This window comes from Neoarius graeffei, chromosome 20, assembly GCF_027579695.1.
Source record: "Neoarius graeffei isolate fNeoGra1 chromosome 20, fNeoGra1.pri, whole genome shotgun sequence".
Classification (NCBI taxonomy): Eukaryota; Metazoa; Chordata; class Actinopteri; order Siluriformes; family Ariidae; genus Neoarius; species Neoarius graeffei.
The window spans coordinates 26,534,197-26,606,285 of NC_083588.1; the positions used below are offsets into that span (position 1 = coordinate 26,534,197).

The 72,089-nt window shown below is 40.9% G+C and overlaps 1 protein-coding gene and 1 pseudogene across 2 annotated transcripts; one reads left to right on the plus strand and one right to left on the minus strand.

The window, feature by feature from the left end:
- Positions 1-5,487: 5,487 nt before the first annotated feature.
- Positions 5,488-14,276, minus strand: LOC132869031 (uncharacterized protein K02A2.6-like; annotated as a pseudogene).
- Positions 14,277-32,574: 18,298 nt separating this feature from the next.
- cenpx (centromere protein X) lies at positions 32,575-57,680 on the plus strand. Of its 2 annotated transcripts, none has more exons than XM_060901443.1 (5): positions 32,575-32,709; positions 32,862-32,913; positions 33,017-33,073; positions 54,795-54,883; positions 57,459-57,680. In XM_060901443.1, exons 1-5 carry the CDS (start codon positions 32,674-32,676, stop codon positions 57,537-57,539), a joined length of 315 nt encoding a protein of 104 aa, XP_060757426.1. In that variant the 5' UTR covers positions 32,575-32,673; the 3' UTR covers positions 57,540-57,680. The 2 variants fall into 2 exon arrangements, with proteins under 2 accessions (XP_060757426.1, XP_060757427.1); XM_060901444.1 differs by having other exon boundaries at positions 33,020-33,073; positions 57,459-57,677.
- Positions 57,681-72,089: the final 14,409 nt, after the last annotated feature.

A 72,089-nucleotide genomic window follows, 5' to 3' on the forward strand; every position in this document is an offset into this window, starting at 1 on the left:
TGTTTAAATACTGCACCGGTGGTCGTCCATTGTCTGATATACACTCCGGAGCAATAGGTGGCGGTAATAATCTTCATGCCAACTACAGGCGATGACGACAAAGAAGAAGCTTGCTTTATTTATTTATTAAACAAAGGATGCCAACTACAGGCGATGACAACGAAGAAGCATTATTTATTTATTTATTTATTTAACAAAGGAAATGTTAACTGTTAAAGATTAGGGGATACATGTAAGAGAAAAAAAAAAAAAAAAACAAGCATTACATCACTGGTTTAGACTACACTATTTTATGAAAGAAGAAAGACATTAGGTACCATTACATCACCCATACAAACTCTCAGGGAGGATATGGATTAAAATTAAAGATTAGGGGATACATGTAAGAGAAAAAAACAAAAAAAACAAATAAGGTGCATGTAAATTACATTTTAAATTAGGCAATTAAATGAACATAGAGCAGAGACACAAAAGGAAAAGGATTCATAAATTACAATAACAAATAACGAGCAATGTCTATACTTGTTTTTCTTGCAATTTTACAGTCTATTTTTTTGAGAGACAAGAAAAACATTTTAAAGTCATTAATAAATCCAGGGAAGGAGGGCTTACAGTTTCTTCATTTTGCACAGTGAATATTTACCCCTCCGAAACAGAAGAGGGCAAATTGTCCATGTAGAAAATAATATGATATAATTCAAAGGATGGAGCATCATTAATCTTAAGTGATACCCAGTTTTTTTTTTATATCTGACCAAAAACAATGAGAAACAGGACATAAATAAAACAAATGCTCCAGTGTTTCATCATCATTATTGCAGAAGGAACACTGATCCACCTCAAAATTAAATCTTTTTTTTTTTTTTAGAAGCTCTGCCACAGGATAAATCTTATTGATGATTTTGAAATGTGTTTCTTTAACTTTAGGCAAAATAGGCCATTTAACAAATTTTGAATATGCTTTGTTTAAAGTGCCCGGAGTTACCAAATTAGAACCCTGCCAAGTTATCCCTCTGCAATGATCATGAAAGATTTTGGATTTCAAAACATTACTAATGAACTTATTATGAACTTATTATTAAATTTTTTATCAGTCAGATTATATTCTCCAATCAATAGATTTTGTAGTACTATTAAAGGATTATTGTATACTAAACACTTGTGAATCAACTGGGTCAAAGGTAAAGGAATCACATTACATATTTTGTTATATTCTCTTTGAGTACAATTTAAGTTATATTTTTCTATAAAGTTTGTGTAACTTACAATGATACCATTACAATCCATTAAATCAGTTACAAATATAATGCCTCTCTCAAACCAATTACTTTTGAAGACTGATTTGCTGTTTATTGTGATTACTCTGTTGTTCCATAAAATTGAACTATGAGGAGAAAAATTGTGGGTAAATATCATTTTCCAAAAATGAAGAACTTGTTTGTGAAAATTAGACAACTTTATAGGGATCCTGTTCACATCAAAATCACATTTCAAAATAAAATCTAAACTTCCTATTTTCTTAAACAAAGACCTTGGGATGTGAAACCACATTGAATTTGGTTGTGACAGACAAGATTTTATCCAGTTTATTCTAAAGGTGCCGATCATAGATTCAAATTCTGGAGCTTTAATACCACCCTTGTCATACTCCTTAACGAGTTGGGACCTTCTAATACAGTGAGTTTTATTCCTCCATAAAAACTAAAAAAATAACTGTGTTGGCTTTCTTAAATTTTTTCTTTCTTAATATTTTCTGAGGAAATATACAGGGAGTGGAAAGGATAAATCAGTTTGGAAATACCTTCTGCTTTAGCTAAAGTGATTCTGCCAAAAATAGTGAGGTCTCTGGTTAACCAGTGACTGAGTGATTTCTTCATATCTAATATAGGCTTAGAAATATTAGTGTCTTCTCATCTAATTAAATTTTTAGATATCGTTAATCCTAAATATTTAACTTCAGATTCAACTCTAATTGAAGCAATAGAGGAGTCAGAGCTTGTGTGGATAGGGAGTAGTTCACATTTTTTAATATTAAGAGATAATCCGGATGCTTTGGAGAAGACTGAGATCATATTGAGAGTTTTATCCACCACTGATTTATCTTTAAAAAAAAAATAGATGTATCATCCGCAAACTGACTTATTTTAAACTCTTTATTGAAAATTGTAATTCCTTGTATATCATTGGAATTATTGATAAGCAATGTTAATAGTTGTGTTGCCAATATAAAAAGCTTCGGGGAAATAGGGCATCCCTGTCGAATACCACATAGCACCTTAAATCTAGGAGTCACTCCAGGGTTCAGAGAGACAGAGCTACTGATGTCAGTGTATAGCATCTCAACATTACAGAACTTAACCCCAAAACCCAAGAAGTGTAGCGTTTTCCACAAAAAAAGGATGTTCAATGGTATCAAACACCTTAAAGAAATCTAGAAACAACACATAACTATCTGTTTTAATATAATCTCTATAATCTAACAAATCTAAAAATCAGCCAAGTATGGTTATGTATGTTCCTGCCTTTTACAAAAGCTGATTGACACTCATCAACTAAATTTGTTAGACCCCTATCTAATCTATTAGAGTACACATGTGCTAACAATTTGTAATCATTACATAGTAAGGTTATCGGCCTCCAGTTATTGAGTAACAGTTTATCCTTATTGGGCTTTGGGATCAAGGTGATGATACCCTGTTTCATAGTAGGAGACAGGAGTCCAGTTGAAATACATTCCAAGAAGGCATTATAAAGCATTTCTCTGATATCTTTCCAAAAACAGGCATAAAACTCCACAGTCAGACCATCAAGTCCTGGTGACTTCCCTTTTGACATCCGCCTGATTGCTTTATCCAATTCTTCAATTCTAAGCTCCTCCTCCATATGTTGCATAAAGTTCTCATCAATTTTTGCTACATTCCCTAATTTTTGAGAAAAACAGTCATCCTTTGAAAATTTGGATTTATACAAGTTGCTATAAAAAGTTCTTATTTCCTCATTGACTTGGTCTTGATTATCAATGCTAATATTGTTAATAAGTAGCTTGTGAATTTTCTTTTTTGTTTGTCTTTGTTTTTCCAGACTAAAGAAATAGGAAGTATTTTTTCACCTTCTTCTAGCCAACGAGCTCTTGAGCGAATAAATGCCCCTTTTGCTTTTTCCAGATATAGATTATTTAATTGGTTTTGCAGATTATTTAATCTGACTTGTTCCTCTAATGATAAGTCTGTTTTGTGACATAGTTTATTTATCTCATTAATAGTGTCTTGTTGTTTTTGTTTTTTAACTTTAGAAATGCATTTACTTGTGCTAATGGCAGTTTCTTTAATTTTGAATTTAAACCACTCCCATTTACTCAAAGGTGACATTTCTAATTCATTAATTTTTTTTAACCAAATTTTTGGTTTCATTACAAAACTCCTCGTGTTCTAGAAGACTACTATTAAATTTCCATAAAGGGTTAGAGATAAGCTCAAACCCACCCAACCGAAAGGACATCGAAATTGCACAGTGGTCAGTCAAGGATGATGCTGATATTTCACATTTAAAGACCTCATTAGCAGGTTAGCAGAAATTAACCAATAATCTAATCTTGAGCATTGCCCATTGTTAGCGGGACAATACCAAGTATACTGTTTAGTATTGGTATTTCTCATTCTCCAACAGTCGATTAAACTTCCCTTAGAGATAAATTCACCTATAATTTCCTCATAACAGTGACAATGTCCCCTTGGAGGAAAACGATCCAACCAGAAGTCAGGGACCAAGTTAAAATCTCCTCCCACTATGTCATTGTCAGTAATATAAGTCACTTTCCATCCTTCCAGCAGCCTACTCAAGGAAGAATAAAAATGTTTGTTCTGTGCCTTTTTGTTATAACCATATGCGCATAACAGAATATAGTTCTCACCATTAAATTCAATCGCCACCATTAGCCAATGTCCACCATTAGCCAATGTCCATTGATGTCACTTGTGTGGTTAATTACATTCCCAGAAAACCTGTTGAACAGGATCATTACTCCAGCTGAATGTGATGTCCCATGACTGAAGAAAACAGTGTCCCCCCCATTGTTGTTTCCAGAAATTAGTGTCAGCCTCCACTGAATGAGTCTCTTGCAAGAAAATAAAATTGTTCTTCTGCTTCTTACAAAAAATAAATGTTGCCTTATGTTTCACATTATTCTTTAATCCCCTAGTATTTAAAGAAATAAAAGATAACATTCACTAAATATCAAGTATGCGTGAAGAAAATGATGCGCAGGAATGAGTAACTGATATGTCCCTGTCATATTTCAACGTTAACATTTATTGCAACAACCCTCGAAATATCTGAACATTAATATAAGCGTCAGGCTAAGTCAATGTACCCGTATTGTAGCAAGGTAAACCTTATAGAGTTGTTCAATCGGGGTCCACACGGCGATTGTCAATCAGAGCATAACCTTCCTTCAGAAACACTCGTTTCCCCTTCTTCCTGGCTTCCTGAACCAGTGGCCACAGCTTGGAACGAGCCTGCCAGTCTTCTTTGGAGAAGAACTCTCTGAAGCGAATATGCATCTTGCTGCACACTCGCGCTTCCTTCGATTTTTTCCACACTTCATCCCGGACGGTTCTCATCCCGAACTGGATGATAATTGCCCTCGGCGTGTTGTTTGAGGTAGCAGCGGTGTTCTTCTTTCCCATATGGTGGACAGTATCCACGGTGTCTCGCAGCCGGTCCACAGACAGTGGCACAACTCTTATGAGTATCCCGATGACGATTTCTCTTGTTTTCTCCATCCTTTTCAGGTAGACCAATCAGCCTCAGGTTCCATCTCCTCTTGTACCGAGCCTGTTCCTCATATGCATTTTTAAGCATGTGATTTTCTTTGTGGCGCTCATCAACTTTTTTTCTGGAGCAGAGCAATTTCTTGTTTGTTCTCTCTTGTAGCCGTTGCATTAGCTTCTATGCGTTTATCAAAGCTTTTCAGCAGTTCAGTCTGTTCGTCCACTTTTCCAGTCAGAGCCTGGACTGCGTGGAGAATGGCAGCGCTGATGTTCCCCTCTTCCTTTTTGTCGTTTTTCCCCTTCCTTTTCTTTGGGTTTGGACTTTTAATTGGCGTATGAGTCAAGTTAATTCTGGTTTCTTTAGGGGGCTTTTCATCTACCTCAAAATCTTCAGTGTTGCTGTCCTCACATGCCTCGTGGAGAGCGATTAGATGGTAGTCGTACTAGTCGGACATATCAGCATGCACGCCGTCTTCTTGGCAGCGTCAAAAAAAACCTCTCGAAAGTTTAGATGTTTTGCGGAAGTACTTGTAAGATCCGATGCAGAGACAGAGATTGCTTTTATGAACTTTACTGGAGACTTAAACAACATGCATTACATGACTGTTTGACTCAGAAGAAACTGAGCAATATACAAATCGTAACTATGGCAACAGCCCTAGATGGTGCGCATGCACTGTAACACAAACCCAAATACACTAACACAAACCCCAATACACTACACCCCTTTCCCCCAGTCCACAAAATCTTCAAAACGCCGTGGTGGGTTGCGCTCCCTTGCTGGGCGCAGTTGGGGAGTGGTAGGCATAGGCACCACCACGGGGACAGAGGGACCACCTGGCTCCACACTGTCTGGTGGTTGTGGAGAGACAGGTTGGGTCAGTTCAATAGGCTCCTGGGCACTGCGGTCAGGTGATTCTTCAGAACCCGGGTCAGTACATGCCGGCACTCGACCATGAAGTTGATCCACATGGCGCCGATGCAGTTGCCCATCTGGTGTTTGTACTCTGTATGAAACAGGGCCTGTGGTATCCACGATGAGCCCCGTGACCCATTTACGTGCCCCAACGTAGCTCCTCATGTACACATTATCTTGAGGCTGAAAACTCCTAGCACTGCCTCTCTGCTTATCGGCAACCACCTCTTGTTTGTGATGCATGTCCTTTTCAAAATCTGGATGAAGGCGATCGAGAGCTGTGGTAAGGCGCCTATTCATGAGCATCTCAGCAGGGCTTTTTCCAGTTGACGAATTAGGAGTGGTGTGTTGTGACAATAGGAACCTAGCTAGACATGTCTGCCAGTCCCCAGCTGTGATTCTGGACAAGGCCTCCTTGGTTGTCTGGACCATGCGTTCAGCTTGACCATTGGAGCGGGGGTGATAGGGCGCTGTAGTCACATGCCTTATGCCATTGCGCCTGGCAAACTCCTTGAATGCTTCAGAGGTGAAGGAGGCCCCATTGTCAGAGACAATAACATCTGGCAAACCATGAGTTGCAAACAATAGTCTCAGTGTGCTATTCACAGCAGAGGATGACATTGAACACATGGCTACCTCCAACCACTTGGAGTGGGAGTCCACAACGATGAGGAAAGTCTTTCCTTGGAATGGACCAGCAAAGTCTATGTGCAGTCGAGACCATTTCTTTGTTGTCCACTCCCATGGATGCAGCTGTGCAGTGGGCGGAGCATGGCGGGACCTTTGGCAGATGTCACAGGATTTCACAGTTTGCTCAATGGCGGCATCCATACCTGGCCACCATACATAACTCCTACCCAAATCATCTCATCTCATCTCATCATCTCTAGCCGCTTTATCCTTCTACAGGGTCGCAGGCAAGCTGGAGCCTATCCCAGCTGACTACGGGCGAAAGGCGGGGTACACCCTGGACAAGTCGCCAGGTCATCACAGGGCTGACACATAGACACAGACAACCATTCACACTCACATTCACACCTACGGTCAATTTAGAGTCACCAGTTAACCTAACCTGCATGTCTTTGGACTGTGGGGGAAACCGGAGCACCCGAAGGAAACCCACGCGGACACGGGGAGAACATGCAAACTCCGCACAGAAAGGCCCTCGCCGGCCACGGGGCTCGAACCCAGGACCTTCTTGCTGTGAGGCGACAGCGCTAACCACTACACCACCGTGCCGCCCTACCCAAATCAAATCAAATCAAGTTTATTTGTACAGCGCTTTTAACAATAAACATTGTCGCAAAGCAGCTTTACAGAATTTGAACGACTTAAAACATGAGCTAATTTTATCCCTAATCTATCCCCAATGAGCAAGCCTGTGGCGACGGTGGCAAGGAAAAACTCCCTCAGACGACATGAGGAAGAAACCTCGAGAGGAACCAGACTCAAAAGGGAACCCATCCTCATTTGGGCAACAACAGACAGCCTGACTATAATATTAACAGTTTTAACAGGTATAACCCTCAACTGTCCTCATGGGGCCGTCCTTCACAGGAGTGGGGCGATAAAACTCCGACCAGACACAGGGCACCAGGATGGATCAAGTAGGTCCGAGGGGCAGAAGAGGCCAGCATCTCAATCCCAGGATCAACATGTAACTCAGAGGGACAGATGGGGGGGGGAGAGAGAGAGAGAGAGAAAGAAAACATGTTGTTAGGTATGCCCTAAAAATGACAAGTATTAAATCTGTGTGGTAGGCTCGCAGAGACAAGAGTCTTTACATCAGGCATGACACACAATGGCATGTTAATATGGTAAAAAAATACATCATGACCTGCTCTGGCTGGATGCTTGATTGGGTGATGGGAGCACACTCCTCAGCAATGATGAGATGCAGATGGGACCCTTAGGCCTGGCCAAGACAAATTCAGTTACATTTCACCGGGTCTGGGACATGCGACAGAATGTCTGACGGCCGATTCCCTGCAGGCTACGATAGCCAGTCGAGGTCTCCACCGTCTCCACCAAAAGATTTCCTGTTGACTCCATGTAACTCAGAGGGACAGATTTGGAGTGGGGGGGGAGAGAAAGAAAACACAGGTGGTTAGGTATGCCCAATGTCACCTGAATAAGTAGGAACAGTATACATATTGCACCGAGTACAAGCAGGGACTCCAGCAACTAACTATGACAGCATAACTAAAAGGAGAGAGCCAGAAGGTAACACAGGCATGAGGGAGCCCCGGGACATAAAGCAGCCAGCCACTGCACCGTCAACAAACTCGAGTGAGCAAGTGAGTGGGGACTGACAGCATCCATACATCCCAGTTTACCAAAACACTCTATGTCTGAGGACCCCCCAGATCTACTCCTTTACCTCATAAACACCATTAACAAAAGGCTTGACTAAACAGATATGTTTTCAGCCTAGACTTAAATGCTGAGACTGTGTCTGATTCCCGAACATTACTTGGAAGGCTGTTCCATAACTGTGGGGCTTTGTAAGAAAAGGCTCTGCCCCCTGATGTAGCCTTCACTATACGAGGTACCAGCAGATAGCCTGCACCTTTTGATCTAAGTAGGCGTGGCGGGTCATAGAGGAGCAGAAGTTCACTCAGGTACTGTGGTGCGAGACCATTTAGTGCTTTAAAGGTCAATAGTAGTATTTTATAATCAATACGAAATTTGATTGGGAGCCAATGCAGTGTGGATAAGACAGGCGTGATGTGGTCATATTTTCTAGTTCTAGTAAGGACTCTTGCTGCGGCATTTTGAACTAAATGGAGCTTGTTTATGCACTTATTGGAACATCCAGACAGTAAGGCATTACAATAATCCAACCTGGAGGTAACGAAAGCATGGACTAGTTTTTCTGCATCATGCAATGACATTAAATTTCTTATCTTTGCAATATTTCTGAGATGAAAGAAAGCTATCCGGGTGATGTTATCAATGTGAGTTTCGAATGAAAGACTGGGGTCAATAATCACTCCGAGGTCTTTTACTGCTGCACGTGAAGAAACAGAAAGGCCATCCAGAGTTACTATGTAATCAGAAAACTTACTTCTAGCTGTATGTGGTCCTAGCACAAGTACTTCAGTCTTGTCAGAGTTAAGCAGAAGGAAATTTATAAGCATCCAGTGTCTAATATCCTTAACACATTCCTCAATTTTATTAAGCTGGTGTCTCTCATCAGGTTTTGCAGAGACATACAACTGTGTGTCATCAGCATAACAGTGGAAACTAATACAATGTTTACGAATAATATCGCCCAGAGGTAACATATATAGAGAAAAAAGCAGTGGACCCAAGACAGAACCTTGTGGAACACCAAACTTTACCTCGGTACGTCTAGAAATATCACCATTTATATCAACATACTGATAACGATCAGTTAGATAAGACCTGAGCCAGGAGAGGGCCATTCCCTTAACTCCCACAACATTTTCTAGTCTATCCAGAAGAATGGAATGATCAATGGTATCAAATGCTGCACTAAGGTCAAGCAACACAAGTAGTGAGACACAGCCCTGATCAGACGCCAACAGTAGGTCGTTTACTACTTTAACCAGTGCTGTCTCTGTGCTATGATGAGGTCTAAATCCTGACTGATACATTTCATGGATGTTATTCCTATGTAAATATGAGCATAACTGCTGTGCCACAGCTTTTTCAAGGATCTTGGAGATAAAGAGGAGGTTTGATATTGGCCGATAATTGGACAGCTGACAGGGATCAAGGTCAGGTTTTTTAATCAGGGGTTTGATAACTGCTAGTTTAAAGGATTTGGGTACATAGCCAATCATAAGAGAAGAATTTATTATTTTTAGAAGCGGTTCAATTACTCCAGGCATTATCTGTTTGAATAGATGTGTTGGTAAGGGATCTAGTACGCAAGTTGAGGCTTTTGATGTAGAGATTAATGAAAGTAATTCAGTTTCTTTTAGGGGAGTAAAACATTCTAACTGATGATCTGATACAGTTATATTGTTAACTACAAGGTCACTTTCATTGTCTAACCTTAAATTAGTAGTTTGAATTTTTTGTCGGATATTCTCAATTTTGTCATTAAAAAAATTCATGAAGTCATTGCTACTACATACTGCAGGTGTGCATCTGTCTATAGTGGACTTATTCCTGGTTAATTTTGCTACAGTATTAAATAGGAATCTAGGATTATTTTTGTTATCTTCTATTACGGAGGAGAGATATGTTGATCTCGCAGCACTAAGAGCTTTTCTATACTTCAGGAAGCTCTCCTTCCACGCCAATTTGAACACTACCAATTTTGTTTGACGCCATTTACGTTCCAATTTTCGAGTGGTCTGTTTTAAAGTGAGAGTGTCATCATTATACCAGGGTGCTAATTTTTTGTCTCTGACCATTTTCCTTTTTAGAGGAGCTACATTATCTAAAGTATGGCGGAATGTTGACTCTAAGCATTCAGTTGCCTGATCAAGTTCTGCAGGGGCTGACAGTGACCCAATCAAAGTTGACATCTCTGGGAGATCATTTATAAAGCTCTGTGCAGTAGTTGACGTGAAAGTACGTTTAATACAGTAGCGTGGTGAGGTGCATATATTATTACTCAGACATATTTTGAATGAGATGAGACAATGATCTGAGATAACTTCAGACTGTGGAAGTATGACTATATTGTCTACGTTTAATCTGAATGTTAGTATTAGATCAAGGGTGTGACCACCATTATGGGTCGGTCCTATGACATTCTGCTTAATCCCGACTGAATCCAAGATGGACACAAACGCTGTTTTTAAAGGGTCTTCTGGGTTATCAAAGTGAATATTAAAATCTCCGACAACTAAAGCTTTGTCTAAGGAAATAACCAGATCTGAGATAAAATCTGCAAATTCAGAAAGAAACTCAGAATATGGCCCCGGGGGCCTGTAAATAATAAGCAATGGAATTAACTGGGTAGACTTATTTTTCGAGGCTACATACATTATATGAGTATGAAGAACTTCAAATGTATTAAATTTATAACCAGGTTTGTGTGTTACACCTAGATAATCATTATAAATAACCGCGACGCCTCCTCTTCTGCCAGTTAGACGAGGCTGGTGTATATAACTGTATCCAGGAGGACTCGCTTCATTTAATGCTATATATTCATTTGGCTTAATCCATGTTTCTGTTAAACACAGTACATTAAACTCCTGATCAGTAATGAGTTCATTAACCATTAGCGCTTTAGATGTAAGAGATCTAATATTTAATAGCCCCACCTTTAGATCAAAGGTGCTGGCAGCAGCTGTACAGTCAGTCTGATCTAATTTTATATTGATTAGGTTACTGGAACAAACTCTCTGAAAATTTCTACCTTTTTGTTGAGCTCGGGGAACAGACACAGTCTCGATGTAGTGGGCCCTGAGTGACGACTCTGTGCAGCTAGCAGACAGTTGGTTTAGCCTGTTCGTCTGCTCCCTGGCCTTGGCTCTGGATTGTCAGAAATTAACTAGGCCTGTTCTGAGACTATGACCTATGCTGCAGGAAATGAGAGCAGCACCTTCCCGAGTGGGATGGATACCGTCCCGCCCTAACAGGCCAGCAGTGCCCTCAAAATTAGCCCAATTATCTATAAAGCCCACACTGTTTTCAGAGCACCACCTGGACAGCCAGCAGTTCAGTGACCATAACCTGCTGTAAGCTACATCGCCACGCCGCATTGGGATGGGGCCAGAGCATACTACAGCATCGGACATCGCCTTCGCTAATTTAAACACCTCTACAAAGTTACTCTTAGTAACCTCAGACTGACGAAGGCATATATCATTAGCTCCTGCATGGATAACTATCTTTGAGAACCTGTGCTTGCCTAGGACCCTAAGATTACCTGCTATGTCCGGCGCCCTGGCTCCCGGTATACACCTGACTAAAGCTGCTGGTGCCCCTAAAGGCTGAGCTAATTTCACGTGCCGTATGATAGAGTCCCCTATAACCAGAGCTCTTTCAGGTTTCTCAGTGGGTGCATCACTAAGGAGAGCAAACCTGTTCGACACGTGACGCGGAGAGGAGTGGTGCTCCCGTGGGCGAGCCTCTGCGGTAGCTTTGGCTCTACGCTTATGCCGCCGAGCCGTCACCCATTCGCCCCGCTGTAAGGGCTCTAATGCCGGAGTTGGGGGATTGCTAACTCCACCTAGGGCGTCCAGACTTTCCCTAACAGAAACTACACTGTTCTCACGCTCACTAACCTGCTCTAAAGCCCGGACACGCGCTTCTAGCACTGAAATCTTCTCCGTCAGAGAGCTAACTAATCTGCACTTATCACAAGTAAAGCTAATAGAGCTATCGCTAGTGACGGAGGAAGAATGACTAAACATCCTGCACTCAGCACACTGAACAGGCTGAAGGTGTGCCATGATGAAAAGATTCACGTACCTTAAATGAAGATCTGTTGATATTAAAGCAGATCAGATGGCCTCCGCTTGTGGACTTTACACAGGAGGAGAGAAAAAGAAAGCTTCCGGTCTCGGCATTCTTCCGAAAAAAGAAAGAGAAAAAACCGGGAAAAAAAAAACCGGAAAAAGGAAAGCGAAAGTGAAAAGTACAAAAATGAAAACGACAGTATAATAAAAATGAAGACGATACTACCCAGCCCTTTCATGCGCACAATACCTGGGTGTGCATCATGTAGCATGGCTAATACTCCCTCCCTTGCCAGATTGGGAACAACCACCTGACTTCCCCATAAGAGGCAGTCCTTATGTGCCGACAGCTCATGACGGCGGTTGAGGAATGGCTTGAAACGGGCATCAGGCACCTCTGCTGGCCAGCCATGCAGGACCCAGTGTAAAACACGAGACAGAATCGGATCTTTCAGAGTGAGGGCAGCAATTCTGCTTGCATGTAATGGGGCATCCGGTACCATTTCCAATAAAAGTACCTCCAGGGGTGGTGGGGTCAAAGCCGCTGTAGAGGGTAGGGGCAGACGGCTCAAAGCATCAGCATTTGCTAGCTGTTTACCTGGTCGGTAGCAGAGCTCATAATCATAGGCTCCAAGAATCACACTCCAGCACAGCATGAGGAGACAGTACAGAGGGCATGGGCTTAGAGTGTTTCAGCAGGCCTAAGAGAGGCTTGTGGTCAGTAAAAACCACAAAATGGCGACCAGCGAGGTACTGGTGAAATTTCCTGACGGCAAAAATGACGGCCAGCGCCTCTTTATCAATTTGTGCATAATTCCTCTCCGTCGAAGACAGCGTTCTGGACGCAAAACAGATGGGGGCCTCTCGTCCGTCTGGCTCAATATGGAAGATAAGCACCCCCAAGCCATAGGATGAAGCATCACATGCAACGGCAAGGGGTTTGCTTTCATCATAGTGGGTCAGCACACCATCAGCTTGTAGTAGCTGCTTTGCAACAGTGTAAGCCTTTTCATGTTCATCATTCCAGTGCCACGTGGAGGACTGGTCCAGCAGACGATGCAGAGGTTCCAACATTGTAGCTTTGTTGGGCAGAAAACAGCTGTAAAAATTTAGGAGGCCAAGAAAGGATTGCATCTCTGTTTTGTTCTTGGGTGACGGCGCCTTCTGGATTGCCTCCACTTTTTCACTAGTTGGCCGTACACCATCCTTATCCACCCGAAAACCCAGGAACTCAACCTGGCTTGCTGCAAAAATGCTCTTTTCTTTCTGCAGCCGCAGACCTGCTTCTGTAAACAAGACAGCGGAGAGCCGCACATTGTGTTCATCTATTGTTTTTCCTGCAATGAGGATGTCATCCAAATATGGTTGAACACCTGGAATGCCAGCAAGAAGGGTGTCCATGAAGCACTGGAATATCGACATGGCCGTTGACACCCCAAACTGCAGACGGCGGGCCCGGAAAAGTCCACGGTTTGTGATAATGGTAAGGAGTTCTGCTGCAGCATCATCCAACACAAGCTGCTGGTAAGCTTGTTTGAGGTCCAGTTTACTGAAAATCACCCCACCTGCTAGTCTGGAGAACAGTTCTGCCACAGTAGGAATAGGGTACACATCAGGCTTTATGACAGTGTTAACTATGCAGCGGTAGTCGCCACAAATCCTTAAGCTGCCATCTTTTTTTGCTACTGGCACAATGGGCGTGGCCCACCTCGAGGTACGTACTGGCTCAAAAATGCCTTGAGCTACTAGCTTATCAAGTTCATCTAACTTGGGACGAAGAGCAAATGGCACGGGGCGGGCTTTGAAGAACTTGGGTGAAGCTGTAGGATCAATGTCAATGGAGATTGGAGGTGTGCGTGTGGCCCCCAACTCTTGAAACACTTCTGCATATTCATTCAGGATTGACTCTACGGATTGTATGTGTACTTGATGCACGCCCATCATGGATATGCCTAAGGCATCAAACCAGTCGCGGCCCAAAAGACTTGTCCCCTGTCCTTGCACAATAAACAGGGGCAATGTGACCTCATGGCCCTGGTATTGCACTTTTGCAAAAATCTTCCCCCTAACCCGCAGCTCTGCCTGTGACCACTGCTTAAGCACACTATTGTCTTTATGTATTAAAGGAGGTTGGTCTGGCCACAGGGTGTTGTAGGTGTTTTCACTGATCAAAGAGCATGCTGCTCCAGAATCCACTTCCATCACATGTGCTTTGTTGTTTAATATCACAGTGGTCTGATATGGTAGCCTCTTTGCTGCAATCACCTGCCTGCCTATTGTGTAGATTTCGTATTCCTGCTCTTCTCTTTGTGTGACAATGTGTGCATGCTGTGTTGATTGGGCACCCGCCCCGAAGATTCAGAGCCATCCTTGGCTTTCTTTAGACAAACACGAGCAATATGCCCTCTCTTCTTACAGTAATGACATACAGCTGAGTTGAATTTGCAGGTACAAGGTTCATGCACCCCCCCACAACGGAAACACAGATGATTTTGGGTCTCTGTTTGTTTCCCCTTCGTTGAGGTCTGATGAACATCAGCTGTTTGTGCAGTGTCAGTCCGTTCTGGATTAAGAATGCGAGCATTTGAAGTGGCTGTCTCGGCAGCGAGGGCTCTTTCCTCTGCATCTTTAAAAGTAAGCTTTGGTTCCGCCAGCAGACGCTGCTGGAGTGCTTCATCTAGCACCCCACAGACAATCCTATCATGCAGCATTGCTTCTAGTTGTGTTCCAAACGCACAATGGACTGAAAGTTTTCACAGTTCAGCTATGTAATTGGCAATGCTCTGGCCCGGCTTCTGTTTGCAATTGTGAAACTGAAAACGCTGCACTATTTCAGAGGGTGCGGGGCCATAGTGGCGTTGTAAGGCTTCCTTAATGTCTTTGTAGGCACTTTCAGCAGGGCAGGTGGGGACCAGCATGGAGCGCAACGTTGAATAAGTTGCAGCACCACACACATTAAGCAGGACAGCGTGTTTCTTTTCATCCCCCTCTATCTTATTAGCAACGAAAAAAACATTCCAAACTCTCCAGGTATTCGTCAATACAATGACCAGAGCCTTCATTAAACTCTTCTATCCAACCTAGCGTGGTCATGTTGTAGACTTAGTGAAGTCACTACTCACACACCGTCTTGGGCTTGAATGAAAGAAAGTGTCCAACTGTCCGTAGCCAGGTGATGCGAAAAAAACCTTTAGTCCGAATCCGCTTCGTCGCCAGTGTAAGATCCGACGCAGAGACAGATATTGCTTTTATGAACTTTACTGGAGACTTAAACAACATGACGTTACATGACTGTTCGACTCAGAAGAAACTGAGCAATATACAAATCGTAACTATGGCAACAGCCCTAGATGGTGCGCATGCACCGTAACACAAACCCAAATACACTACAGTACTGTGGATAAAGATACCCGAGTGAAGGTTTTAGGTTGTTGCGCAAAACTCACTATTCAGGGACTAAACGATATTTTTTGCAGAACCTGCAAAGGTGCTGCCTCTCACTCCACCATCTTGGATCCTCTCAGAAGTATTATTGTTGCGCCTGGTTGTGGCTGATTAGGTGAAGGGTGCAGGTTAGGAGGAAGAATGCGTCGACGCACGTCTCCAGAGCCTAAGCAGTTGGCAACAGCTGGGCTGTGAATGGACAGGAGATAGGAGAGGGAAGTTAGACTTAAACTTAGAGAGAAACCCAACATAATTTGTGTACAAGAGACATGGTTGAAATCAGAAATAGATTATATAATAAAAGGATATAGTGCAGTTAGGAGGGATAGAGAGGATGGAAGTGAGAGAGGAGAACTGAAGTATGGCAGGAGCTACGAAGAGTGGGATTTGGTGCGAAGGAAAAAGAAAAAGTCTGGTTCTGTTGACTCTAGATTTAATTTAGTGGAAGGAGTGGAAAAGAAGAATATAAAATGTTTATAAAACTAATACAAGAAGGTACGTCTTTTAAAGACTGGAATCCAATCCAAGATTACAAAACAAGGAAATTGGAGAGGTAAAAAGTGCAAAAATATTGAGAAGTGGACAACTGTTAGTATTTTGTAAAAACAAAGAACAACAGGAGAAAACGATGGGAATAAATAAAATCAACGGAAAGAATGTACAAAGTACAATGGCGAGCGGTGAGAAACGAGTCAGGGGAGTCATTACAGGAATCCCGGTAAATGTAAAAATGGAAGCATTAAAAGAAAACATTAGAAACGCTAAAATAAGTGAGGATAAACGGCTAAAGACCAATCGAAATGGTGAAATTTGTGACAGTCTTTCCATCATGATAACATTTGATGAAGAAAAATTGCCAGAAAAGGTCTAAATAGGGTATATGTGTTATGAAGTCAAACTATACATTCCACCTCCACTTCGATGCTATAAGTGTCAGAGATTTGGGCATGTAGCAGCTGTGTGTAGAGGTAAACTGAGATGCAGCAAGCGTGGTGGCGAACATGAATATAATGAGTGTGACAAACATACCAAACCAAAATGCTGTAATTGTGGAGGGGAGCACAGTGCAGCATATCGGGGCTGTGAATTCAGTAAAAGAGCAATAGAGCTACAAAAAGTAAAAAGTCATTCAAGGTATTAGCTACTCAGAAGCTGTGAAGAAGGTCCCTGAGTTGTACAATCAGAACGAGGTCAGTAATGAAGCGGAAAAATGTGAGGGATATGATTGGTTGGGAAAGGAAGCCTTAATAGTTAAGAAAAGTGGCTTTGTGCTTTTTATGGCAGATATTATAAACTGTTCAGCCCAGACACAGAGCCGTAATGAAAGGATAAAAATAGTAAAATCAGCTGAGAAATATTTAGGGGTAAAGGGACTGTTATGGGAAACAGACTGCTTAAACGAAGATGCACAATCATCCCAGACAGGATCCAGCTCATATTAAAGATGATAATACTGCAATGGAATGCTAGAAGCTGGACAGCTAATGGTCAAGAATTCAAGAAATATATTGATAAACTTAGAGAGAAACCCAACATAATTTGTGTACAATAGACATGGTTGAAATCAGAATTAGATTATATAATAAAAGGATATAGTGCAGTTAGGAGGGATAGAGAGAATGGTAAAGGAGTTGCTACATTTATACAAAATGGAACAAGTTATAAAATAATACATGTAAATAATAATCATGAATCAATCAAATATGGACAAATAGAGGTTCTATAAATGTAATTATTTATTATAACCCATGTGAAAAATTAAATGAGAGTATGTTAGAAAGTATTATGGGACCACTACAAAATGATGTAATATGGTGTGGGGATTTTAATTTACATAACTCACTGTGGGGAAGTAACAACACAGATACCAATGGCTCTGTTATAGAAGAGTTTATAGATAATCACAATTTCGTGTGTACTAATAATGGGGGAGGTACACGATATAATAGTTCAAATAATACAGAATCAGTGCCTGACCTAACATTTGTATCAAATAGAATAGCAGCTAAGAGTACATGGAGGGTGGCTAAACAATCAACAATAGGAAGTAATCATTATCGAGTGATAATTAAAGTTGGAGCAGAGATGTGCTGTGAAAGTGTGAGAAGAATTCCCAAATGGAAAATGTAAATTGGGAAGGTTTTCAAAAGATCAGTACAATAAGATGCTTCAAACTGGAAAAAGCTCAAGAAATGGATATAAATGAATATAACAATACATTAGTAAATTAAATAAGTTCTGCTGAGGAAACAATACCTAAAAGTACAGAAATTAGAAGCAATAAGAATGTACCATGGTGGAATAACGAACGTAGTAAAGTGGTAAAAGGAAGGAATAAAGTGTTTAAACTTCTCAAAAAATCCCATTCTCAAGATTCACTGATAGATTATAAAAGATCAACAGGCAGTTATCAGGAAACAAAAACTAACCTTTTGGAGAGAATGCTGCAATAGTATCGGAAGGACTGTGCAACTATCGGAAGTATGGAGTATGATAAGAAGAATGGAAGGGATTCACGGGAAATATGAGTTACCAGTATTAATCAATGGAGATAAAGTGGCAATAAATAATTCAGAAAAGGCTAAACTCTTGGCCCAGACATTCAGGAAAGTACACAGCTCAGTAAATCTCACCAAGGAAGCTGAGAAAAACAGAAGTAAAGTTTTAGAAAGTCATCCTACAGTTTTAAAAAAGGAGAGTTCAGGAAATACATTGGATTTACCTATTAATATGCTTGAAATGAAAAAAAGCAATTAATTCCGCTAAACAGTCTACCCCAGGGATAGATATATGTTATAAAATGTTAGCTAATATGTCGGATAATTCACTGGAAAAAGTACTAAATCTATTTAACAAGATCTGGGATGCTGGTCAACTTCCAACAGCATGGAAACATGCAATGATGTTAAATAATAGCATATACTAAAACCAGGGAAAGATCCATCGGACCCTGCTAGTTATAGACCAATTGCATTAATTTCACAATTATGCAAAACCATGGAACGAATAATCACAGTAAGATTAAACTTTCTCGAAATCAATGGTCTTTTTTCTCCACATCAGAGTGGATTCTGTAAGGGCTGTAATACAATGGATTCAATATTATGTTTAGAGTCAGATATCAGAAAAGCACAGACTAATAGGGAAGTAGTAGTAGTAGTATTTTTTGATATAGAGAAAGCCTATGATATGCTTTGGAAAGAGTTTCTCATTCATCTCATCTCATTATCTCTAGCCGCTTTATCCTTCTACAGGGTCGCAGGCAAGCTGGAGCCTATCCCAGCTGACTACGGGCGAAAGGCGGGGTACACCCTGGACAAGTCGCCAGGTCATCACAGGGCTGACACATAGACACAGACAACCATTCACACTCACATTCACACCTACGGTCAATTTAGAGTCACCAGTTAACCTAACCTGCATGTCTTTGGACTGTGGGGGAAACCGGAGCACCCGGAGGAAACCCACGTGGACACGGGGAGAACATGCAAACTCCACACAGAAAGGCCCTCGCCGGCCCCGGGGCTCGAACCCAGGACCTTCTTGCTGTGAGGCGACAGCGCTAACCACTACACCACCGTGCCGCCCTGGAAAGAGTTTATTAATTAAATTAGATAAATTGGGAATAGGTGGCAGGGCATGTAATTGGATTCTGGCTTTTTTAACTGGAAGAAGGATACAGGTAAGGGTAGGTGTGGAATATTCCAAAGTATACACAATAGAAAATGGAACTCCACAAGGTAATGTGTGTAGCCTGCTATTATTTAACATCATGATTAATGATATTTTCTATACAGTTGAACAAGATATAGGTAAATCTCTATATGCAGATGATGGAGCCTTATGGATTAGAGGCCGCAATTTATCTTATGTCAAAACAAAAATGCAAACCACAATAAATGAAGTAGAAAAATGGGCAAATAACTGGGGATTTAGATTATCAGTTTCCAAAACACAAGTAATATGTTTTACAAGAAGGCATAAAATCTCACCTATTTCTATAAAATTATATGGTCACCCTCTTGAGCAAGTCACGGTAGTAAGATTTTTAGGAGTTTGGTTTGATGAAAACTAACATGCAAGATTCACTTAGATAAGGTCAAAAATAAATGTAAAAAGATTCTCAATATTCTCCGGTGTTTGACAGGACAAACTTGGGGAGCAAGCAGAGCGTCCTTAAAACATATATTGGGCTCTTATGAGGTCTGTGTTTGATTATGGATGTTTAGCTTATATGTCTGCAGCAGAATCAAACATTAAAACATTAGATGTACTACAAGCTCAGGCTTTAAGAATTTGCAGTGGGTCTTTTAAAACATCCCCAGTGTCTTCAATGCAGGTGGAAATGGGGGAAATGCCATTAAGGATCAGAAGGCTACAATTGATGATGACATATTGGGTAAATCTTCAGGGGCATTATGGCAATCATCTTGCCAAAAGTATTACAAAAGATTGTTGGGAACACTATGAATCTAATTTTCTAAGTTTTGGATGGATAAGTGATGCTAAAGCAGAGAGTATTGGTTTACATGCTGATGCTGTTTACAGTACTGCCCAACAGTCCCATTATCACCAGTCCCACCATGGTTATTCCCATTACCAGTAGTAGATTTAAATATTCATCAGGAAATAAGAAAAAAATCAAAGGATATATCAGTGAGGGAAATTGTACAAAATTATTTGGATTTTTATTTTTCTAAATATATGTGTATATTTACAGATGGTTCTAAAGACCCCCAAAAAACGGTGTGCTGGATCAGCAGTGTATATTCCAAAGAAAGGAGTAAATATTAAGAAAAGAGTGACCAGCAATGTGACAGTGTATAGAACAGAATTGGTGGCAATATTATTGGCTCTGGAATGGGTTAAAGAAAATGCAATAAACAAAACAGTCTTCTCAAAACTATCTCAGATAGTTACTCAGCATTGGAAAGATTCAAGATGTTTATTTGTCATATACACAATAACAGACACAGCGGTTATTATTGGGTAATGAAATTCTTATTTTGCAACTACCCGACCAAACTATGCTTACTAATATAAAAAGAAATATATATAAAATACGAAATATAAAATATAAAGTGCATATGCAATGCAAAATATAAAAGTAGAATGAAAATAAATGAAAATAAACATAATTAAAATAAAGAATAAGGAATAACAAATAACCAATCAATGTGCAGTAGGACAACAATCAAGCAATATGCAATGGACAGATATAATGTGCAATGTCTTGTGCAAAATTGCAAATATACCGTAGAGGTAGATGGTGATTATAATCCGTGGTTCAAAAACCTGATGGCCTGGGGGTAAAAACTGTTTGTCAGTCTAGTAGTCTTTACTTTCACACTCCTGTAGCATCTGCCAGATGGTAGGAGCATGAATACTCTGTGTTGTGGGTGTGTTTGGTCCCTGATGATGCTCTGTGCCCTTTTTGTGACCCGAGTGTTGTAAATGTCCTGTAGTGGGGGGAGGACAGCTCCACAGATGAACTGTGCCATTTTAATGACACGCTGGAGAGCCTTTCTGTCCTGAGTTGTGCAGTTCCCGTACCACACAGTAATGGAATTTGTCAGGACGCTCTCCACTGTGCACTTGTAGAAGTTGCTGAGGAGTTTGGTGGACAGTCCAAATTTCCTCAGCTTCCTCAGGAAGAAGAGTCTCTGTTGAGCCTTCTTGATGGTCTGCTGTGTGTTGTGTGTCCAGGTGAGATCCTCACTGATGTGAGTTCCGAGGAATTTAAATGTTTTCACCCTTTCCCCCTGTGTCCCATCGATGTGCAGCGAGGCATGCTGGTCTCTCCTCCTCTTCCTCAGGTCAATAATCATCTCCTTGGTCTTCTCAGCATTCAAGGAGAGGTTATTTTCCCGGCACCAGGAGACCAGCCGAGCCACCTCCTCCCTGTAAGCTCTCTCTCTTCTCCTCTGGTGATCAGCCCAATGACAGTGGTGTTGTCAGCGAACTTGATAATGGAAGTGTTGCTCTGGGAGGGGGTGCAGTCATAGGTGAAGAGGGTGTACAGGAGTGGACTGAGCACACAGCCTTGGGGGGTCCCTGTGCTCACTGTCTTGGTGCTGGATGTTCTGGTACCGACTCTGACAGCCTGAGGTCTGTTTGTGAGAAAGTCCAGGACCCAGCAGCAGAGGGAGGATGTCAGTCCAAGGGTGGAGAGCTTCTCAGGTGGTGTTTACATTAGACCGTATCAGCGGATCATCAGATTAACCTTTTTAAAACGATTCGCGTGCACACAGCAACTCCAATACACGATTTGCGTGCACACAGCAACGCCAATACACGGATACGCTAATCACATGACTAATTAGACGGCACGTAAGTTGAAATGTGTAAATAAACCTCAGTGCGGCTCAGCGCTTCCTCCTCCGCACTCAGGCATCCTGCACTCCAAATCACTCTGCCCTGAACAGTGAGTGCCCTCTGGAGGGTGCGCACTCCAGCCCTGCGCAGCTCACAGAGCGCGTGAGTGAAGCGCACGAGCAGTGATTCGGGACTGAGCCGTCACATGACCAAAGTGGCATGACCAATGCCAGCGAATCAGGAAGGTGGATGTCACAGTGACGTTGTCCAATGACGACGTCAGCTAGAGCTCAGCACTGCGTATCCTCGTTCCTCAATGTTTACACAGCACCGGATCAGATACGTACTGGGTTGAATACGTGGGCCCTGGCGGATTCAAACTGTTCCACCTGTGGAGTTGTTTTCCGGCGTTTTAATGTGCACGGACAGTGCATCTGCGACGAAAATGATACGGATACGGTCTAATGTAAACACCACCTCAGTCAGTCTGCTGGGGATGACAGTCAGTACGTTTACATGCACATAGAGAGAATCTAATTTCTGCCGTTGCTCGACTGAAATCGAAGTTCAAAATGCCATGTTTACACCTTAATTCGGCTGAAATTGAACCGAACTTGATTTCTCGGAATCGAGCTACACGACCTAGATTAAGCGATTTCTGCCGAGCTACTTAGTGCATGTATACCCTATCGAGCTAGTAGTCGAGCTACTTACTGCCCCTTCCGGAAGTGACGAGTGACGAGACCACAAGCGGGAAACACAACAGCCTCGGTCGGCATGACAACAGTAGTAGCGAGCAGCAGAAGAGGTCAGGAGGAACAAACGAAGAAGAGAAAATGGCGATGTAGAGCTCTCTGAAGTGTGGGTGGAGCACAGAGGACGGCAGGACAAAGCTTCTGGTACTAATAGGCTTTTTATTGTCAGACTTTTCAGTTTAACAGCCTACTTTTATTCTTGAGCGCGCACACGCACACACACACACGCGCACGCGCTGTGTTCTAGTCCCGGGATGAGCTCTCCCCTCTGCCTCCTTAAATAGGGCACAGTTACTGGGAAGACACACAAACACAGGTTAATTACCGTCAGGTGTAGTGATTCTGCCACTCACCTTCCCTGGCTCCGCCCTCCTGTCACAGACCGGCACTTGACCACGCCCCCACTGCCACAGGCAAGCAGAAACGTGCACTTCTGGAGCAATGAGGAGACAGAGTTCATGCTCATTCAGAATATATTAAAATTCATGGACGGGAGAAAAACGCGCAATGGAGAACACGGAACTGATAACTTTGTTTACACTCTTGAATAGCTCTTCTTCATGACGACAACCGGAAGTGTACCAACACGATGGGGCGTGTAGCGCCACCTGTGGCTCGGGTGCACAATGCACCTCACACAATAGCCCGATTTCATTGTGTGCATGTACGATTGGATTTCTCTGGCACCCTGCTGGGACCTTCAGCTCGATTACCGACAGCAGCTCGATTTGGATGTGCATGTAAACGTAGTCACTGTTGAAAGCTGAACTGTAGTCCACAAATAGCATTTGAACATAGGTGTCCTTGTGTTCCAGGTGTGACAAGGCTGTGTGGATGGCTGCATTGATGGCATCGTCAGTTGAACGGTTCTGACGATATGCAAATTGAAGGGGGTCTATTGTGTCTGGGATGTCCTTTTTGATGTGTGACATGACTATCCTCTCAAAACACTTCATTACAACTGAAGTGAGTGCAATTGGGTGATAGTCATTCAGGCATGTTATATTGTTTTTCAATCAGGTAAATCATTTAGAACAGATATAATCAATGAAATCTTTGCGTAAAATAGATTCAAAGGGCATTTCAACTAGTTTTCTTTGGGTACCTGCACATGTTGGTGTGGAGGGAAATGAACAGGTGGACAAGCTGGCTAAGCAATCACTAAATAATATAGATATTGAATTGCAAATCCCAATCAGTAAGGCAGAGGCTAAGATTTACATCAAGTCCTATGCAAAGTCAGTATGGCAGGAGTATTGGGATGGCAGTGAAACAGGAAGACATCTATACTACATTGAAAAGCAGGTGAATATTGGAAGGATAGGGGGCAGGAGTCGGAGAGAAGACATCATGATTACCCGATTAAGAATTGGACATACAGGACTTAACTATTCTCTTAACAAAATAGGCAAACACCCAACCGGAAACTGTGAATACTGTAGCCATCCGGAATCAGGAGAGCATGTAATGCTTCGTTGTAAGAAATACGAACGCGAAAGAAATGAGCTTTATAAATCTCTCAGAATAGTTAATTATCACAATTTCTCTTTACCTGGTTTATTATAGAGAGAATCAAGTCAGATGTTTTATTATGCTATCAAATTTCTAAAAGATTCAGAATTAGCTAAAAGAATATAAGGGTTATTAATATTATTTATTTATTCCACCCATCCCATATCTCCAGGGGTTAAATTGGGATTGGTTATGTGGGGGGGCTCTGCCTCGTACCCGCCCCTGCCCCCGCCGCCCTGCCCCAATATACTTTTTGGAAAATAACCCTCTAATTTGATAACCATATCATATTGCACAGAGATATACACCTTATCTGTGTGTTGTAGGCCTATGTGTGTCTTGTAGTGCCCCCCTACACATTATGGCAGTTTGAATGTAGATTGGTTGGCCAATGTAACAGATTGTACAGGTTGTTGTACATTGGTTTGAAGGAAATGATTAGTGGGGGGTCTGGGGGTCCTCCCCCAGAAGTTTTTTTATTATCATACATGTTATTTGCTGAATTCTGGTGCATTTTAATAAGTTGTTAGCTGACTTTACAGAGGTAGGTTGAGCAATATCATGTTAAATCTTGTCACATGCCTACAGGTGAAAAATGTGAAGGAGAAATGTTCAGTGAGAAAATTTGAAGGCTTGCACAATCTTAAACCAAAACAGTTGATTTATTTTAGAGGATAAATGTTAAATATGCCAAAACACTGTCAGTCAAATTGTCAATCAAATATATTCATGCAGTGAGTGCAACCAAATACAAACAACACTATAACATTGGAAGCATTTATTATTATTGTTATTATTATGTATTCAATTATTTATTTGGCATGTGGTGCTTTTTGTATTGTCTAGAACATACATAAGATGAGCATATTATAGCAGCAAAATAGAAGCACAATCATTTGAATGCAGCAAAACTTTTGCTGCATTCAAATGATTGTGCTTCTATTTTGCTGCTATAATATGCTCATCTTATGTATGTTCTAGACAATACAAAAAGCACCACATGCCAAATAAATAATTGAATACATAATAATAACAATAATAATTACACTAATAATACACTAATAATATTAACAATAAATAATAATAAATTAACATTAAATTAAATATTAACAATAAATAATAAAACACTAATAATATTAACAATACAGTGAACATAATCATTATCATATTTTTTATTATTAAAAACAAAATATCAAATAATACTGAAGAGGGGAAAAAATAATACTGATCTAAATACGTTGTGTTTTTATTTTTAGACAGTATGTGTTTAGCAAAACACATACTGTCTAAAAATAAAAACACAACATATTTAGATCAGTATTATTTTTTCCCCTCTTCAGTATTATTTGATATTTTGTTTTTAATAATAAAAAAATATGATAATGATTGGATCGTATGCAGGTAAAAGGGGAGACGGTGTACGGAGAAAATTATAAACAAGTCACAACGCTGAAACACAAGCCCAAAAACCCGCAAACCACGACTTCTGATTTTTTTTTAAAGCGAGCTCACAAAAAAAGAAACCCCAAAGTCGCTTATAAAAAGCGGAATTGGCAACCCAATCTCTGATCGCAAGTTCTGTTCTAAATAGCTTTGACAGGTCGTCTTGTTATCAGGAAAACTATGATCTATCTCATAAAAGTCATGGGTTTATTGATTAATAAAACGATATTTAATTATTCAGAACTGAAAATCATGAAAAGGGTTTGTTGCTTTTGATGTGTGCGTGATCATATGCCATCCGGTCCGAGCTTATGTGCCGGGGCTCAGCCCCGGACAGCCCCGGCCCAATTTAACCCCTGCATATCTCCTGTTCTGCACTCCATCCCAGTCGGTGTACGATCTGATGCTAAAGCAGTGTCTGTGTCTCAACCTGTGTCTCAACCTCCTACTCAAAGAGTTGCACAATCTTTGAATTATAAAGTTTCTGAAGACACTTTGATTGTGGAGAAGAAAAAGTTTGTTGCCTTCATAGTGGAAGTTATCAATTGCTCAGCTCAGACAGATAGCAGAACAGAGAGAATAAAGATTATCACAAGATCAGCAGAAAAGTACCTGGATATAGGGGAATTATCCATTGAGTCTGTAAATGCAGTATTAGCGACCAGAGTGTCTGAAAGTCAGCAGTCATGTGGTGGTGTTTTATAATGGTACTGTCCATATTACAGTGGAATGCCAGGAGTTGAATTGCGAATGGGCAAGAATTTAAACATTTTATTGAAGAACAGCAGGTTAAACCTAATATCATTTGTATTCAAGAAACATGGTTAAAGCCATCACTTGACTTTATAATCTATGGATATGTAGCAGTACGCAAAGATAGAAGCCTAGGAACAGGTGGGGGAGTAGCCACATTTATTCAACAGGGACTTAATTACAAAGCACAAAATATAAATGAAGAAATTGAAGTAATATCAGTGGAAGTATGGGTGGGTAGAACTAAGTTTAAAATAATTAACTTCTGTAACCCTTGTCAAAAGATTAGAAGGGTTTTTAGATAGTTTTTGTGTGGAGGGAAATTGTAGAAATATTTTATGTGGAGACTTCAATGCTTATAACATATTATGGGGAAGCAAAAGAACAGATGATAATGGGAGTACTGTTGAGGAGTTTATGGATGACCACAAGTCTGTTTAAATGATGGAACAGGCACTAGGTTTGATCTAGTACATGGAACAGAATCAGCACTTGACCTTACCTTACTTTCAGAACGATTAGCAGGAGTCAGTCAGTGGGAAGTTCTTAATAATAACCCATTAGGAAGTGATCATTACCCAATTTGGACCAAGATACAAGAGCAGAATGTTAATTTGGAAGAAAACTGGTACCCAAGATGGAAAATGAGAAAGGCTAATTGGGGGCTATATAGCATGAAAGCAAATGGCAAACTTATGGAGAATATGTCAAGCTTAAGTGATGATGTTGAATTAGTAAATTCCATAATCACAAATATATTATATGAGTCAGCAGAGGAGGTTCTGGGTGAGTCTTCTGGGATAAGGGAAAAGAAAATGGTGGTCAGATGAATGTAAAAAAGCGGTCAAAGCCAGAAATAAAGCATTTAGAATGGTGAAATCTAATCATTCCTTCAATAATTTAATACTATATAAAAAGGCACAGTCTCAAACTAAAAGAGTAATAAGGGAAACTAAGAGGAATTACTGGAGGAGTTTCTGTAATAATATTGGATCAGAAGTCAAGGTCTCCGAGATATGGTGAATGATCAGAAAGATGGGAGGAATAAGAAGGGATTTCTCTTTACCAGTAATTAAAGATAGTGATGGTGAAGCAGTAAATAATGATGAAAAAGCAGAGATGCTTGCTAGGGCCTTTGTTAAAGTGCATAGCTCTAAAAACTTAAGAAATGAAGAGTTATTATGGAGAACAAAAATGATTGAAGATAATGGAAACGTATTAGGAAAGAAAGATATAAGTGAGGGCGCACTTGATAATAATTTTACATTATTTGAACTGAAAAGGGGCGGCACGGTGGTGTAGTGGTTAGCGCTGTCGCCTCACAGCAAGAAGGTCCTGGGTTCGAGCCCCGGGGCTGGCGAGGGCCTTTCTGTGTGGAGTTTGCATGTTCTCCCCGTGTCCGCGTGGGTTTCCTCCGGGTGCTCCGGTTTCCCCCACAGTCCAAAGACATGCAGGTTAGGTTAACTGGTGACTCTAAATTGACCGTAGGTGTGAATGTGAGTGTGAATGGTTGTCTGTGTCTATGTGTCAGCCCTGTGATGACCTGGCGACTTGTCCAGGGTGTACCCCGCCTTTCGCCCGTAGTCAGCTGGGATAGGCTCCAGCTTGCCTGCGACCCTGTAGAAGGATAAAGCGGCTAGAGATAATGAGATGAGATGAGATGAACTGAAAAGAGCATTAGTGGGTGTTAAAAATACGTCTCCAGGAAAGATAGAATTTGTTACAAAATGATTGAACAATTATCTGATGTGGCTAAAAGTGAAATTTTAAAGTTATATAATAAAATTTGGGAGCAAGGTAAGCTGCCCTCCAGCTGGAAACATTCAGTGGTGGTACCTATAGCTAAACCAGGTAAGGATAAAGCAGAGGTCAAAAGCTATAGGCCTATAGCACTAACATCTAATCTTTGTAAGTTAATGGAAAGGATGATAACTAAGAGGTTAGTATACGAGATTGAAAAAAGAAGTCTTTTCTCTCCACATCAAAGTGGGTTTAAAAATGGCCGTACTACTATGGATCCAATAATCTGCCTAGAAAATGAAATTAGGAAAGCTCAAGCAAATAAGGAGTCAGTCTTGGCAACATTCTTTGATATTGAAAAAGCATATGATATGCTCTGGAAAGAGGGTATTTTACATAAATTGAATAAAATGGGAATAGAAGGCAAAATGTTCAATTGGATTAGAGATTTTTTAAGGAATAGAACCATAGAGGTAAGAGTTGGAGCGAGCCATTCAAAAATGTACGCTATAGAAAATGGTACCCCACAGGGTAGCGTCTGCAGCCCAATTCTATTTAATATAATGATTAATGATGTTTTTAACAATATTGATTCCAGAATCAGTAGAGCACTTTATGCAGATGATGGAGCACTGTGGGTGAGAGGCCGAAATTCTGATAGTCTAAGGAATAGAATGCAAATAGCTATAAACGAGGTTGAAAGATGGTCACATGAGTGGGGGTTTCATTTATCTGTTGAAAAGACACAAGTTATATGTTTCTCAAAAAAAAGGGTTAACCCTACAGTGGACCTCAGGTTGTATGGGCAGCCACTCAAGCAAACGGATAATTTAAGATACCTTGGTGTATGGTTCGATAACAAACTTTCTTTTAAAAATCATATTCAAAAGGTTATAGACAAATGTAAAAAGGGAATTAATATTCTGAAATGCTTAGCAGGGAATGACTGGGGGGCATCAAGCACATCCTTGAAAAGAATTTATAGTGCCCTAATCCGACCAGTGTTGGATTATGGATGTATAGCATATAATTCAGCAGCCAAGACTTCCTTGTTAGAGCTAAGCAAGATACAAGCCAAAGCCCTCCGTATATGCTGTAGTGCCTTCAGGACCTCTCCAGTCCCAGCACTTCAGGTGGAAGTAGGGGAGATGCCACTGGACCTCAGGCGACTGAAATTATCAGTATCATATTGCCTAAACCTACAGGGTCATGAAGACAATCATCCAACCAAACAGGTACTAAGGGAATGCTGGGAGTATGGTCAACCCGTACGCAGTTTTGGGTGGGATGGTAATCAGCAGGCAATTAGGGATCAGTGACATTCCTCTTTGCAAAACAATTACAAGGTCAATCATTCCCCCTTGGTTATTTTATTTCCCTATTGTAAATTTGAAAACTAAGGAGATTGCAAACCAGAATGTACAGCAGTATTTAGAAGTAATGTATGATGGCACGACACAGATATATACAGATGAAAGACGAAACTGGTAAGACAGGAGCAGCAGTATTCATCCCCAGCTACAATATAAGTATTGGGAAAAGGACGTCAGATCACTTGTCAATTTTTTCAGCAGAAATGATGGCTATTATACTGGCCCTGCAGTGGGTGGAGGAGGTGAAGCCTAGTAAAGCAGTTATTTGCTCAGATTCTATGTCTTCCTTAAATAGTATCCAGAGTGGAAAATCTACATGCCAACAAGATCTCTTAGATGAAATTAACCATCTCGTATTTAAGATAAATCAACATAAAACTTTTATTCAGTTCACATGGGTTCCAGTTCATAAGGGGGTTGAGGGTAATGAGAAAGTGGATAAAATGGCCAAAGAGGCCATCAAGGCAAATGAGGTTGAGTTAGAAGTCCCATTAAGCAAGGTAGAAATTAAAGTAATAATTAAAGACAACATCAACAAAATGTGGCAGGAGAGATGGAATACAGAGGAGAAAGGAAGGCATCTATATAATTTACAAAAGGAGGTGGTGTTTAGAAGGGGTGGTGAACTGAAACGACAGGAGGAGGTTTGGTTGACGAGGCTGAGGATAGGACACACAAGTCTAAATAGTGGGTTGTATACAATAGGGAAACATCATTCTGGGGCCTGTGCACACTGTGGAGTAGTAGAAAAGGTTGAGCATGTTCTTAGAGGCTGTCCACACGGCAACGGATTCAGGTGAATCTGATAAAATTGTTTATCGTTTCGGCCTAGCGTCCACACGGCACCGGCGTTTAACGAAATCTTTTGAGAACGGGTTCCAGAGTGAAAAAATCTGGCAACGGAGCCGTTGCGAAGTCGTCTGGATGAGTAGAACGGATTTGTTTACGATGACGTCACAACCACATGACTGTCAGTGCTTCACGCCGGGTAGAAGTGTAATGAACTCGATGCGAGTTGTCAACAAATCCTATAACTTGGTTCATGAAACTCGCTTACAAAATATTTTCACTGTGAATATTTATTGTGTAATGGTGCAAAGTGAGAGAGAGAGAGAGAGAGAGAGAGAGAGAGAGAAAAAGTGAGAGAATAGCCCTTAGGGCAGAGTCTTTAGTCCAAACACTGCGGAAGCAGTACCAAACCGCGCACCGCCCATGCGCTTTCCAAAAACAAAAACAATCCCGCCAGCAAAAATCTCATCTCATTATCTCTAGCCGCTTTATCCTTCTACAGGGTCGCAGGCAAGCTGGAGCCTATCCCAGCTGACTACGGGCGAAAGGCGGGGTACACCCTGGACAAGTCGCCAGGTCATCACAGGGCTGACACATAGACACAGACAACCATTCACACTCACATTCACACCTACGGTCAATTTAGAGTCACCAGTTAACCTAACCTGCATGTCTTTGGACTGTGGGGGAAACCGGAGCACCCGGAGGAAACACACGCGGACACGGGGAGAACATGCAAACTCCACACAGAAAGGCCCTCGCCGGCCCCGGGGCTCGAACCCAGGACCTTCTTGCTGTGAGGCGACAGCGCTAACCACTACACCACCGTGCCGCCCTGCCAGCAAAAATAGGGGAAAAAAAAGGAGGAATCTCACCTCTTCAGATGTTGGTTTAAGTCCGACAATACATTCCTCAAAAAGGGTGTAGAAGAACAAAGTAATCCATCAACGTGTAGCATTCAATTTATTCCGGACCATTAAAGAATTCTGGAGGATCTCAGAATGTTGGCGTACAGGCTTCCATCTACCCCCGTTCATTCCTCTTTCCGCGTCTTTCGTTTTACGCTACTGATTAATAATCAAAACTTTGTGTGGCTAATGCTACAGAAGAAAGGGTTTATGCGCATGCGTCTACTTCTTCTATTGTTCTGGTGTCTCCGATGGGACCGTCTTACAGCGCACGTAGTGGTGTGGCATGTGTATTGCATCGTTTTCAGCAAGCGTTGCATTGCCATATGGACCTGAAATTTTACTGATCTGTTGCCCATGTGGACACGATATTTAAAAAAAAAATCTCGTTGCCGTTGTTGTGTGGATGTAGCCTTATACACTGTACACAGTATTCCAGTGAAAGAGAGAAGATGGGGAGAACATTAAGAAAATCTGTAACTATAGACAACTTATTAAGTCAGCCATTCACACAATCAGCAGTAACAGCTCTAACACGGTATTTAAAGGACACTCAACTAGCAAATAGAATTTAGTTTTTTTTTATAATCAGTCTGCAATGACTTGTTTATTTGTTTGTCCTCGTGAAGGGTTTCATGGGAAGATCCTCATATCCTCGTAATTGGTTTACGGGAAGATTTTTTGTTTGGTTATCCTCGTAATTGGTTTATGGGAAGATTTTGTTTGGTTATCCTCGTAATTGGTTTATGGGATGATTTTGTTTGGTTATCCTCGTAATTGGTTTACAGGAAGATTTTTGTTTGGTTATCCTCGTAATTGGTTTATGGGAAGATTTTGTTTGGTTATCCTCGTAATTGGTTTATGGGAAGATTTTGTCTGTATGAGTTAACACAGAATAATTAACCTCGAGACTGTCCTTTCGTGTCACCAATGGGAGGGGAAATTGTGTTAAGGTACCCAGACCCCGAGGAAAACCCACGGGATTGGATGAATTGTTGTGGTTTAGCATTCTACACAAATTCTAGACAATTTGGCCGGAGTTTCTCTAAGCTCCGGTGAGGTGGGACGAGGGCTGATAGGGCATGCCCACCCTCTGAGCACCAATACACGTCAAGAAGAGCAAGGATTAACTCAAGCATGTACATCTCTTAATATTGTTAATATTCTACTCCATTCTATTTTACTATTTCAGCTAGAAGGCTAGAATTCTTCTGTGACCTTGTGTCTCACTGTGTACTGTACTGTTGTGATGACACATTGCTCGAGACATAATATTGATATCTTTTGAACATTCTATCAGGACGTGACCTGCTCAAGGTCTGACTACAGGCTCAGTTTTGATTTATTCTCATGCAGGCATTTGCAACGATTAATATCCCTTGAGATCACACCTCAGCCCGGTAGATGGCGGTAATACACATCGATTGTTAACCGCCAATAAATCGACAGAAGAAGAAGAAGAAGTATCCCAGTCGGTGGCGGTAATGCACCTTTAGGTTGGTTTGCCAACTGCCAGAAAACCTTAAAGAAGAAGAAGAAGGTGAACGGCGCGGAGTTGGTAGTCATAATGGCTGGTCAAGAGCAAGTAGTTGTTTTCAAAAAGGTATACATTTAAAGAATACTTTTCGTTATCTATAGGTAATTGCGTCAACTTCATAAAAGTGTTAAATTGTTTCATTAAAGTAATAACTCAGATTTTTGGTAATCGTTAAGACGGATAGCTGAATGAAACGCTTAACGAACATGTGTTTTTAGGAAACCGTCAGTAAACTTTTGATGCAGTTCTTCAAGGACGACAAAAGTAAAGGTATGGTCGTATGTTTTGAAAGCCAACTTCATAACGTGGTAGATTAGGTACTTTACCTAGTTAGTCAATCGTATAACCTCACTTTTTTTCTATTTTTTACAAGCAGTCAGCAACGATACTGTCAGTCTCATGGCTGAGATGCTCAGAATTTTCGTTATCGGTAAGTCGGTTTTGGTTTCCTGTTCTCGAGCAGAGGTGGGTAGAGTCTTCAAAAACCGAACTCAATTAAAATGAATAATAATGACTCAGAAATAAAATTACTAATAAAAATAAGGACTTCAGGATTTAAAAATACTCAAAATGGCTACTCAAGTAGTGAGTAACTTCATATGTTGATTTATTATATCTACAATGTATTACATTCAAATGTATCATATCAGTTATGCCCAAAATAAAAAATTTAAAGTGCTTGTCTAATAAATCTTCTCATTCAAATATTACATCATATTTCTAAATGGGCGGCACGGTGGTGTAGTGGTTAGTGCTGTCGCCTCACAGCAAGAAGGTCCGGGTTCGAGCCCCGTGGCCGGCGAGGGCCTTTCTGTGCTGAGTTTGCATGTTCTCCCCATGTCCGCGTGGGTTTCCTCTGGGTGCTCCAGTTTCCCCCACAGTCCAAAGACATGCAGGTTAGGTTAACTGGTGACTCTAAATTGACCGTAGGTGTGAATGTGAGTGTGAATGGGTGTCTGTGTCAGCCCTGTGATGACCTGGCGACTTGTCCAGGGTGTACCCTGCCTTTCGCCCATAGTCAGCTGGGATAGGCTCCAGCTTGCCTGTGACCCTGTAGAACAGGATAAAGCGGCTAGAGATAATGAGATGAGATTTCTAAATGTGTGTGTGTAATACACATATACAGTGGTGCTTGAAAGTTTGTGAACCCTTTAGAATTTTCTATATTTCTGCATAAATATGACCTAAAACATCATCAGATTTTCTAAAGAAGTCCTAAAAGTAGATAAAGAGAACCCAGTTAAACAAATGAGACAAAAATATTATACTTGGTCAGTTATTTATTGTGGAAAATGATCCAATATTACATAATCTGTGAGTGGCAAAAGTATGTGAACCTTTCCTTTCAGTATCTGGTGTGACCCCCTTGTGCAGCAATAACTGCAACTAAATGTTTCTGGTAACTGTTGATCAGTCCTGCACACCGGCTTGGACGAATTTTAGCCCATTCCTCCGTACAGAACAGCTTCAACTCTGGGATGTTGGTGGGTTTCCTCACATGAACTGCTCACTTCAGGTCCTTCCACAACATTTCGATTGGATTAAGGTCAGAACTTTGACTTGGCCATTCCAAAACATGTACTTTATTCTTCTTTAACCATTCTTTGGTAGAATGACTTGTGTGCTTAGGGTCGTTGTCTTGCTGCATGACCCACCTTCTCTTGAGATTCAGTTCATGGACAGATGTCCTGACATTTTCCATTGGAATTTGCTGGTATAATTCAAAATTCATTGTTCCATTAATGATGGCAAACTGTCCTGGCCCAGATGCAGCAAAACAGGCCCAAACCATGTTTCACAGATGGGATAAGGTTCTTATGCTGGAATGCAGTGTTTTCCTTTCTCCAAACAGAACGCTTCTCATTTAAACCAAAAAATTCTATTTTGGTCTCATTCGTCCACAAAACACTTTTCCAATAGGCTTCTGGCTTGTCCACATGATCTTTAGCAAACTGCAGACGAGCAGCAATGTTCTTTTTGGAGAGCAGTGGCTTTCTCCTTGCAACCCTGCCATGCACACCATTGTTGTTCAGTGTTCTCCTGATGGTGGACTCATGAACATTAACATTAGCCAATGTGAGAGAGGCCTTCAGTTGCTTAGAAGTTACCCTGGGGTCCTTTGTGACCTCGCCGACTATTACACGCCTTGCTCTTGGACTGATCTTTGTTGGTCGACCACTCCTGGGGAGGGTAACAATGGTCTTGAATTTCCTCCATTTGTACACAATCTGTCTAACTGTGGATTGGTGGAGTCCAAACTCTTTAGAGATGGTTTTATAACCTTTTCTAGCCTGATGAGCATCAACAACACTTTTTCTGAGGTCCTCAGAAATCTTCTTTTTTCATGCCATGATACACTTCCACAAACATGTGTTGTGAAGATCAGCCTTTGATAGATCCCTGTTCTTTAAATAAAACAGGGTGCCCACTCACACCTGATTGTCATCCCATTGATTGAAAACACTCTAATTTCAGCTTCAAATTAACTGCTAATCCTAGAGGTTCACATACTTTTGCCACTCACAGATATGTAATATTGGATCATTTTCCTCAATAAATAAATGACCAAGTATAATATTTTTGTCTCATTTTTTTAAACTAGGTTCTCTTTATCTACTTTTAGGGCTTGTGTGAAAATCTAATGATGTTTTAGGTCATATTTATGCAGAAATATAGAAAATTCTAAAGGGTTCACAACCTTTCAAGCACCACTGTATATGTGGATATTACATAGTCGTGTGAAGATATGAAGTTTATCTTCGAGTGGTGAATGTATATTTCACAAGTGAGTGAAGCTAACGAGTGAAATATTTTTTTACCATGAGATCAACTGCATATCTTTGTGCCACTGTGTAATGTTCATTTATATTATAAATACATCTGCAAAAAATGCAAGTTCATCAGAAGAATTTTAATTTTGAACCGTTACGTTGTTTTGATAACACGTCAAGTCAGCGGGAAAACATCGGGAGTGATGTCATTGGAGTGAAATATCAGGAAATATATATGGCCACTTTTTCCATGGAATAAAAACGTTTTCTGTTCCCTTCTAGTGAGTTTATTGATGGTATGCAATATTATCATATCGCTTATCCTCCATGTATTATATCACTCTCCCCAATGGAGAATGAGCATGCAATTTTGTTATAATATTGCATGTTATCAAGACAACACGACGTCATGCATCCAAGCTCATGGGAAGATCCGATGAGACAACTTTTCTGCTGCGCGTGCGCACAATCATTTCTTTGTCGGCCGGGAGAGCGAGACAATGTTGGGTATAAGCACTAAATAAATAAACTGAAACTAGAGATGCACTAAACACCTGAAAGGCTACCAAAGCTTCATTATATATTCTTCATGCATATTTACAAGAGAAACATACCAACAGACATTGAACAACTGGAAAAGGGACACATCAGAGACATAAAACTTCTGCACTAGGAAGTGACTGACAGTTTTTACACAAACATGGCTGTGAGGTCCATTTCTTTGAAAGCGGAAGATTTAGAGAGAATTTTGAAAGAGAAAGATGTGCTGATCACCTGAAAGGCTACCAAAACTTCATTAGATATTCTTCATGCATATTTGCAAGTAGTGGCAAACTATTAGAGCTGGAACTTCAGCTCAGCCAAAGCTTGGTCAGACACACCAAAAAAGCAACAGTGCGAAAGATTTTGCAAGGGATTAGCGGCAGGGTGCCAGGTAGCTCTGTTGTGTGTAGTTGTCTGTTGATTTTAAAAGTGACTAAGTAAATTACATGGGGAAATGAATACTTGAGTATAAGTGAAAAATACTGTGGCAAGTATGCATGGAAGAAGAGAGAGAAATCTTATGGCCCTTTTCCACTACCCTTTTTCAGCTCGCTTCAGCTCACTTCAGCCCGACACGGCTCGCGTTTCGACTACCAAAGAACAGCACGACTCGGCTCGCTTCAGCCCTGCTTAGCCCCTAAAACTCGCACCGTTTTGGAGTGGGGCTCAAGCGAGCCAAAGCGAGCCGAGTGAGGCTGGGGGCGTGAGCAGACACTCCCCTGTGCACTGATTGGTGAGGAGGAGTGTCCTCACATGCAAACACATGCCCCGCGAGCACGCTGGGATCTGTAAACACCGTAAACCCGGAAGAAGAAGAATTACGAATTACGAGAATTTCTGAAGCCTTATGCGCCTCGCCTCATCTATACGCTCTTGCCAGTATCTGTTGGCGTTGTCGGTGACAACAAGCCACAGCACCAAGACCAGCAACACTAACGACTCCATGTTTGTTGTTTACTATTCGGGTCGTGAGACTACCGCTTAAAAGCTCACTGATGTCACTGTTTGCGCTGCTTAACGACATCACATGATGTCCACCCACTTTCGCTAACTCCACCCAATGTGTCCACCCACTTCCAGCCAGCACGGTTCAGCGCGGTTGTAGTCGAAATGCAACTCCAACAGCCCCGCTCAGCTCGACTCAGCCCAACTCAGCACGGCACGGCTCAGCCCGACTCAGCCGCGTTTGTAGTGGAAAAGCGGCATTAGTTTCTTGGTCGTTAGCCTGTGCTACTTGCTTTCAAAAGCACTCGCTTGACCGCTTTATTTGCATTCGCTAACACTATTGAGGAAGGCTACACTGGCTGGAAGGTTACTTCACTGCTGCGCTGGTGGCATCAACTCATGGTTAAGCTAGCACTGGCCTTCAAGAGGGCCTGGGGCGATAAAATTTTGGTCCCTCCCACTATAAATCAAAATCTGATTGGTTAATTCATCTGTCACTTCCTATGTAAACATACACTGCCATGGCCTTCTGGCCCAGCAATGAAGTCCGAACCAATGAGTGAGCCAGTTCTAAACCCTTCTCAGCCTAGACGAAACAAACAAAAAAAAAAAAAAGTTAATTGGATAACATTGGCCTTGACGATTCCTCTCTGTTCACAAGAGAAAATCATACCAACGGACATTGGAAAAGTGTGTATGTATAATTAAATAATGTTGGCTGGCTTTTTTTTTCCTGGTATATCAGATACGAGTATATCCCATTCAGCTAGCATGATAACTCCTCCAACTCGTTCAGTATCATACTAACTGAATGGACTATATCTGATATACCACTCAAAGCCAGCCAACATTATTTCATTAGACATACAGGACACTTTTTCGATGGAATAAAAACATGTATTCTATTCCCTTTGAGCGGGTTTCATTCATTTGGTTCAATAGCATGCAATATTGTTAGCATATCCTACGTGTTTTACGTCACTCGACCCAATGGAGAATGAGTATGGATATGGTTGTCAAGACAAAATGATATCTCACATTGGAGCTGATGTGAATATTCAATGAGAAGTTTTCTGCTGTGCCTACGCAGAAGTATGCACAACAGAAAATGTCGCCAATGTGTCCCTTTTCCAGTTGTTCAATGTCTGGTGGTATGTTTCTCTTGTAAATGTGTGAAGAATATATAATGAAGCTTTGGTAGCCTTTTGGGCATTCAGCGCGTCTCTAGTTTCAGTTTATTTATTTAGTGCTTATACCTAGCATCAGCTCGCTGTCCCGGCCAACAAAGAAATGATTGTGTGCACGTGCAGTAGAAAAGTTGTCATCGGATCTTCCCATGAGCTCCGATGTGTGATCATGTTGTCTTGATAACATGCAATATTATAACAATATTGCATGCTCATATTACTGGTGGCAAAAAAAAAAAGAGACCACGATAAATAATTTCAAAACTTTTTCCATCTTTATAACTTTGTTACCTATAACCTGTACAATTCAATTGATAAACAAATCTGTTGGGGGGAAAAATATAAATGTACAATAAGCTGGTTGTATAAATGTGCACACCCTTAAACTAATACTTTATTGAAGCACCTTTTGATTTAATTACAGCATTCAGTCTTTTGAGGCAGCCTGCTACATCTAGACTTGGCAATATTTGCCTACTCTTCCTTGCAAAAGTGCTTCAAATCTGTTATATTGCGAGGGCATCTCTTGTGCACAGCCCTTATCAGTTCACCCCACAGATTTTCAATTGGATTTAGGTCTGGGCTCTGGCTGGGCCATTCCAAAACTTTTTTTGGGGGGTCATTGTCATGCTGAAAGATGAAATTCCTCTTTATCTTCAGCTTTCTAGCAGACACCTGAAGGTTTTGGGCCAAAATTGACTGGTATTTAGAACTGTTCATAATTCCCTCCACCTTGATTAAAGTCCCTGTTCCAGCTGAAAAAAAACAACCTCAAAACATGATGCCACCTCCATGCTTCACCGTGGGTATGGCGTTCTTTTGTTGATGTGCAGTGGTGGTTTTGCGCCAAACATACCTTTTGGAATCGTGGCCAAAAAGTTCAATCTTGTTTTCCTCAGACCATAACACATCTTGCCACATGCTTTTGGGAGAGTTGATTTATTTTATTTTTTTCAAAATTTAGCCGGGCCTGAATGTTTTTCTTTGACCCTACCTCATAGTCCAGACATATGGAGAATATGGGAGATTGTCACATGTAGTATACAACCAGTGCTTGCCAGAAACCCCTGCAGCTCCTTCAGCATTGCTGTAGGCCTCTTGACAGCCTCCCTGACCAGTTTTTGTTTTGTCTTTTCATCAATTTTGGAGGGACGTCCAGTTCTCAGTAGTGTCACTGTTGTCCCATATTTTCCCTACTTCTTGATGACTGTCTTCACTGTGCTCCGTGGTATATGTAATGTCAGCACGAACCGCCCCGTTCTCAAAAAAAAAAAGTTTTAGTACATGGTTAGTTGAAATTGTGACTTCACTTTATTGCAGATACCGAGATAATCGTATTTTTTATTAATAAAGTTTAAATAATAAAACAAAATAAAACGTGGGATTGAGCTGAAGAGTTTATGGTATAAATTTATATTTAATGGTAGGTCTGAGCTGGGGTTTGCTTGTGACACGAATGCAGTGAAAAGCAAGCTGGGCGAATCCTGTTGGATTTTAACAGGGCTCAGGAACTTCGTGCATCTACACTGAAGGAGCTGCAGGGGTTTCTGGCAATACAAAAGAAGACAGTGGTGCATATGATGTCACACATGCAACACTGCTGACCTGTAAATCACTGCAATCTAATAATGGCAGACAAGCTTTTAATGATTTTTGGAACAGAATTCGGGGGGGGGGGACATTATTTTTCAAACCTTTTTTTTTTTTTTTTTTAAATATCAGTGAACTTTACAATCTAACATACTGTATTCCTGAACTGCACTGTAGACTACATGTAAAGGTTGTGCGCCATCCTTTTATATTACTGTTAGAACCAGAAAAGGTTCTATGAGGTTTTATGAGAAACTTAGTTTGGAGGTGAACCCTAACAATTTCCTGGCTGCTGCATGCTCGCTGCACACAATGCATATGTCACAACGTGCCACTTGCTCCTGCCAGCTCCAGCACTGAAAGTGAAAGTGCCTAATTACTTCCATTATTTAGCCTTGTGCCTACCAAGTGAGGTTACAGAGATGACAATTATAAAGAGACACTGCTCGATCATAACTGTGAAAAGTTGAACACCAAATCAGTAAAAAAAAAAAATTATGAATAAGTAAACTGATTAATATAAACTTCCTGGGTTCCAGAAAACCGATGGAGCAGTTGTTGCTCCTCTTCACAAACGACTTGGCCTGCGTATTCGTCCGCCTCTTTCTCCGTGGCTGTAGGTTCTAAATTGTGCTCAATCAACCAACCAAAGATTGAGGACGAATCTGAAGAGCTTTTGTCGTCTTTTTCAATAGAATCAGTATCAAGGACGCTCACTATTGCAGAGAATAGTATAGAGTCTGTGTGGACACAAAAGAAGACAGTGGTGCATATGATGTCACACATGCAACACTGCTGACCTGTAAGTCACTGCAATCTAATAATGGCAGACAAGCTCTTAGTGATTTTTGGAACAGAATTCGGGGGGGGGCACATTATTTTTCAACCCTTTTTTAAAATATCGGTGAACTTTACAATCTAATTGAGTATATCGCACACACAAAACCCAGGATTTTATGTCATTTTCATTAGACTAGCACTTTAAATTGTTAGAGTACACAAACATTTCTTTTTCTTCCAAATTTTGAAACAATAATGCTTTGTTGGACATGCTTTTTGGTCAGGTTTAACAGACCCTTTGGTAATCAAGAGACAACCCTATATGAAATAACCAATAAGAGTAACTATCTCTTATTCAACTTTTTAAAATTATTTATTAACACTATACTTTGACACCACTTTTGTAATCAGTGAATTTATATGAAAAGTAAAAAGAGCAAACATTTCTTGCTAAATATTCTCAAATGTATTAATGCTCCTATAGAAGGGTATTCTACTATAATATTCTTTCTTACAATTGTCATTTCATGTCTTTTGACACTTATTTATCAGATTGTATAGACTGTATGAAATTGGGGCTAAAAATTTACTTCAGTGCTTGGTTGCCACTCGGGCCAGTATCCCTGAATTCTTAGTGGCCCAGGCCAAAATAAAGTGGCCCTTAAATTTCCCTCTAGTCAAACACAAAAATTTAAAGCCATTTTTACTTGAGTAACACCCCATGGAGTTTAATTTATGCCCCCAGGAATGGATTAATCAACATATTAATTCTATGGAATTGTTTAGATATTGTACATTATTCTACATTAGTCATTTAGCTGAAGTTTTTATTCAAAGTGACCTAACAACAAGTGCATGTAGCCAAGAGAATCCAAGAGCTACCAGTGCTGAAGTACTAGTGTAAACAAATGGCCTACAAATACCATTCAGTATCTGGAATGATTAGGGTAGTTAAGAAGTTGGAAGAAGCTTGGACAAATACATAGACAAGGACTTATTTAAGTATGGTATGTTTGTTTCCAAAGTTTGACAGCATTTGCATCTGCATTTAAAATAGTTAGCCTATGCTTCTCTGACCTAGCTTTTGCTTCTTGAGCCTATACAAGAGACATGATGGTATCCAGATGATAGCTGCTGCATGACTGCAGGATTTCCCTTTTTTTAAATTTAAATTTTTTTTTTTATTTTGCGCTCTGGCTAGGCTCAGCCTTTAAGCAAACAAACTCGCCCTCTCTCTTACACACAATTTTGTCAATTTTATTACTGTGTAGATAATTGCATGCCTCTGTGCTCTTGTAGTTCCTTAGCTCCTCGCTATCAACGCCCTCGCTAAGAATAAAATAATTGACAATGTCAACGTAGCTGACGTCAGGCCACAAATTCATGTCGTCTATCCATTCCATGAGGGTAGACGGATGGGGCACTTTGATCGTATTATCCCCAGAGCATGTCAGAAAATTGGACCCGTGTAACTATCTTTTAGTCATCTTTTGAGCTTACCTACTTAGCAGTTAGCGTTAGCTACAAACGTCAACACAGTGGAGCGGAAGATAGATCCCAGCTTCCACTATGACGCAGCAATGAATCATGGGAAAGGTCAGAGTTCAGGAAAGTTGTGTGCTATGTCTGAAATCACTTTCACTATTCCCTACTCACTATCTAGGGAATTCTATTTAAAGGACTATTGACTACTTTCACATTTAACCACAATGCATTGCGCCTTGGGGGGGGGGAGGGTAACCAAAATATAAACAAACTAAAACAACACTGTGTCGCACACTGACCGTAATCTTTCAAATTTAAATCTCCCTAAACCCTTCAAAGAAGTATCAAAACTGCAAAGCCTTTTCTGTGGACTTCGAGAAATCAATTGGTAAAAAAGTATTTGTAAATATGTCAAATGCTTTGAACATCTCTACTTGTGATGAGGGTCAGCAGCCTTCATCTGTCAACATGGGTGTTCCAAAAATTACTTACCTGCACAAGTTAAGATTGGCAGAAGAGCTTTCAAAGATCGACCCTCTTCATAAATTATTTCACTGTGGATTCTTTGCTGGGTGCTCGTTATAACGAGAAAGCCGTAAGAAAATACAAAACGCTTCGTGCATGGGAACACAAACAAGGAATTTGCTCACTCAAGTAAGTACTGTAAACACAGCAGAGCTGTCAAATTTCTTTTTTTAAATTGACTGATTTCCTTCACTCTGATTTTCCTAGAGCTCATATGCTACCAGATTAGGACAATCTTTGGACTGTTATGGCCCTTTTCCACTACCCTTTTTCAGCTCACTTCAGCTCACTTCAGCCCGACACGGCTCGCGTTTCGACTACCAAAAACCAGCACGACTCAGCTCGTTTCAGCCCTGCTTAGCCCCTAAAACTCGCACCGTTTTGGAGTGGGGCTGAAGCGAGCCAAACCGTGCCGACTGAGGCTGGGGGCGTGAGCAGACACTCCCCTGTGCACTGATTGGTGAGGAGGAGTGTCCTCACATGCCCACACACGCCCCGCGAGCGCGCTGGGATCTGTAAACACCGCAAACCCGGAAGAATAATAATTACGAATTACGAGAATTTCTGAAGCCTTATGCGCCTCGCCTCATCTATACGCTCTTGCCAGTATCTGTTGGCGTTGTCGGTGACAACAAGCCACAGCACCAAGACCAGCAACACTAACGACTCCATGTCCTCCATGTTTATTGTTTACTATTCGGGTCGTGAGACTACCGCTTAAAAGCTCACTGAATCAGTGACATACAGAGCATCGTGGACGAGTTCGCGGAGCGCAAGGCTCGTCGTATGCCCTTCAAATAATGCGCGCAGTAGGCTATTGATGTTTTATTATGAGCCATGTACAGTATGTCACCTAATGTTTTTTTGTTTCTGAGTTACATGTTCGTTTGAAGGACTTAATGTACAAAATAACAGTTGCACCCCGTAGTGTTGAAATTGGTAAACACAGTGCATTCAGTGAGGTTTGCACCGCCCTCCTTTTATTTCTGACTCTTCCTGTCACCACTCTGAGCGCTCATTCGTATGCCCTTCAAATAATGTGCGCAGTATAGGCTATTGATGTTTTATTATGAGCCATGTACAGTATCCTAATGTTTTTTGTTTCTGAGTTACATGTTCGTTTGAAGGACTTGATGTACTAAATAACATAGTTGCACCCGGTAGTGTTGAAATTGGTAAACACCGCAGTTGCGGACATTTTGTAGCCTAAAATGATGTTATGATAAGCTTTAATAAAGGGCCCGGTCATTTGCCCCGGCCCGGCTCGGCTCGGACTTGTTCCGCCACTGTCACTGATGTCACTGTTTGCGCTGCTTAACGACATCACCTGACGTCCACCCACTTTCGCTAACTCCACCCAATGTGTCCACCCACTTCCAGCCAGCACAGTTCAGCGCGGTTGTAGTCGAAATGCAACTCCAACAGCCCCGCTCAGCTCGGCACGGCTCAGCCGCGTTTGTAGTGGAAAAGCGGCATTAGAGGAAGCTGTTAGGACTACAGGGTCAAATGCTACATTCGATCTACCTACGTAAACACTAAAAGGGGAAGTACATGTAAGCTTGCTTACACTGCATTGTTTGTGCTTTGTTTTGGGAGTTGATCCTTCAATAAAGTTGTTCTTTGACTTTTTGGTTTGCACACTTCTTATGACTAAACACAAAGACTGAGGGGTTGTAGACTTCACGGCTTGGATCATCAGACTTTACTCCACCACTGAAGTGTGTAGAACAGTTTTGTTGTCTGTCAGTATAAAATTTTGACAGCGAGTTCTGTCTAACCACGCTTTTCGATGCTTAGCTTATTTTGGTATTCTATAAAACTTTTTAAATCAGGAAAAGTGGTTTTTCCCCATGTGATTTCGAAGAAATGACTGAGGTTATTGAACCGCTTCTAAAAATAATAAATTCTTCTCTTACGATTGGCTATGTACCCAAATCCTTTAAACTAGCAGTTATCAAACCCCTGATTAAAAAAAATCTGACCTTGATCCCTGTCAGCTGTCCAATTATCGGCCAATATCAAACCTCCCCTTTATCTCCAAGATCCTTGACAAAGCTGTGGCACAGCAGTTATGCTCATATTTACATAGGAATAACATCCATGAAATGTATCAGTCAGGATGTAGACCTCATCATAGCACAGAGACAGCTTTGGTTAAAGTCGTAAATGACCTACTGTTGGTGTCTGATCAGGGCTGTCTCGCTGCTTGTATTGTTTGACCTTAGTGCAACATTTGATACCATTTGATCATTCCGTTCTTCTGGATAGACTAGAAAATGTTGTAGGAGTTAAGGGAACAGCCCTCTCCTGGCTCAGGTCTTATTTAACTGATCGCGATCAGTATGTTGATGTAAATGGTGATATTTCTAGACGTACTGAGGTAAAGTTTGGTGTTCCACAAGGTTCTGTCTTGGGTCCACTGCTTTTTTTTTTTTTTTTTTTCTTTATATATGTTACCTCTGGGTGATATTATTCGTAAACATTGTATGCTGTGAACACTGTTATACTGATGACACACTGTTATGCTGATGACGCACAGTTGTATGTTTCTGCAAAACCTGATGAGACACCAGCTTAATAGAATTAAGGAATGTGTAAAGGACATTAGACACTGGATGCTTATTAATTTCCTTCTGCTAAACTCTGACAAGACTGAAGTACTTGTACTCGGACCACATGCAGCTAGAAGTAAGTTTTCTGATGACACAGTAACTCTGGATGGCCTTTCTGTTTCTTCATGTGCAGCAGTAAAAGACTTCGGAGTGATTATTGACCCCAGGCTTTCATTTGAAACTCACATTGATAACATTACCCGGATAGCTTTCTTTCATCTCAGAAATATTGCTAAGATAAGAAATTTAATGTTACTACATCTCATTATCTCTAGCGGCTAGATGTTACTACATGACGCGGAAAAACTAGTTCATGCTTTTGTTACCTCCAGGTTGGATTATTGTAATGCCTTACTGTCTGGATGTTCCAATAAGTGCATAAACAAGCTCCAGTTAGTTCAAAATGCAGCAGCAAGAGTCCTTGCTAGAACTAGAAAATATGACCACATCACCCCTGTCTTATCCACACTGCATTGGCTCCCAATCAAATTTCGTACTGATTATAAAATACTACTATTGACCTTTTAAAGCACTGAATGGTCTCGCACCACAGTACCTGAGTGAACTTCTGGTCCTTTATGACCCACCACGCCTACTTGGATCAAAAGGTGCAGGCTATCTGCTGGTACCTCGTATAGTGAAGGCTACATCAGGGGGGCAGAGTCTTTTCTTACAAAGCCCCACAGTTATGGAACAGCAGCCTTCCGAGTAGTGTTCGGGAATCATACACAGTCTGTGTTTAAGTCTAGGCTGAAAACATATCTGTTTAGTCAAGCCTTTTGTTAATAGTGTTTATGAGGTAAAGATTTAGATCTGGAGGGTCCTCAGACATAGTGTTTTAGTAAACTGGGATGTATCAGTGTTTGTCCCAGAAAAAAATTAAAGCCCTAAATTCCGGCATGATAAAACAGACAATTGAGTGCCAACGGCGCGAAGCGAAACTAGGGGGATCCGGGGGCATGCCCCCCCAGAAAATTTTTTGAAAATAGATGCTCTCAGGTGCATTTTCAGGGTCTCTGAGAGGTTTTAGATACATGATTATAGGATAGATTTTAACAGTGCTTCAATGATTTCTGACCTAAATAGTATTAATGTATACACATTTGAAATTTTAAGTTCAACATGCAAGTTAAACTGTTTTGTTATAGATTACTTGGGTATACGATAGATTTGAAAATATATGGGGATACCTTACACTTAATTATCTATGATCAGGTAGTGTTGTAACAAAAATGTGTATGAAAATATGAACAGTGGTTTGCTCCATCTTATGCAGTCCAATGAAGAGAATCGATCATCATGACCTCCTGTTGATCACAAAGGGATCTGAACCTGAGAACTGCCACCTTAAAATAAGTTGCTGTATTACTATAACTGTAATGATTTAGAATGTTTCTGATGCAATTACCATAATATATGTATAACTAAGATGCACTGAAAAGAAAAGTAAGGCAACTGCATATTATAAAGTTTAAATTTTGGCACTTTATTAAATGGACTAGATTAAAACATATTTAAAGGAAAAGAAAACTTAATTCATACATTTAAGTTTGCAGAAAGATTATGTATTTATAAAAACATTCATGAAGAGATTGTGTTAAGTGTCAAATGTAGCATAATTTCGAATAATAATGATAAGCATATTTGGCAGTGTGATGTCACTGTGAGCCTTTAACAAAAGAATAATCCAGAGCCTTCTTTTGTTAAATGGATCCCAGGGACATCACACTGCCAAAAATGCTTATGATGATTATTTGAAATTATGCTATATTTGACACATTTGGACAGCTTCACTTCGTGAGAGTTTATAAGTACATAATCTTTCTGCAAACCCAAACTAATGAATTCAGTTTTCTACTCCTTTAAAGCAGATTCATTTTCCTTGGCTTTTGCTTGGCCCAATGTTGGGCAACCCTCTCATAGTCCATCTCGCTGTCATCCATGCTGATCAAATTGTCCAGCGAGTCTTCTCCTAGCTTATTAAAGTCAGTCGGCTTTGTCCATCTGGTGCGGGACAACATCGGCAGCCAATGAGATCGCTTATAATGAATGGGAAACTTCCGGGATGTTTGACGTTTTCTTTTGATATTTTTATTGGACGGTTTGAACACGTGATCTTCAGGGTTTTTTCTAGAAAAATTTAGTATGAGGGCGCTCACCATGGCGAGGGAGCGAAGCGGGGGGGGGAGATGGTGCCGGTTGTCCCCCCCCGCCGCGCAAAGCCTTTGAAAAATGCTCCAATGGGACATTCTGAGGCTATCTGAGAGGGAAATTGTAACGAATTGTCTGTCAACATTGAAAAAGAAAGAAGTAATCATCTTCTGTCCCGGACAGTCTTTGGCTTTCTTCTGTTTCGTGCCACGGGATGACATCTTTAAATGCCCAAGTGTCAACAAAAACAACTCGCGAACTACTTCTGTCAAAAGCTCCCGCGCCAGTGGGTGAAAGGTCATTCAGTCTCGAGAAATCTCGCTCTACAAGTCAGCTGACCTTGTATGTAACCCATGTCAAATCTCGCGAGAGCAGCCGCGACAAGTAAACAACTAAACAACATGGCGCCTCAGTCTGGAAAACGCCAATTCGGATTGTTTTTGCACCGTCTGGCGGTGTATCTACTATGATTGGAATATTTTTGGAGCAATTATAACGTACTTGATGATCAGACACATTGTCATGTAGTGTTGCTGGGATGTTTTCACGGAGTCGGTAAGGGGGCGCACACCGAGAGTAAGAGGGCGCAGCGCCCCTGTTCCCTCGTTTAGACGAAAGCCTGATCTTGACGTAGCCAACAGATTAGTTTGTTTACATCATACCACGCGGACATATTAGTTTGACAGAATCAACACAAACGTTGGGGGGAAAAAAGACTGCTTGTTTAACACAAATATCAGTATGTAAATGGATCTGTTATTTGCTCTCCTATGTATCTAGTTACTTGTGGGTAGGAAATTTTAATGTAAATCTAAGCATATCGGAATTTAACAAAAGTGACTAAGTGTATCGGCAGGCAGAGCAAGCGTATCGGGCCTGATATGCTAAAACACTTTGGCGAAAACCATGATGTATGGATGCTGTCAGTCCCCCACTCGCTTGCTCACTCGAGTTTGTTGATGGTGTAGTGGCTGGCTGCTTTATGTCCCGGGGCTCCCTCATGCCTGTGTTACCTTCTGGCTTTCCCCTTTTAGTTATGCTGTCATAGTTAGTTTTGCCGGAGTCCCTACTTGTACTCAGCGCAAAATGTATACTGTTCCTACTTATTCAGGTGACCTTGGGCATACCTAACAACCCGTGTCCCTCTGAGTTACATTTCAATCCTGATATTGAGATGCTGACCTCTTCTTCTGCTCCTCGGACCTGCCTGATCCATCCTGGTGTCCTGTGTCTAGTTGGAGTCTCATCGCTCCTGTGAAGGACAGCCCCATATGGATAGTTGAAAGTCACACTTGGAAGACGCTCTAGAGACTTGCAGTAATGCTTTTATGGCTGAGGACTACAGTTGACTTGCTAACTTTAGGACTGCAGTTGTCATGAACAGTTTTGCACTCAAGTTTCCATCAATGAAGAGATATAACGTCAACGAAACTGACTTCATTGTTAAAACTGTTCATGTTATAGTCATGTTGTCTGTCGTTGCCCAAATGAGGAGGGGTTCTCCTTTGAGTCTGGTTCCTCTTGAGGTTTCTTCATGTCGTCTGAAGGAGTTTTTCCTTGCCACCATCGCCACAGGCTTGCACACTGGGGATAGATTAGGGATAAAATTAGCTCATATCTTAAGTCATTCAAATTCTGTAAAACTGCTTTGGGACAATGTCTATTGTTAAAAGCACTATACAAACAAACTTGACAGTAAGTGTCAAGCTTGTGTTTAGCCTGTTGCTTAAATTTATTAGTTGTCCTTAGTCTTTTATCCTTTTCACTGATGGCAGTTCTGAAGTTTTATACAAAACTAAATAATGGCAGTAATTCAGCACTTTCACTTTTCGTGCTGGAGCTGGCAGGAGTGGATGGCGCGTTGTGCCATATGCATTGTGTCCAGCAAGCGCATAACAGCCAGGAATTTGTTAGGATTCATCTCCAAAACTAAGCTGCTCATAAAACTACCAGCCTTTTCTGGTTCTAACAGTACCAATTAGGACCATATTTGGTGCTACAACGTTAAGTAGAGGTGTGTGGCAGTGGCCAGTGTGCAATTACTGTTTTTTTTTTTTTTTTAACTAAAATTCCAGTGATTGGTGGAAAGGCTGTTTCTATTTGTGCCAAATGATGCAGTATTTGAAGGAGGAGCTGCTATTTGTACAACAGTAGACACAGGTGCTTCGGCTGTTTTGGCTATAACATGCTCGGATGAAATACCGGAAGGAGTGGTTGTTTAGACAGTTTTTGTTTACAGGCAGCATTTGACGGAACATATGATGTTAATAGTACCTGAAGATGCAGTATTAATTGAACAGCGTACATTTTGCTCATGTTGTGAGAGAATCTCTTTCAGAGCCTATAAATACAGAAAAAAAGATTAGTTGAGGGAGATAACAGGATGGCGTGTCCATTCATTTGATATTGAAATCATATTTTTAAATGCAATAACATCGCACGTGTTTCAGTGGACAAAAAGGCAACGACAAGATTCATAAATAACATTCAAGTCAAGTTTATTTGTATAGCTCTTTTAACAATAAACATTGTTGCAAAGCAGCTTTACAGAATTTGAATGACTTAAGACATGAGCTAATTTTATCCCTAATCTATCCCCAGTGAGCAAGCCTGTGGCGACGGTGGCAAGGAAAAACTCCCTCAGATGACCTGAGGAAGAAACCTCGAGAGGAACCAGACTCAAAAGGGAACCCATCCTCATTTGGGCAACAATAGACAACATGACTATAATATTAAAAGTTTTAACATGAAGTCAGTTTCGTTGATGTTTTAAACTCTTCATTGATGGAAACTTGAATGCAAAACTGTTCATGACAACTGCAGTCCTAAAGTTAGCAAGTCCACTATAGTCCTCAGCCATAAAAGCATTACTGTAAGAGTCCAGAGCGTCCTCCAAGTGTGACTTTCAACTGTCCTCCACAGGAGCGATGCGATGAGACTCCAACCAGACACAGGGTACCAGGATGGACCACGCAGGTCTGAGGAGCAGAAGAGGTCAGCATCTCGACCCCAGGACCAACATGTAACTCAGAGGGACAGATTTTGGGGGGGAGAGAGAGAGAGAGAGAACACAGGTTGTTAGGTATGCCCAATGTCACCTGAATTTGTAGGAACAGTATACATATTGCACTGAGTACAAGCAGGGACTCCGGCAACTAATTATGACAGCCAAACAAAAAGGGGAGAGCCAGAAGGTAACACAGGCATGAGGGAGCCCCAGGCATAAAGCAGCCAGCCACTCCACCATCAACAAACTTGAGTGGGGACTGACAGCATCCATACATCCCAGTTTACCAAAACACTGTCTGAGGACTCTCCAGATCTACACCTTTTTACCTCATAAACATTAACAAAAGGCTTGACTAAACAGATGTTTTCAGCCTAGACTTAAATGCTGAGACTGTGTCTGATTTCCCGAACACTACTTGGAAGGCTGTTCCATAACTGTGGGGCTTTTGTAAGAAAAGGCTCTGCCCCCTGATGTAGCCTTCACTATACGAGGTACCAGCAGATAGCCTGCACCTTTTGATCCAAGTAGGCGTGGCAGGTCATAGAGGACCAGAAGTTCACTCAGGTATTGTGGTGCGAGACCATTCAGTGCTTTTAAAGGTCAATAGTAGTACTTTTATAATCAATATAAAATTTGATTGGGAGCCAATGCAGTGTGGATAAGACAGGGGTGATGTGGTCATATTTTCTAGTTCTAGTAAGGACTCTTGCTGCTGCATTTTGAACTAACTGGAGCTTGTTTATGCACTTATTGGAACATCCAGACAGTAAGGCATTACAATAATCCAACCTGGAGGTAACGATAGCATGAACTAGTTTTTCTGTGTCACGTAGTGACATTAAATTTCTTATCTTAGTAATATTTCTGAGATAAAAGAAAGCTTTCCGGGTAATGTTATCAATGTGAGTTTCGAATGAAAGACTGGGGCCAATAATCACTCCGAGGTCTTTTACTGCTGCACGTGAAGAAACAGAAAGGCCATCCAGAGTTACTGTGTAATCAGAAAACTTGCTTCTAGCTGCATGTGGTCAGAGTACAAGTACTTCAGTCTTGTCAGAGTTAAGCGGAAGGAAATTAATAAGCATCCAGTGTCTGTCCTTTACACATTCCTCAATTCTATCAGCATAACAGTGGAAACTAATACAATGTTTACGAATAACATGTATAAAGAAAAAAGCAGTGGACCAGAACCTTGTGGAACACCAAACTTTACCTCAGTACATCTAGAAATATCACCATTTATATCAACATACTGATGGCGATCAGTTAAATAAGAGCTAAGCCAGGAGAGGGCCATTTCCTTAACTCCCACAACATTTTCTAGTCTATCCAGAAGAATGGAATGATCAATGGTATCAAATGCTGCACTAAGGTCAAGCAACACAAGCAGTGAGAGACAGCCCTGATCAGACGCCAACAGTAGGTCGTTTACTACTTTAACCAAAGCTGTCTCTGTGCTATGGACCCTTTTCACGTGACGTCACGACAAACGCGGCCGCCATTTTGGACATGTACTACCAGTAGTTTACCACAGCCAGCATTGAGGAACGGCAGCAAAGAAAGTTTTTACTTTCAGCAAGACTTCCATCATGCCACTATATTGTTGTGCACCTGGATGTAGTAACCATCAACAAACAAGGCAAGGTTTATCATTTTATCGGATCCCGACGGAGAAGATGGATAGCGGCCATAAACAGGAAAGATTGGCAGCCCTCGGCATACCAACGCTTGTGTAGTGACCACTTCGTTGGCGGTAAGACGTATAAAATTAGCCAGAAAAGGCATTACATTGCTGTTAACATTCTGTGGCGGCGAGTGTGTAACCAAATAGGCTAAAATAACCCATTGTAACCTCTTTGTTCTTCTGTAGTAGCTATTGTTGACTAGCTAATGTCAACAAGTAGCTGGTATGTTACTGTAGCAATGTTTACGTTCAGTCATTTGGATGACTGTTAAAACCTTTCAGTCTCAAGTTTTTCCCTTTACTGTATTTACTAGTTTACTGTAATTATGATCCGGCCGAGGTTCCCCTCAAATTAAGCAGCGCGCGCCGGCTTGCTCCCGGAGTGCTCCGGCCGAGGTTCCCCTCAAATTAAGCAGCGCGCGCCGGCTTGCTCCCGGAGTGCTCCGGCCGAGGTTCCCCTCAAATTAAGCAGCGCGCGCCGGCTTGCTCCCGGAGTGCTCCGGCCGAGGTTCCGGAGCACACTCCGGCCGAGGTTCCCCTCAAATTAAGCAGCGCATTCCGTAACCTCGGCCGGAGCACTCCTGGAGCAAGCCGGAGCGCGCTCCGTAACCTCGGCCGGAGCACTCCGGGAGCAAGCCGGAGCGCGCTCCGGACCCTCGGACGTTGGCGTGTATGTGTATGGCGATGGGTTTTTAACGACATAGGTATACAGATCATGTGGGCCGAAGTCAGGTAAAGACGAGGGCTTCGTGTACTTCCGTACGTCAGTGAACAATCCTGGTGGGAGCAGGTAAACGTCGTTCTCTAAGCCTGCTAACCTCAATTTTTGCAAATATCTCTCCCTCTGCTCGCCCTCTAAATGCCCTACGTCGCTGGATAGTGAAGGTGTTTTCTGCATCTTGCTCCTTTTTCTTATGTTTTTCGTTTGTCGCCTTCCTCGCATTCAAACTGATTCGAGCCGAAGTCCACTACATGTCCAAAATGGCGGTCGTGTTTACGAAGGTCACGTGACTGAAAAGGGTCTATAATTAGGTCCTAAATCCTGACTGATACATTTCATGGATGTTATTCCTATGTAAATATGAGCATAACTGCTGTGCCACAGCTTTTTCAAGGATCTTGGAGATAAAGGGGAGGTTTGATATTGGCCGACAATTGGACAGCTGACAGGGATCAAAGTCAGGTTTTTTTTAATCAGGGGTTTGATAACTGCTAGTTTAAAGGATTTGGGTACATAGCCAATCGTAAGAGAAGAATTTATTATTTTTAGAAGCGGTTCAATTACTTCAGGTATTATCTGTTTGAATAGACGTGAAGGTAAGGGATCTAGTACGCAAGTTGAGGCAACATTTCCTGTGTATCACAGAGTGATTTATAAATTAATCTTGCAATGGCCTTTTTCTTTTTACCAATTCCATGATTATTGTAGGGACTTCCTCTTAAAATTTCAAACAGGTTTAATTCACCCTAAAATCAGCTCTCTGTAAAGGGACACAATAGGAAGGTCATATCAAGAACGCATGCCACTGCAGAGAATCTTAGTCTGCGTGGACACAAAAGAAGGCAGTGGCGCATATGACCTGTAAATCGCTGCAATCTAATAATGGTGGACAAGCTTATAGTGGTTTTTGGAACAGAATTCAGACGCAAAAAATATATATTTTTCGAACCAGTTTTTTATTTATTGTTTAACTTTGCAACCTATTTGAGCATATCACACATGCGCGCGCGCGCACACAACCTGGTATTTTATGATGTAATTTTCCTTAGACCAGCACTTTAATGGTCCTTATGAAACCGCTTTTACAGCTCTGAAAATGCGTGATTGCAATGCATGATATTGCTGGGTTAGTGACCATCCGTTGTACACTACTTTTCATGATGCACTGTGGGACACTGAGTCCACTATATAAGGTGTAATAATTCTCACTATACATTCAGACAGCACTACAAAATGGTGAACTCGCTATATAGTCCACTATGTAGTGACTGATTTTGGACACAGCAGTGGATATTGTGGCTCGATCTGAAACCTCACGAACGGCTTTGAATTTTGCACTTTAGTTATAAACTTTTACTAGAATTCACAAACTTAGAGTTGAGGAAAGCAAAGAAAAGAAAGGTACTCCAAGGAAGGAACTTTTTTTGTACTTCTCAAATCATAGTTGCCCTTTGGGCGATTAAACCTCAACTTTTCATGGCCCTGGTCAGTTTTTAGTCGCCACTGGTGACCATTCGACTGCAAAGTTTCAACCCTGTATGAAATCTGGAGATGGGGATTAGAGGAATGAATCAACCCTAATTAAAATTTGATAATTAGAATTTAATTCCTTTTCAAAGAAGTATGAAATTGAAGAATATTTCCCTTTTGTGACCAAAGGCTAAAGCTGGTTTTAGCACACTATGCGATTCCAGCAGTCTTTTCACTTATTGTACTGTGTAAGATGAGCCCACTAAAATCTTGGCAGAATTCTATCACAAACTATGACGTTGTGTTCTTCATATCCATTTGTACGAGAAATTCCAAGACCTCTGATTTAAAGAAATGTATAATATTCCAGTTTAATTTACTATGTGTAGTAAAATTTACTATGTTATCCACTGAAATAGTTTCTTTTCATAATTTGAAATAAACTAGAAGAGAGTGACTATCGAGCTAGAAATCATGGTGTAAAGCTGGCTTGCTTTGACTTCTCAGTAAATACCACTCAAGGAGCATTTTTAAGGTGAAGAGCTGAATAAGAATTTGCTGAATAATAAATTTCAGTGGTGGTGTTTTTAGTTTGAGCTTGTTAATGCTAACTTTTTTTTTTAGATGGTCACGAGTCATACCATGTTTTTCCTTAACATCTCAAAAAATAATTTCAGAAGCAACACGCAGAACAATAAAACAAGCAGAGAATGAGGACTGTGTTGGTGTGGATTTGGAGCATGTTGAGAGAATTTTGCCTCAGCTGGTGAGTATCTTTGAGGTGAAAATAATTCCTAATATTAATGATGACAATTTTTTTTTCTGCTATTATGTAGCTCTCAAAAATGGAGATCTTATTCAAAAATGGAGTACACTATTTGTACTGCTAAAGAAGTATACCCTCTGTTCTGATAGAAATATTGGCTCAAATATATTGTTCTTGTGTTATAAATAAAGGTGGCAAAGGAAGGAGAACATAAATTTTTATTCTAAGTTGATGGACAGCCAAAAGCCAGTAGACTAGCATCAGTGTATCTTCGCATAGATTCTTCAAGTACTGTTGTTCATAGTTAAGTGTGGGCTATACACCTTGGGATCTTGTAATTGTTCATACCCCTTGCAATATTGTGTGCACTGAAACATGGGGAGGAAAGAAATGTAACCTTTTGCCATTCAGCCTTTTATTTATTATTTAGCTGAATAAGAATTTATTCAGGGTGGCATGGTGGTGTAGTGGTTAGCGCTGTCGCCCCACAGCAAGAAGGTCCAGGTTCGAGCCCTGTGGCCGGTAAGGGCCTTTCTGTGCAGAGTTCGCATGTTCTCCCCGTGTCCGCATGGGTTTCCTCCGGGTGCTCTGGTTTCTCCCACAGTCCAAATGCATGCAGGTTAGGTTAACTGGTGACTCTAAGTTGACCGTAGGTGTGAGTGTGAATGGTTGTCTGTGTCAGCCCTGTGATGACCTGGCGACTTGTCTAGGGTGTACCCCGCCTTTCGCCCGTAGTCAGCTGGGATAGGCTCCAGCTTGCCTGTGACCCTGTAGAACAGGATAAAGCGGCTAGAGATAACGAGGTGAGAAGAATTTATTCAGGGGTGTCCACCCAGGGGTGGGCAAACCATAAATTTTATTATCTAGCCCACAAGTACAAGTTTTAATGGAATTGCCCAGTCCTGTGTTTTGGTTGCCTGGAACCCTAATTGAATGTAATACTAAAAGTAGTAGCTAATGTAATAGAAAAAATGTATAGCAAGCCCATTTAAGTACATTAAAAATAACTGATGAGTCATATTATCATCTAACAAAGTTTGAATGAGTCATGAAAATTTGGACTTTATTTTCCATGTATTCATCAGTGTTTCTGCCAGGCACCTACAAAGACAAACTGTAATAGCCTGGGCATGAAATCTGCATGTTTCTGGTGCTTGGGTTAGTTATTATCCCCTGCCACGAAGTGTGCAGGGGGATATAGAAATGGAATCCGTCTGTCCATTTCAATCTGGGCAAGTTTTCTCAGAAACAACATAAGCTACATCAATGAAACTTTGCGTGCTCATATTACTATTCATGATCTAAGTTGAGTTCAAAAGTCATTTACAAGAAATTATTTTCAGAGTTATGACCCTTGATTTATGTTATTGGACTTTGTACAAGTGGACTCAATTTGGACAAGTTTTCTCAGAAACTACATAAGCTACATCAATCAAACTTTGCATGCTCATACTAATGAAACATGTCTGTGAAGATTCTCAGTCATCCAGATCATAGTAAACTGTGGGTGGTAAAAGAGAGCAACTGGACTTGCTTGAAGATTCTTGAAGACGTTTCACCTCTCATCCGAAAGGCTTCTTCAGTTCTGTCTGACTAATAGGGAGTATCAGGTATTTATCCTCTCATGGATGAAAAGCAATTCTAAGGTGTCGTTGAGTCATCCTGTTGGTGTGGGTCACTGGGGGCTGGGTGTGAACGGCCTAGAGAATCGTTGGGGTGATCAATGGGTTGTTGGTTCTCTCTGTCCTCCTGTGAGTCACTGAAAACAGCTGGGTTTTGGTGTGCATTCAGTTGTCTGGGAAGTGTGCCAAGGACTGCATTGTACAACCCCTGGCAAAAAATATGGAATCACTACTCCTGGAGGATGTTAATTCAGCTGTTTTACTTTGTAGCACAAAAAAAAAAAATCACAGATATGACACAAAATTATTTAATTTAACAGCTGAACATTCTGGCTTTGTAAAATATACCTCAAAAAATTAAATTAATTTTTTGTAATTAATGGCACATTTTTTTCAAGATCAAGTAGAAGAAAAAAATTATGGAATCACTCAATGATGAGGAAAAAATTATGGAATCATAAATTAAAAAAAAATCACAATTAGTACTTTGCTGCACCTCCTCTGGCTTTTATGACAGCTTGAATTCTTTGAGGCATGTACTTCACTAATAAACAATATTCTTTATCAGTCAGGTTCCAACTTTCTCGTATAAGAGTTGACAGATCAGCTTTGCAGGATGGAGCCTTGTCATGGACTTTTTTTTTTTCCAATTTCCACCATATATTTTCAATTGGATTGAGATCCAGACTGTTTGTTTGCTGGCCATGCCATTGAGTTGATCTGCCTTTCCTGAAGAAATTTTTAATGCTCTTTGCTCTGTAGCAAGATGCATTATCATCCTGAAAAATTACTTCATCACCACCAAAAGTACTTTTGATTGATGGAATGAGAAGTGTCCAAAATTTCAATGTACACCTGTGCATTTACTGTAGAGGTAATGACTGCCCAGGTCCTTTACCTGACATTCAACCCCATATCATCAATGACTGTGGAAATTTGCTTGTTTTCTTCAGGCAGTCATCTTTATATGTTTCATTGGAACAGCACCAAACAAAAGTTCCAGCATCATCTCCTTGGTCAATGCAGATTCATGATTCATCACTGAATATAACTTTCATCCAATCACCCACAGTCCACGACTCCTTCTCTTTAACCCCTCTGTAACCTTGTTTTCTTCTGTTTAGGTGTTAATGATGGTTAACGTTTGGCTTTTCTGTATGTAAATCCCATTTCCTTCCGCCAATTTCTTACATTTTGGTCACAAACATTGACTCCTGTTACTGCCCATTTGTTTTTCATTTATTTTCTTGTGCATTGTCTATTTTCAAGGCATCTTGCTTTGAGTTTCCTGTCCTGACGCTTTGATCTACCTGTATGTTTTTTCCCTTTTACAACCTTCCCATTTTGTTTGTACTTGCTCCAAATTTTAGTCACAGCTGACTGGAAACAACCAACATCTTTTACCACACTCCATGTTGAATTACCTTCTTTAAGGAGTTTTATAATCCTTTCCATTGTTTCAACTGACAGCTCTCTTGTTGGGGCCATGTTTTCTGTCAATCAGCCAGGTGCAACAGCTCATTCAGGTCTACAAGCAGTCTCTTTTAACTGCAGACTAATTTGCACATTTAGGCTTGTGCGGATATTTGTTTTAGAAATGCAAGTTATAGCTTGATTCCCTAATTTTTTCCTCATCATTGAGTGATTCCATAATTTTTTTTCTTCTACTTGATCTTTAAAAAAAAATGTGCCATTAATTACAATTTCATATAATTTTTTGAAGTATATTTTACAAAGCCAGAATGTTCAGCTGTTAAATAAAACAATTTTGTGTCATGTCTGTGATATTAATTAATTAATTAATTAATTTATTTATTTATTTGCTACAAAGTAAAACAGCTGAATGAACATCCTCCAAGAGTAGTGATTCCATATTTTTTGCCAGGGGTTGTAGGTGGCTGATAAATGGTGTCTTAGACCACCACCTCTGTTCAGTGATGGTCGTTCCACGTTGACAAAAATGGCTTCTTTAACTCTTCGCTCGTACCCAGGGGTTAAATTGGGCCGGGGCTCTCCGGGGCTGAGCCCCGGCACATAAGCTCGGAGCGGATGGCATATGATCACGCACACATCAAAAGCAACAAACCCTTTTCACGATTTTCAGTTCTGAATAATTAAATATCGTTTTATTAATCAATAAACCCATGACTTTTATGAGATAGATCATAGTTTTCCTGATAACAAGACGACCTGTCAAAGCTATTTAGAACAGAACTTGTGATCAGAGATTCTGGTTTCTGGAACACTGCGTTCCAGCAAAATAGAAGCACAATCATTTGAATGCAGCAAAAGTTTTGCTGCATTCAAATGATTGTGCTTCTATTTTGCTGCTATAATATGCTCATCTTATGTATGTTCTAGACAATACAAAAAGCACCACATGCCAAATAAATAATTGAATACATAATAATAACAATAATAATAAATGCTTCCAATGTTATAGTGTTGTTTGTATTTGGTTGCATTCATTGCATGAATATATTTGATTGACAATTTGACGGACAGTGTTTTGGCATATTTAACATTTATCCTCCAAAATAAATCAACTGTTTTGGTTTAAGATTGTGCAAGCCTTCAAATTTTCTCACTGAACATTTCTCCCTCACATTTTTCACCTGTAGGCATGTGACAAGATTTAACATGATATTGCTCAACCTACCTCTGTAAAGTCAGCTAACAACTTATTAAAATGCACCAGAATTCAGCAAATAACATGTATGATAATAAACTTCTGGGGGAGGACCCCCCACTAATCATTTCCTTCAAACCAATGTACAACAACCTGTACAATCTGTTACATTGACCAACCAATCTACATTCAAACTGCCATAATGTGTAGGGGGGCACTACAAGACACACATAGGCCTACAACACACAGATAAGGTGTATATCTCTGTGCAATATGATATGGTTATCAAATTAGAGGGTTATTTTCCAAAAAGTATATTGGGGCAGGGCGGCGGGGGCAGGGGCGGGTACGAGGCAGAGCCCCCCCACATAACCAATCCCAATTTAACCCCTGCTCGTACCAATGATCCTCTCTGGCTAAAATGCGTACATTGCAATCCTGAAATGAGTGTCCTTTGATAAGATGTAGACAGACAGCAGAGTCCTGGCCTGAGGAACTGGCAGTATATTGGGGAAACAAAACAACTGCTTCACAGGCGCATGGCTCAACACAGGAGAGCCAGTTCCTTAGGCCAGGACTCTGCTGTTTATCTTCATCTTAACATCAAAGGATACTCATTTCAGTATTGCAACGTACTCATTTTAGCCAGATAGGATCGTTGGTACGAGCGAGGAGTTAAAGAAACCATTTTTATCAACCTGGAACAACAGTCACTGAACAGAGGTGGTGGTCTAAGGCCCACTTTACACGGGGACGGTATAAAACAAAAACGCAAAAGTCCGTTTTCGTTCTCACTTTTTTCCGCGTCTACACGACCGTTTTCAAGGAGGAAATCTGCGTCTATACGGTGACGCATAAATGTCTCCGCTATGTCTGCACGCATGCGCAACGTCTTCTGTCTTGTCTGATCTGCACATCTGCGCCACTGTTCTGTCAAGTTATCCTACCAAGCCTACTACGCATGCGCGAAATCCAGGAGGGTAGGAAAATTCAACAGTAGTTTTGTCCCACCGATCAGCTGGGCTGATAGAAAATCGGTGAGAATTTCACGCATTTGCCGATTTTTATGTTTTGTGCGTATTGGTCGAGTCTTTGGCCGAGTCAAATAATTTGTAATGACTTGTTTTGAATAATAAAACGGTCTGTATGAGAACTTGCTAGGATAACTTTACAGAACACCGGTCCGGCTGAGGTACTGTAGTGCTCGAGGGAGGAGCAGGAGCAAACCGAAACTCTTTTAATCTGCCTTTAATGAGTAACACTCACTCTTGTTTCGGTGAAGAAGAGAAAAGGCAGTGTCCATCTCAGCAAAATAAACCCGTTCGGCTGCTAGTTTTGTTTTCAGTCTCGGGTTTATGGTTTCACGAGTGGCTTGAATAGGCGGCGCACGCGTGCGTGTGTGTGTAACTTGGCGACACCAAACTGAGGAGCTCCAGCTGGGCGGGTGAGCAGGAAAACACATCTACTGCATTAAAACACAGAGCAGCTTGAAGGTCCGTTGGATCGATGTAATCAGACATGCTCTTACTTTTTTACTTACTTCCCGGGCTGGCATGTGCAGTATATGACATGTATGACGTAAACGCGTACCCGACGTGAGCAGATCCAAGCAGAGTTTCGCGTATTGGGTAGTTTAGACGGATATGCAACGGGGGCCGTTTTTAACTTATCCACTCTGGAAGGCGTTTTCAATTTTATCCGTTTTTCAGCCTCGGAAACGCCGTCCTCGTGTAAACGAAAGGCACTTCTGATAAAATATTTAGTCGTTTTTACCCGACAGCGTCCTCGTGTAAATGGGCCCTCAGACACCATTTATCAGCCACCTACAATGCAGTCCTTGGCACACTTCCCAGACAACTGAGGCCCTGTCCACATGGCAACGGATTCAGGTGACTCCGATACAATTGCTTATCGTTTAGGCCTGGCGTCCACACGGCACCGGCGTTTTGGGTGCCCAAAACGCAATCTTTTTGAGAACGGGTTCCAGAGTGGAAAGATCTGGCAACGTTGCCGTTGTGAAGTCGTCTGGATGAGTAGAACGGATTTGTTTACGATGACGTCACAACCACATGACTGTGAGTGCTTCACGCCGGGTAGAAGTGTAACGAATATCACCAGGAAAAAGCCTTACAGAGCACTAGTGAGAGTGAAACACGAGCTTGGATATTATTATTATTATGTTCAGTGTTAGTTCACAGTAGTAATGCAAGAAGCAGAATAGTGACAGTAATGGTGAAGCAAAAACATGCAATTGTACAAACACTGCAGCTCTACAGCAAAATATTCATTTATGAAATGGTCTGATTCTTAACACCAGTAGTGCCAATGATCTTCTCATTGCGATGCGAGTTGTCAACAAATCCTATAACTTGGTTCATGAAACGCGCTTACAAAATATTTTCACTGTGAATATTTATTGTGTAATGATGCAATCCCGCCAGCAAAAATAGGGGAAAAAAGGAGCGATCTCACCTCTTCAGATGTTGATTTAAGTCCGACAATACATTCCTCAAAAAGGGCGTAGAGGAGCAAATTAATCCAATTTATTCCGGACCATTAAAGACGCCGCCTTCCGCTTAGAATCATACGTCATCCTCGCCGCCATTTTGGATAGGTCAAAGCGGAGAATAAAGATTAGCTGCGTTTAACTGTACCAACAGGTTTTCTGTCCAAACGAGATCACATGGGATTACCTTTCACAGGTGAGACTGGAAAAATACTTTTCATTGTATTTGGTCATTATAATGTAATTTTACAAACAGATTTTCCTGACTTTGTGGCTAATATGAAGTCTCGCGCATAATAGTTTATGCGCATGCGTCCTTACTACTTCTATTGTTCTGGTGTCTCCGAAGGGACCGTCTTACAGCGCCCCTAGAGGTGTGGCATGTGTATTGCATCGTTTTCAGCAAGCATTGCGTTGCCATATGGACCTGATATTTTACTGATAGTTGCCCATTTGGACGCGATATATTTTTAAATAACATCTCGTTGCCGTTGTCGTGTGGATGTAGCCTGAATGCACACCAAAACCCAGCTGTTTTCAGTGACTCACAGGAAGACAGAGAGAACCAACAACCCATTGATCACCCCAACGACTCTCTAGGCCGTTCACACCCAGCCCCCAGTGACCCACACCAACAGGATGACTCAACGGTACCTTAGGATTGCTTTTCATCCATCTCATCTCATTATCTCTAGCCGCTTTTCATCCATGAGAAGATAAATACCTGATGCTCCCTATTAGTCAGACAGAACTGAAGAAGCCTTTTGGATGAGAGGTGAAATGTCTTCAAGCAAGTCCAGTTGCTCTCTTTTACCACCCACAGCATACTACTGAAAAAAGCTGAGTAGTGTTTTATGAAGGTGTCCTAGCATTTATGACCTCATAAGTCAATATTAAAGCAATGGGCTTATAAGGACGCAAGTGTTAAGAGGTCTTCATAAAATGTTCATGGCAGGGGATAGTGATGACCATGTCTTCTTGTTTGTCCATGCTCCTCATTTTTACTTGTTGGGGAAAATATCACATTTTGTCATGTACTTTAGAAAAATTAATATTTAGTTTTTTTGATGTGGTCATATTGTTGATTAATCTTAGTTTTCATGAAGCAACAAATGGAAATGACATGCTCTGTTACAATGTAAATTTTCTCCTTGGAAATTTTCCACATCTCAAACATTTGTTTTAAATACAACCGAGCTCAGCACTCATCTGTGCTCTGAAGCATTTTAACTTGAAGTTGCTTTCTTTGAAGCCAAACAGAACCCAAAAAATAAACTCCCTTATACTGACAGATATCCATACAAGACTTTTGAATGTTCACTTGTTCATATTTGTACCTGTATACTGTGTACGGATTTTATTATAAAAGAAAAACGATGTCCCTGGGAGCTGACATCTCGAACTCTGAGGTTAAAATATCGCCCTAGGAGTACAAATTATGCAAGAGAATCTGAGATTCTGATGACCATGACTTGCCGAGGCTAAGCTCTAGTGGATGCATTCGTTCTAAATTGTTGTAAACAACCTTAAAGATGCCAGAGTGTTAAGTGTAAGAATAAATGAAGTGTTAGGAAAAAAAAAAAAGTCAAGCAGTGAACGCACACACACCCAGCCTTTAAAGGGGAACAGAGGGCAATATATAGAGTAAATATAACAATAAAACACACATTGATGAACCTTATTCAAGACTTACAAAAGTTTTTTGTTCTAAGGTTGGAAAGTTATAGTGTTTTGAAAGTAGCTCGAGCAAACTATTTCCGCAGTTTGAACAGCCCGCCATGATATTAATTTTATCCAATCAGAATGCACATTCATTTTCTCTGCGTAACACTCATGACATATGTATGTGCCCAGTTGTGTTGGCTCATTGAGGTTGGGAATAGCACGTGTGATACCTGTTTCTGCCTCTTGCGACGATTTCACAAGTCCACGGGTGGCGCCTATCTCCTTGCAGCAAATAAATTCTGCTGGACTCGTGAGCAACTCCACGTTACATTTTCCGCACGAGCACCATGCCGTGTCACCTGCACGCAGACGCTCTGCCCCACGCTCGCCATGTCCATGGTCAGCATCAGTCTCATCCTTGCCGTCATCCGAGCTTTCTTCTCTTATTTCATCACCGGAGTCGAGAGTACCTCTCCTAGGTTCAAACTGGTACCCTTCTAAGCCATAGCCTGCTTGCAGTGTGTCTTGCGGGATCTCTTTGTATGATTCGACAGAGCTGTCACTTTCACTTGATGCGCCCGACGCCATGATTACACGCTTATCTCCTCTATTTCGGAAAGTTCCGCTAGTGCAGTGGGTAGCGCTGACGTCACGGTCTTTTAAAAATGGCGACTCTTGTGCGGTTTAGCATATAACGTATTATATTTACAATTACCAAGATATTTCGTTGTTTTCTAGTACATAAATTTGATAGAATACGTTACTTTGTCACATCAGCAACCGTATATATATATTTTGTACCCCTTTAAGAGCCTTGAGCCACCTCCATCACTGGTTACTCATTTAATTTTTTTATTTTAATTTTTTTAAAGTATTTTTGTGATATGCTTTTGTTTATTTTTATTCACTGAAAAGCGGTTTTTTTTGTTTTTTTTTTAAGACTGCAAGAATCACGTTGCTATGACAGTGGTTGTTTGCTAGTATTTGTCAGTACTGCATGTGTTGCTGACAACCTCAAAATGTACGTATATTTTTTTCAAAAAACAGTCATTTTGATACGTTTTTTGTACCATTTTCAACAAAATATAGGGTTTCCATGACCTTGCAAATTATCGCATTCTATTTTTATTTACAGTTTACACAGCATCAACTTTTTTTGGAATTGGGATGTTAGATATCTTGTAGTAATGTATAAATAGTAAAGAATAAAATACTTGGACACGTTTTAAGAAAATAACTTCAGGGTGGCAACACCATCCTATGATTTGTATATTTTCCTAAAACATTGTGTGTATTATCCCCATTGTGTTTTACCTTGCTTATTCCACTTATAAAACAGCAGTTTATCAGAAATTTATTAAAGAATCATACTTTCAGTTCTGAGCTATTAAAATATTGAATACCCACTTAACTTTACTGTAGCTATAGTCATGCCATCTCTAGCCTCTCTTTTTTTCCTCTTGAAGTCTTGAATACAAAAAAAAATCTATGTTACTGAGAAACAGGAATTTGCCAAGTGTCCATACTGAAGATTTCTGTGGTGGAAAATTTACTAATTATTATAAAGTGCTGAATCGCCTCTTTACAGTACATCGATATATTTTTGAATTATAATTATTCTTCAATAATGCAGAGAATCCGCCATTCAGGTATCTGTTACTGTAGGAACAATAAGATATTAGAAATTATGCATTAATGTAAATCTTTGTCTTGCAGCTGCAACTATTGTCAGAGCTGCTATTACAGAAAATTAGTCAAGAGCAGCTGACTAGTCACTTTTGAGAGTTCAACATTGTAGTGTCATTCAGAAAATACTGATAGCTTGCTGTTATCTGCCTTTCCAATGTTTTTGTTTCATCTTAAACATTGGATAAAAATCACATGAATCATCTAAAATCTCTTTGCAGCTTTTGGATTTCTGACTCCCAGCTAAGAGTCAAATGATCCAGCCAACGTTGACATAGCCTGAACTTTTGGGACCTGACAAAGCTGCAACAGATGCACAAGCATTTTGCTCAGTTGTTGTATAATGTACATGTTAATGTATGTAAATAATTGCCACTGAATGGTCAAACAGTTAATCTGCTGTTGTGGAATTGTCCATCATTAGGCTAAACTTTTTGTGGCTAGAAATGCAGCTTTTATATTATGCGAAGTGTGTTTAACTTTTGCATAATATAACTTTTTTCATAATATAAAAACTGAATTTCTAGCAAAACATGTTTAACTTTTGCATAAGCATAGCAGGATTTAATCTGTTTTTTGGAAATCACTTTAATGGATTAGCTGTCTGATGCAGCAAGAAGTTTCTGGGTTTCCTCTGGGTGTGCTGGTTTGCTCCCACAGTCCAAAGACATGCAGCTTATGTCAACTGGCTACTCTAAATTACCCATTGAGAGTTCAACATTGTAGTGTCATTCAGAAAATGCAGATAGCTTGCTGTTATCTGCCTTTCCAGTGTTTTTGTTTCATCTTAAACATTGGATCAAAATCACATGAATCATCTAAAATCTCTTTGCAGCTTTTGGATTTCTGACTCCCAGCTAAGAGTCAAATGATCCAGCCAACGTTGACATAGCCTGAACTTTTGGGACCTGACAAAGCTGCAACAGATGCACAAGCATTTTGCTCAGTTGTTGTATAATGTACATGTTAATGTATGTAAATAATTGCCACTGAATGGTCAAACAGTTAATCTGCTGTTGTGGAATTGTCCATCATTAGGCTAAACTTTTTGTGGCTAGAAATGCAGCTTTTATATTATGCGAAGTGTGTTTAACTTTTGCATAATATAACTTTTTTCATAATATAAAAACTGAATTTCTAGCAAAACATGTTTAACTTTTGCATAAGCATAGCAGGATTTAATCTGTTTTTGGAAATCACTTTAATGGATTAGCTGTCTGATGCAGCAAGAAGTTTCTGGGTTTCCTCTGGGTGTGCTGGTTTCCTCCCACAGTCCAAAAACATGCAGCTTATGTCAACTGGCTACTCTAAATTACCCATTGGTATTAATGGGAGTATGAATGGTTGTTCATCTCTGCATTAGCCTTGCAGTAGACTTGGTGACCTTCCTAGAGTGTACCCTTCCTCTTGCCCAAAGTCAGCTGGGATTAGTTCCAGATTACCTCATGACCCTGACCGATAAGTGGTATAGATAACAGATGGATGGATAGATAACGGTGCTTGTGTTTAAGGCTACATCCATACGACAACAGCAACGAGATGTTATTTAAAAAAATATCGCGTCCAAATGGGCAACGATCAGTAAAATATCAGATCCATATGGCAACGCAATGCTTGCTGAAAACGATGCAATACACATGCCACACCTCTAGGGGCGCTGTAAGACGGTCCCTTCGGAGACACCAGAACAATAGAAGTAAGGACACATGTGCATAAACTATTATGCGTGAGACTTCATATTAGCCACAAAGTCAGAAAAATCTGTTCGTAAAATTACATTATAATGACCAAATACAATGAAAAGTATTTTTCCAATCTCACCTGTGAAAGGTAATCCCATGTGAGCTCGTTTGGACGGTAAACCTGTTGGTACAGTTAAATGCAGCACATGAATGAGGCATCTTTATTCTCCGCTTTGACCCATCCAATATGGCGGTGAGGATGACGTATGATTCTACGCGGAAGGCGGCGTCTTTAATAGTCCGGAATAAATTGAATGCTACACGTTGATGGATTAATTTGTTGTTCTACGCCCTTTTTGAGGAATGTATTGTAGGACTTAAACCAACATCTGAAGAGGTGAGATCGCTCCTTTTTTTTCCCTATTTTTGCTGGCGGGATTGACTCTGCCTTAAGGGCTATTTTCTCTCTCTCTCTCACTTTGCACCATTACACAATAAATATTCACAGTGAAAATATTTTGTAAGCGCGTTTCATGAACCAAGTTATAGGATTTGTTGACAACTCGCATCGAGTTCGTGACACTTCTACCAGGCGTGAAGCACTCACAGTCATGTGGTTGTGACGTCATCGTAAACAAATCCGTTCTACTCATCCAGACGACTTCGCAACGGCAACGTTGCCAGATCTTTCCACTCTGGAACCCGTTCTCAAAAGATTGCGTTTTGGGGCACCCAAAACGCCGGTGCCGTGTGGACGCCAGGCCGAAACGATAAACAATTGTATCGGATTCACCTGAATCCGTTGCCGTGTGGACAGGGCCTAAGTAGATACTTCAAGATAGCCGTGTTTGTCTATAAAACTCCACAGTGAAGTAATAACATGATTAACAAGGGGCTTATTCTTTCATGTTGTAAATGTAGGTGGAATTTCATAGCTGTTTGAAAATTCACTTTTCCTCCTGCCAAAAAACCCCACAATAGAAATAGGTGTTAGCAAAGGTTTAATGCATTTATTAATAATTATCCAATTCATTTATGAAAACTTAAGTATGTAAGAATATTTTAATCACCTGGTCAACTGTCAGGGGTGTCTGATTTGGTTGGAATTTTGCATGTTACTTGGCCCATGTCCCAAACAGTATACTTCTGTACTAAGTAATTTGTACATGCACCATTAGTGTGTGTGTGTTTTTTTTTTAAAATTATTTGTTATATATAAAATGAACTCTGACCCCACTGAAACAAAATAGTTTTGGTTCACTTCACATCAATGTTGTAGTTTGCTTAACCTGTATATTGTAGTAAAATAAAGTGCTCCAGGTTAACATTGCCTTTTGCTATTATATTTTATCATATACGTATACACACACAAAATATATATATATAAAAAATTGTGTGTGTGATATATACACACAAACACGTTTGTGTGTGTGTGTGTGTGTATATATATATATATATACACACACACACACACGTTTGTGTGTGTGTATATATACACAAACACGTTTTTATATATAAAATGAACTCTGACCCCACTGAAACAAAATAGTTTTGGTTCACTTCACATCAATGTTGTAGTTTGCTTAACCTGTATATTGTAGTAAAATAAAGTGCTCCAGGTTAACATTGCCTTTTGCTATTATATTTTATCATATATGTATACACACACAAAATATATATATATATATATATATATATATATATATATATATATATATATATATATATATAAAAATTGTGTGTGTGATATATACACACAAACACGTTTGTGTGTGTAATGTGTGTGTGTGTGTGTATATATATATATATATATATATATATATATATATATATATATATATATACACACACACACACACGTTTGTGTGTATATATATATACACACACACACACACGTTTGTGTGTATATATATATATATATACACACACACACGTTTGTGTGTATATATACACAAACGTTTATATATATATATATATATATATATATATATATATATATATATATACACACACATTGTGTGTGTGTATATATATATATATATATATATATATATATATATATATATATATACACACACACACAATGTGTGTGATACACGTGTAAATATATACATTGTGTGTGTGTGTATATATATATATATATATATATATATATATATATATATATATATATACACACACACACAATGTGTGTGATACACGTGTAAATATATACATACACACGTGTGTGTGTGTGTGTGTGTATATATAAATAAAATAATACGCACGCATACAAAATATTTTTTATATATATATATTTTATATATACACGTACATATATTTACACGTGTATCACACGTGTGTGTGTGTGTGTGTGTGTATGTATATATCAGCTGGATAGTACAGTGGTAATGCTCACTGACTACGACGCAGGAGATCGGCAGGTCGCAGGTCGGGGCAAAACATCATCCAGTAAGGGTCCTTAGGCAAAACCCCTCATGATACATCAGCCTACCTCAGGAATGAGTGAAAACATAACTGATAGAGTCATACCGGCTCAGACGTCGCCCGGGTCAACAAGGTCTGCGTCAGTTGCTAGGGAACCAGGGCAAACTGATGAGAAATGGGCTACTGGAACAAGACATCGATGGACGAGGACAGAAAATACGGATTTGCTGGAATGCTACTATACAAGCAATCCCAGAGAGAGGGGATACATGCAGAGAATGTGGGACCATTGGATACTTCGAAACCCACAATCAAGGCTAACAAAGAAACAGCTATTAGCCCAGTGTTCCAACATCCATAATCGAAATCTGCTATCACAACTAGAGATTAATGAAATACGACAACGATGCTACGGCAAGGGGGAGCCAGGAAGACAGGTCAGCGGGGAGATGTCATCATCCCCACAACCAGAGATTGGGTACCAAGCCCCAACAGCTAACAGCCTCAACACAAGAAGGAAGATCGTGACCCAACTGGAAACCTGGAGCCCCCGACAAATACCGAAGCTGAGTTGCCAAGTACCTTCAGAAGATCTACTAGTAGATGTGAATGCTGCTCTGAAGACAATCTCCACAAGAACCATTACTGAGACCAACAAGCTGATACACAGTACAGCAACAGTAATCATGGATAGTAATCAAACAGTAATCAAACAGTATCCACCATGGAAGAGACGATTAGAGGCCAAGATAAAGGCAGCAAGGAGAGAAGTTAGCCAGCTAGCTGAACTACAGAAAGGGAACATGGTGAATAAAGGGGCGCCCAGGAAGTACAACTCACTCTCCATACCAGAGGCACTCGAAACTGCCAAACAGCGACTAACAGCTCTGGCCACCCAGTTGAGGAGATACACCAAGGAAGGAGAGGCCAGGAGAATAAACAAGCTGTTCTCCACTGAACCAGCCAAGGTGTACTCTCAATGGCAGGGGAACAACAACCGGTCAGACCCACCAAGAGCTGAGGTGGAAAAATACTGGAAAGACATATGGGAAAGAAAGGCATCACACAACACCGATGCCCAATGGTTAGTGGACCTAAGAGCTGACCACAGCAACCTCCCAGAACAAGAACCAGTAACCATCTCAATGGCAGACGTCCAAGAAAGAGTGTCAAAGATGAAGAGCTGGACAGCACCAGGCCCCGATATGATCCATACGTACTGGCTGAAGAAGCTAACTGCACTCCATGAACGCCTAGCAGCACAGATGAACCAGCTGCTGAGGGATGGAACCCACCCAGAATGGCTAACCCAAGGCAGGACAGTCCTAATCATGAAGGACCCCCAGAAGGGACCCATCCCATCCAACTACCGGCCAATTACCTGTCTCTGCACAACATGGAAGGCCCTGTCAGGCATCATTGCGGCAAAAATGAGTAAGCATGTGGCTCAATACATGAGCGAGGCACAGAAAGGAATTGGCAGTAACACCAGAGGAGCCAAGCACCAGCTACTGGCCGATAGAACAGTCGCCCGAGACTGTAAGAAGAGACAGACCAACCTGTGCACTGCCTGGATTGAATACAAGAAAGCCTATGACTCAATGCCACACACATGGATACTGGAATGTCTGGAACTGTATAAGATCAACAGGAACCTAAGGACCTTCATACAGAACTCAATGGAAATGTGGAAGACAACCCTAGAGGCCAACTCAAAACCCATTGCCCAAGTCAACATCAAGTGCGGCATATACCAAGGAGATGCGCTATCACCACTGCTGTTCTGCATAGGCCTGAACCCCCTCAGTCAGATCATCATGAAGAGCGGCTACGGGTACCGATTCCGTGGTGGGGCAACAATCAGCCACCTGCTCTACATGGATGACCTCAAGCTGTATGCCAGGAACGAGCAAGAAATAGACTCGCTGATCCACACCACCCGGATCTACAGCGATGACATAGGGATGTCATTCGGATTGGACAAGTGTGGCCGGATGGTCTCAAAGAGAGGCAAGATGATCCGGACTGAAGGGATTGACCTACCAGAGGGCAACATAGGTGATATCCAAGACAGCTACAAGTACCTTGGCATCCCACAGGCTAATGGAAACCATGAAGAGGCCACAAGGAAGTCAACCACAGCCAAATACCTCCAGAGAGTAAGGCAGGTCCTGAAAAGTCAGCTGAATGGTAAAAACAAGGTCCGAGCCATCAACATGTACGCACTACCAGTCATCAGATACCCCGCTGGTATCATAAACTGGCCAAAGGAGGAGATAGAAGCCACAGATATCAAGACTAGAAAGCTCCTCACCATGCATGGAGGGTTCCACCCCAAGTCCAGCACCCTGAGACTATACACTAAGCGGAAAGAGGGAGGCCGAGGGCTAGTGAGCGTCAAGACCACGGTCCAGGATGAAACATCGAAAATCCGAGAATACATCAGAAAGATGGCCCCAAAGGATGAACTGCTAAGTGAATGTCTCAGGCAGCAGAACCCTGATGAGAGTGCAGAAGAGGAGGAGGAACAGACAACCTGGAGAGACAAACCCCTACATGGCATGTACCACCGTCAGATAGAGGAAGTGGCTGATATCAAGAAATCCTACCAGTGGCTGGATAATGCAGGACTGACAGACAGCACAGAGGCACTAATCATGGCAGCACAAGAACAGGCCATAAGCACAAGAGCCATAGAGGCCAGGATCTACCAGAGTAGATCAGACCCAAGATGCAGACTGTGCAAAGAAGCCCCTGAAACAGTCCAGCACATAGTAGCGGGGTGTAAGATGCTAGCTGGATCAGCGTACATGGAGAGGCACAACCAAGTGGCTGGGATAGTATACAGGAACATCTGCAACCAGTATGGAATAGAAATACCCAAGTCCCAATGGGCCATACCACAGAAGGTGGCTGAGAACAACAGGGCCAAGATTCTGTGGGACTTCAGCTTCCAGACTGACAAACAGATCCTGGCTAACCAACCGGA

Bases quoted from the DNA above. Each gene is read 5' to 3' on its own strand.
- cenpx (XM_060901443.1), top strand. From the start codon at position 32,674: ATGGCTGGTCAAGAGCAAGTAGTTGTTTTCAAAAAG. The intron at 32,710-32,861 runs GTATACATTTAA...ATGTGTTTTTAG, and splicing joins AAGTAGTTGTTTTCAAAAAG to GAAACCGTCAGTAAACTTTT. The intron at 32,914-33,016 runs GTATGGTCGTAT...ATTTTTTACAAG, and splicing joins CAAGGACGACAAAAGTAAAG to CAGTCAGCAACGATACTGTC.